The sequence below is a fragment of the Jaculus jaculus genome, chromosome 1 (genome assembly GCF_020740685.1).
Source record: "Jaculus jaculus isolate mJacJac1 chromosome 1, mJacJac1.mat.Y.cur, whole genome shotgun sequence".
NCBI classification, from domain to species: domain Eukaryota; kingdom Metazoa; phylum Chordata; class Mammalia; order Rodentia; family Dipodidae; genus Jaculus; species Jaculus jaculus.
Genome location: NC_059102.1, coordinates 245,469,369 through 245,530,316, shown reverse-complemented (window position 1 = coordinate 245,530,316; position 60,948 = coordinate 245,469,369). Strand labels below are relative to the sequence as shown.

Sequence of the window (60,948 nt, the reverse complement as noted above, 5' to 3'; positions counted from 1 at the left end):
TATTCAAACTTCTCTTTTATTCATGGTTTCTTTAGAACCCACAAGAAAAAGCTACCCAAGGGTGGGAGAGATGGTTCACCAGTTAAGGCACTGCCTGCCAAGCCTAAGACCCCAGGTTCAATTCCCCAGCACCCATGTAAGCCAGATGCACAATGGGGTGCATGCACCTGGAGTTTGTTTGCAGTGGCTGGAGGGCCTGGCATGCCTAGTCTCTCTGTTTGCAAATATATATATGCTTGATGATACCATCTATAATATATATTTTTTGGTTTGTCACAGGAGGGTTTCATTCTAGTTCAGACTGACCTCAGGTAGCATCTACCACATCTGGCCAAGCTTCTATATATTTTTATTTGATTCTCCCCCCGCCCCCTCTTTTTGTTCTTTGAGGTAGGGTCTTGTTCTAGCCCAGGCTTACTTTGTATTCACTATGTAGTCTCAGGGTGGCCTCAAACTCATGGCGAGCCTGTGATCTTCCTACCTGTGCTTCCTAGGGTACTGGGATTAAAGGCGTGCAATACCAAGCCTGGCAAAATGGGACTTCTTAGTTTCCAGAACTAGTATGTTACATGAGGAGAGGGAAAAAGAGTAAACTTTCTCAACAGCATCCAAGGTCCAGAACCTCCATCAGGTTCCCATTAGCATCTTTGTCACCTCAGCTAAGCAGTGTGTTCAACATTTTACTCCATCTGAGAATCCATGTGCTGCAATTAAACAGCTACGTAAATCTGAGAGGAGCAAGACTTTAATGAAGAATGCTACAAGTATGAACAATTAGGTCTCATATTTAAAAAAAGATTACAGAAAACACTTTACTGAATTTTCCTGCCAAAAAGGAGTCTTCAAAGATGTCTGAGAGACAGCAAGCACGTGGTACAAAAGGAGAAGGGAATGTCAAATCCCAGAGCAGGACACTAACACAGCACGATTAGGGAAGCAGGTGGAAGCAACCAATTCACAAAGAATAGGATTAAGCATTTATATTCAATCAGGATTCTTCTTGTAGGCTTTAAAAGTTTATCATGAGGAAAGGATCTGAGAAGAGAGGTGGAGGATGGCAGGGGGAGTAAGCTTATCTACAATCACCATTTTACCAAAAGAACACACTGGTTCAACCACATGAGAAGTGTGGAGGAGAAACTGCTGACACAGCCCAGCACATTAAGAGCAAATGCCAAGGCAGTCAGGTCTAGGGTCAACAGCACAAGTGGCTCATCAGTTTTTAGAAGGAATCTGATCAACAAAGAGTGGTTTCTCATCAACCTGGGCTCATAACATATGGAGTTCATCTGCATTTACGTCAGAAGGCCAAAACTTGACGAGGAATAGGTTCACTCCAGACAATGCTCTCGTTGCTGGTTTTAACAGGTCGTGGGGTCATAAGTGGCTCCTAATAGACTCCATTTCCTGGGAGAAGGTTCTACAGATTACTGGGGATTTAAATTTAAGCAAGCCACTACGGAAGGAAAACACTAATGATACTCTGGCACTGTACAGCTGTGTGCCTGACTTCTCTGCCAAGGACATGGCATGGACCTGGCTTGCTTCTTAGTTCCATGATCTCCAATAACGAGTAAGGGACGTGGGAGCTCCCCCACACCGAAGGAGGTAGCCCAGCTTCTGAAGGAATAGCAGACGGTCAGGACTATTGGTAAGAAACATGCTCCTGTGAATCTTGTGGAAATGGGAGCCTGCTTCAGTTCATGCCGAGCTTTTTCATGGTCCGCCAGCGGTCCTTAATCATCACAGCTGTTCGGTTAACAAAGGGGTAATTTTTAGAGATGGCAACCCAGTTTCCTTCACCGTACTTCTGAACTCCAGCCTTCACCCACTCGCTTTCTTCTATAGTCCACCTCTGCAAAAGAAAACCAAAAGACATCAAAACTTGCTTCACTTACCTCTTATTCAATATATTGATGAGGTCAATTCAAGAATCCTGAGAGGGCTGGATAGATGCCTACAAAGCCTAACAACCTGGGCTCGATTCCTCAGTACCCACATAAAGCCATACACAAAGTGGTACATGCACCTGGAGTATGTATGCAGTGGCTAGAGGCCCTGGTACACCCATTCTCTTACTCTATTTGCCTCTTTCTCTCAAATAAGTAAATAAAATTAAAAAAAAAAAGAAAAGGGGCTGGAGAGATGGCTTAGCGGTTAAGCGCTTGCCTGTGAAGCCTAAGGACCCCGGTTCGAGGCTCGGTTCCCCAGGTCCCACGTTAGCCAGATGCACAAGGGGGCGCACGCGTATGGAGTTCGTTTGCAGAGGCTGGAAGCCCTAGCGCGCCCATTCTCTCTCTTTCCCTCCCTCTGTCTTTCTCTCTGTGTCTGTCACTCTCAAATAAATAAAAAAAAAAAAATTAAAAAAAAAAAAAAAAAAAAAAGAAAAGGAAAAAGAAAAGAAGAATCACCAGGGCATGGTGGTGCATGTCTTTAATCACAGCACATGGGAGGCTGAGGTAGGAGGATTGCTATGCGTTCAAGGCTACCCTAAGACTATATACTAAATTCCAGGCCAGCTGGGCTAGGGTGAGACCCTATCTTGGGGGAAAAAAAAGGGGGAGTGGAGTGGAGAGATGACTCAGTGGCTGAAGACACTTGCCTGCAAAACATGATGGCCTGGGTTCTACTCCCCAGTACCCAGGTGAAGACAGATGCACACAGTGGCACCTGCATCTGGAGTTCACTTGAGTGGGAGGAGGCCCTGGCACGCCCACACTCACTCTGTGTCTGCCTGTTTCTCTCTCAAATAAACAAATAAAATATTTTGTAAAATACCCCCCCACAAAAAAAACAATGTAAGCTGAACAAGGTGGTGTACGCCTTTAGTCCCAGCACTTGGGAGGCAGAGGTAGGAGGATGGTCATGACTTCGAGGCTAGCCTGAGACTACATAGTGAATTCCAGGTCAGCCTGGGCTAGAGTGAGACCCTACCTCAAAAAAAAAAAAAAAAAAAATCTCTATCTGCCTCTCCCTCGCCAAGTAAACAAACAACAACAACAAAAAAACTTTGAAAGGTTAAAAACAAAATGGATGATAATGGGGCTGGAGAGATGGCTTAGTGGTTAAGGCATTTACCTGCAAAGCCTAAGAACCCCAGTTTGAAGCCCTGTTCAATTCTCCAGTACCCACATAAGACAGATGCACAAGGATGTGCATGCATCTGGAGTTCCTCTGCAGTGGCTGGAAGACCTGGTGTGCCCATTCTCCCTATCTGCCACTCTCTCTCAAATAAATAAATAAATAAAACTTTAAAACAAACAAACCAAAAAAAAAAAAAAAAGTGGTGTAGGGGTGGAGAGATGGCTGAGCAGTTAAGGCATTTGTCTGCAAAGGCTAAGGACCTAAGTTTGATTCCCCAGCACCCACATAAAGCAATATGCACAAAGGGGAACATGCGTCTGGAGTTCATTTGCAGTGGCTAGAGGCTCTGGCACATCCATTCTATTTGCCTTTCTCTCTCTCACTCTCTCAAATTCATAAATAAAGTTAAAAAAAATAAAGGGCTAGAGAGATGGCTTGGCCATTTAGGTGTGTGGCTGCAAAGCCTGAGGACCCAGGTTTGATACCCCAGTATCTATTCAAACCAGATGTACACGGTGGCACATATGTCTGGAGTTTGTTTGCAGTGGCTAAAAGACTTGGAACACTCACTCTCTATCTGTCTTTTTCTCTCTCTCTTAAGTAAATAAAAAATAAAAAAAATACAGGTGGTATATTGTGGATATGGACATCGAGTAATTTTCAATGTCCTGCCATTTCATTCTCAGCTAATCGTGTATATACTGTTTGTGGCCCAGCAGTGTGACAGAATGTACTTCTAGATTTTCTTCTACAGAATAACTATTATTTAAACTGGACCTGTTAGTTCAGTCTTATAATCCCAGCTACTTAGAATGTTGAGGTAGAAATATCAGAAGTTGAAGACCAGCTAGGGCATCTTAGTGAGATCCTGTCTAAAAATAAAAAAGTAAAATGCAAGCTGGGCATGGTGGCGCACACTTTAATCCCAGCACACGGGAGGCAGAGGTAGGAGGATTGCTCTGAGTTGGAGGCCAGTCTGGAATTAGAGTAAATTCTAGGTCGACCTGGGCTAGACTGAGATGCTACCTTGAAAAACCAAAAAGAAAAAAGTGGTCGGGAGTGGTGGCACACACCTTTGATGTCAGCACTTGGGAGGCAGAAGTAGGAGGACTGCTATAAACTCGGGCCACCCTGAGACTACACAGTGAATCCCAAGTCAGCTTGGGCTAGAGTGAGACCCTACCTTGACAAAAAACAAAACAACCACAAAAAAAACAAACAAAAAAAAAACCACACCAACAAACAAAAAAAGAAACAAGAAGGCTAGGGATGTAGCTCAGCGGTAGAGTACTTGACCAGCACTCTTGAGGGCCTAGGTTCCAACCCTGCTACCAAAAGCCAAAACATAACAACAACAACAACTAAACCTACTACTTGAACTTAGTTTGATTTCTTTTTGTTTGTTTGTAAATAAATATATTTTTTAAAATGAGTATTTATTTTACCTCTGTTCTCCCTATAAAACTTGTCAAAGCCACGCGTGATGCGGCATACCTTCAGTCCTAGCATTTGAGAGCCTGAGGTAGAGATGGCCATGAGTTCAAGGTCAGCCTAGGCTACAGAGTGAGTTCTAGGTCAGCTGGGGTTAAAGTGAGACCCTACTTCAGAAAACAAGCCAACTCTGCCTTTGTAACAGGAAAGAATTAGAAATCACCTGCTTTCTTGTCGTGTTGGTTGTATTATCTTCATTTAGTTCTCCTGGGAAACATAAGAAAATGACTTAGTTTAGAGTTCACTTTTTTCCCCTGCACAAACCACAAAGAGAAAAGAAAAATAAAAAATGTCCCCAAAGGGAAAGCTTGATTAAGGTTTCAGACATTGCCAGGTGTGGTGGCGCACGCCTTTAATTCCAGCCCTTGGGAAGCAGAGGTAGGAGGATCACTGTGAGTTCAAGGTCAACCTAGACTACAGAGTTCCAGGTCAGCCTTGGCTAGAGTGAGACCCTGCTTCAAATAAACTAAAGAAGGGCCAGAGAGATGGACTAGTGGTTAAGGCACTTGCCTGCAAAGCCCAAGGACCCAGGTCCGATTCCCAAGTACCCACATAAGCCAGATGCACACCTTGTCTGCTTTTGCAAATATCGTGGCAATGTTTCCTAGACAATGGCCTCTAGCCACTGTACACGAATTCTAGATGCATGCGCCACCAAGTGTATTTCACTTACGTGGGTTCTAGTGGATCCAACCTCTGGGTCCTTAAGTTTTGCAGTCAAGCGCCTTAATTGCTGAGCCATCTCTCTAGTCTTCTTTTTATTTTTTAAAAAAGTTTTATTTATTTACTTGAGAGAAACAGAGAGCAAATGTGGGCATGCCATGGCCTCTTGTTGCTGCAAATGAACTTTGCACATGTGGCTTTATGTGAGTGCTAGGGAAGTTAACCCACACCATCAGGTTTTGCAAGCAAGTGCCTTTTAACAGGTGAGTGATTTGTATAGTCTCTCTAAAAAAAAAAAAATAAAGAAAGAAATAAAATAAAGAAATACAGGGAGCAAACCAAGTGCACTTCAGCACTTGGGAGATAGAGGCAGGAGGATCAGGAGTTCAAAGTTATCCTTGGCTATGCAGCAAATTGAAGGCCAGGCTGTCTACCTGAAACCCTGTCTCAAGCTCTTCTGCCCTCTCCCCCTCCTCCCAACAGCAACAAAAGAGTGAAAGGAGGAAAAAAAAAACAAACAAACAGGAAGGAAGGAAGAGAAAAACAAAAGCACAGGGAATCTGAGGAGATGGCTCAGTGGTCAAAGCCCAACTAGCCTGGGTTCAATTCCCAACCTCTCCTGAAAAGTTGGACAGGCTGTTTGCAGTGGCAGGAAACCTGTGTATGTGCATGCACACACACAAATATATATAAAATTTTTTTTGAAAAATGAAGAAATTAGGAACTTACTCAGATTTGTAACAGTAACATGCATCTATACTTCAGTGAGCACCAACCAGAAGCCAAGGAAACCTGCTGCTTACCCTGAACTTGAAACAGCTCGTCCTCTTCGGCCCAGGTCTCCTTTTCTTCAACTCCATTAGAATTGTTCCACTTGCCTTTCGATATTCTGAGGGGAGATCAAGGAGGACAAGGTGAGAAGCATTCATTCTGCTCATCCCATCTTCTGATCTTGGCTCACTCCTGGTCCTCACTCATGATTTACCACTCACAATTCCCAAATCCATGCTTCCTTCCTGTAGGCTAGCCAGGCGTCTGCACATAGGGCACCCCCCCGGCTGCAGGCCCAGCCCTCAAATGCAGAACCTGGTGAGTGCATTACCACCTCTAACATTTGTTTGCTTTCCTGGTTTTAGTTTGGTTTCGTTTTGACTTTTCTTTGAGAGCTCTAGAGCACATGCTGCCCTGGACCTTGCTAGGTAGTCTAGTCGGGCCAGGAACTTTCCTCTGGTCCCTGCTTCCCAAAAGCCGTGATTCCAGGCATGCACCAACACAAAAGTCTCAGTGCCGGGCGTGGTGGTGCACGCCTTTGATCCCCCAGGAGGCTGAGGTAGGAGGACCACCATGAGTTCAAGGCCACCCTGAGACTGCATAGTGAATTCCAGGTCAGCCTGAGCTAGAGTGAGACCCTACCTCGGAAAAAAAGAAAAGTCTCAGCAAACTCCTGACCCTCCTTCATGGTCATGCTTTATTCTATTCCTATGTTCATAGTGACTTTTTACCCTCTCATTTCTCCCTTTCAAGCCCAAGGCACTTTGCACCAATACCCCAGAAGCCTTTTCCATTCTCAAAGCCAACATCATAAAACCACACCACAGCTACGTGTGGTGGCACATGCCAACACTTGAGAGGCTGGGACAGGACAGCTAAAAGCTCAGGCCAGCCTGGACATCATACAGAACTCACGTCAAAAAACAAAAAACATTGCCAAGCATGCCGAGCCTTTAATCCCAGCACTCGGGAGGCAGAGGTAGGAGGATCGCGGTGAGCTGGAGGCCGCCCTGAGACTACATAGTGAATCCCAGGTCAGCCTGGGATAGAGCAAGCCCTTACCTCAAAACAAAACAAAACAAAAAAAACTTGCTGGGCATGGTTGTACCCACCTTTAATTCCAGCACTCAGGAGGCTAAGGCTGTAAGATCACTGTAAGTTCAAGGCCACCCTGAGACTACATAGTGAATTCCAGGTCAGCTTGGGCTAGAGGGAGACCCTACCTAGAAACCAAAGTCAGCACATTCCTCTTTTATTTCCTAGCAGTTTTCATCTAACAAATGGGGGCGTTTAAATGCTTCTATGCCTGTTAATCCAGGCAGTTTCCTATCAATGGTCCCCACCACACCTGCATCACTCCTACAGTAGAGCCATGCTGCTGTTTCTGTTCCCTCTGCCTTCCTGAGAGTCTATTCCCTGCACACTGAAAATCAATCACCTTTGAGTTCACCTCTTTCTCTCTCTTTTGAGGTAGGGTCTTGCTCTAGCCCAGGCTAACCTGGAATTCACTATGTAGTCCCAAGGAAGCCTCAAACTCAAGGCAATCCTCCTACCACTGCCTCTGAGTCCTGGGATTAAAGGCGTGTGCCACCACATCTGCCTGTATGTTTTTGTTTTTTTTTTTCTTTTTTGAGACAGGGTCTCATATAGCCCAAGCTGGCCTTGTACTAGCTACATAGGTGAAGATAACTTTCAACTTATTCTCCCACTTCTACCTCCAACTGCTGGTATTCTAGGTAAGTGCTTGGTTTATGCAGTGCTATGGACTGAGCCCAGGGCTTTGTATTTACAAGGCAAGTACTCTACCATTTGAGCTATAGCCCCAGGCCATCATTCTCAATGACATTCCTCTACTGATCACAATATAGAGAGCAAGCCCCTGTTCCTCTGTCTCTGTGAGTTTGAGGCCAGCTGCCAGGGTTACACAGCAAAATCCTATTCTCAGGGTGGCCTCAAATTCAGTGATCCTCCTACCTCTGCCTCCTGAGTGCTGGGACTAAAGGCGTGTATTACCACGCCCAGCTTTTTGTTTTGGTGTTTCAAGGTAGGTTCTTGTTTTATCCCAGGCTGACCTCAAACTCACAGAGATCCTCCTACTTCTGCCTCCCAAGTGTGGAGATTAAGGGTGTGTACTACCACATGGGGCTACTAAAATTATTTATTATTTTTTAAAAGGAGCAGGGCATGGTGGCATATGTCTTTAACCCCAGCACTTGGGAGGCAGAGGCAGGAGGATGGTTGAGTTTGAGGCCACCCTGAAACTACATAGTGACCTCCATCAGCCTGGGCTAGAGTGAAACCCTACCTCAAAAAAACAACCAACCAACAAACAGGGCTAGATATGGGTTTAGCTGTTAAGGCACTTGCCTATGAAGCTAAGGATCTAGGTTCGATTCCCCAGTACCCACATAAAAGCGAAATGCACAAAGTGGTGTATATGTCTAGAGTTTGCAGTGGCCAATAGGCCTTGGAGTGCCTATTTTCTCTTTCTCTCTTTTTTTTTAAATGTTGCATTTACTTATATGGTAGAGAGAGAAAGAGGCAGATAGAATGAGAGAATGGGTGCACCTAGGCCTCCAGCTGCTGCAAATGAACTCCATGTGTATGCACCACTTTGTGCATGTGGCTTACATGGGTCCTTTGGCTTTGTAGGCAAGTACGTTAACCACTAAGCCATCCCTCCAGCCCATCTCTCTCTCTCTCGCTCTCTTTCATTTTTCTTTTTTTTTTTTGGATGTAGGGTCTCACTCTAACTCAGGCTGACCTGGAATTCACTGTGTAGTCTCAGGCTGCCCTCAAACTCACAGCGATCCACCTACCTCTGCCTCCCAAGTGCTGGGATTAAAGGCATGTACCACCATGCCCAGCTCTCTCTTTTAGCAAATAAAAATTAAAAAACAAAACAAAAAACCACTCTAAGTAGCTGAGACAAATAGTAGCCAATGTATCTTGTACTTAAATTGCATTATATCCCATGCCATACTGCTATTTGAGAATAATTTGCTTGAGATAAAGTGAGAAATATTTACATGTTTCTTTCTTCTCAGGATATTACTGTGTTGATTACTATTTACAAATAGCTACAGTTGAAGTGTTTTAGCTACTTATCCCAGTACTGACATAAAAATAAATTTGACCCTGGTTCCTTGCCAGCCCACTGTGTCCCCTACACCATCATTCTCACTTCTTGCTGAGTCTTCCCAGGTCACTCTCCCCTTGAACTCTCAGCAGTTCCCTCAGTACAGCTGTTACTATCCAGGGCCTAAAAACCCTTGCAGGTGGCAACTCCTTTACTGTCAACGCTTATTTCTCATGGTGTGAAAGGGGCTAAGATCAGAGTCCTATTAGCTGTTAAGCGTAGCCCTGGACAAGACAGGCCATTTTTAGGTCCCTATGTTCCTCACTGATGATGTTAGGACTAATGAACACTGTCTAGCAGGGGCCAGCCAACTAGTCTGTAGCCACTGAATTTTGTCCTTGAGGCTTACATTTAGTTTTTACATCTTAAAAAAATTTGCTTGATCTAGTGGCACACACCTTTAATGCCAGCACTTGGGAGGCAGAGGTAGGATTGTCATGAGTTCAAGGCCACCCTGAGACTATAGAGTGAATTCTAGGTCAGCCTGGACTCGAGTAAGATCCTACCTTGAAAAAAACAAACCAACCAAACAAACAAAAAAAAGTATTATGAGCTGCTGGAGAGATCGCTTAGTGTTTAAGGCATTTGCCTGCGAAGCCTAAGGACCCAGGTTCAATTCCCCAGTAGCCATGTAAGCCAGATGTACATGGTGGCACATGTGTCTGGAGTTCATTTGCAGTGGCAGGAGGCCCTAGCATGCCCATTCTTTCTCTCTCAAATTAATATAAAAGACATGCTCTTAGATTAGGGCTGGGGATATGACTCAGCAGTTAAAAGCATTTTCTTGCAGAGCCTAACGGCCTGGGTTCAATTCCCCAGTACCTATATAAAGCCAGATGCACAAAGAGGAGTATATGTCTGGAGTTCATTTGCAGTGGTAAGAGGCTCCATGACACCTATTCTCTCTCAAATAAATAAGTAAACATACTTAATATATACATATATATGACAAAAACTTGCATATCCAACTTAACTGTTTACCCTTTGTTGGCCTTTTATAGAAATTTTGGGGTGTCACCCCTTAAAATGCATGAACCTAGAATCCTCATTTTATTTGGTAAATACATACCTTGAAAGCGTTGCCTTCTATGCAATCTCCCCTAATCTTGCCTCCTGGATCCCTCTGTCCTTGGCTTCCATAGTGGGACGTTATCCTTGCTTACCTACAGCTGTCCTCAGCCTCCCTCCCTCCCTTTCCTAGTGACACCTCATCAAGCCTGACTGGTTATATTAGAATTATCTGGGGCAGTCAGAAAACCAGATAACACAGCCTTGTCCTGTCTCTCCTCACTCAGTGGTCAGAAGCCTGGGAATACACATTTTCAAAAACAGTCTACAGGTAACTGTGACTCAAAGCACTTTGAGAAAATGTCTCAGCGATCTAACCCATCTACCTGTAGCAACTACTGCTGTCTGTCTGTCTTCTCTTGTGCTGTGCTCTCCCAGCACATGGTTGCCACGTCAGGCTTTCTACTCTCATGTGTAGCAGCTCCCACTTCCTAGAACGCCTGTCCCCAACTTGTTTGGTGTCTTCCTACTCAGCCTTCAGGGCTAGCTCAACACTTCACTCTTCTGCAATGCTTGCGCCACTGAAAACTTGTATAATCGGGTTCATCCAATGCTTCCCCAGGCTCCCAGGGCACCTTGCATTTATTTCCTAGAGCAGGAGCACTGTAAAGAGCCCAAGAGCATTTACAGCTTTCCAAGCCTTGCCGTCTTTGTTGTCTCTATTCAACTCTCAGCACTGAAGCAGCGGTGGACGATTCCTAATTGATGTGCATGGCTGTGCGCCATTCAACTTTATTTATACAACCAGGAAGTAGGTGGACTTGGCCCAAAGGTTGTATTTTGTCAACCCGCTTTATTTTTATTTAATTGGGAGGGGGGAGGGGAGGAGAGAGGGGGGAAAGAGAGAGAATATGCACATCAGGGCCTCTAGCCACTGCAAACGAACTGCAGATACATGTGCCACCTTGTGCATCTGGCTTACAAGGATCCTGGGGAATCAAAACTGGGTGCTTATGCTTCGTAGGCATGTGCCTTAACTGCTAAGCCATCTCTCTAGCCCAACCCCTTTAAAGTACCCATCATATGCACACCTTTGGCATAAAGGTGTATATGTCTGAAGCCTTCACACATTCTCCCACTTATAAAGCTACTGGCATCCTGCATTCGCGTTTGTATACACGCTCATGAGGGCAGTATCTACACTCCATGGGATTTCCATAGGGAATACATGGGTCATGTGTCAAAGTAGGACAAAGTGCACAGAGCTTCTATCAGCTACTTCTGCCCATGTAAAAAGCTAGTGACTTACTTCTGAATGCAAGGAGTGGTGCACACAGTGCAAATTTGTGCCCAAGGAGAAACAACTCATCAGATGCCACAGCCTTCACAATGAATGCTGGAACAGGGGTCTCTCTCCAAACTACATCAGAGAGCAGTGGTAGAGACAGCAATGGCCTTGGAGAATCAGTGAGATAGATAGGGATGACCAGGAGGAGTTCATGGACAGCAGGGTTTTAAGAGGAAACTTGCTGCACTAAGGCTCTGGACTTCTGTGTCAACACTAACCTGGCTTAAAAACTCAAAAACCAGGGCTGGAGAGATGGCTTAGTGGCTAATGCATTTGCCTACGAAGCCTAAGGACCCATGTTCAACTCTCCAGGTCCCACATAAGCCAAATGCGCAAGGTGATGCAAGTGCACAAAGCTGCAAATGTGCACACGTCTGGGGTTGATTATAGTGGCTGGAGGACAGGGCGTGCCAATTCTCTCTCATGCATTAAAAAAAAAAAAAAAAAAAAGAGGCCACCCTGCTGGGCTCACCTAAAACAACAACAAAAAGAACCCTCTAAAACCAGGCTGGAGAGATGGTTTAGCAGTTAAGGCACTTCCCAGCAAAGCCAAAGGACCCAGGTTCAATTCCCTAGAACCCACATAAGCCAGATGCACAAAATGGCACATGCATCTGGAATTTGTTTGCAGCAGCTGGAGGCCCTGGTGTGCCCATTCTCTCTGTGTCTTTCTCTGCCTCTTTTGCTGCCAAATAAATAAATAAATAAAAAAATTTTGCTGGGCATGGTGGTGCAGGTCTTTGTTTAATCCCAGCACCTGGGAGGCAGAGGTAGAAGGAGCACTGTTAGTTCAAGACCCACCTGAGATTACATAGTAAATTCCAGGTCAGCCTGGACTAGAAACAGACCCTATCTTGAAAAATCATAAATAAATAATAAAATAAAAAATAAAAACTGTAGGGCTGGAGAGATGGCTTAGCCATAAAGGTGCTTGCCTGCAAAGCTTAAGGACCTATTCTTGATTCCCTAAGTCCCACGTAAGCCAGATGCACAGGTGATGCATGTTCAAGGTTGTACATGTGCACTAAGTGGCACATGCATCTGAAGTTCAATTACAGTGACTGGAGGTCCTGGTGAGTCAATTTTTTCTCATTAAAAAACAAAAACAAACAAACAAAAAAAACACCTTTAAAACTAGCCTAGAGAGATGGTTCAGCAATTAAGGTCATTTGCCTGGAAAGCCTAATGACCTTGGTTCGATTCCCCAATGCCTGCATAAATCCACATGCACACAGTGACACCAGCACCTGGAGTTCATTTGCAGTGGCTGAAGGCCCTGATACACCCATATTCTCTCTCTCTTTCCTTCCTTTATAACAAATAAAATATTAAAGAAAAACAAACCCTAAAGCCTATGCTTGCCACCTTTATGTGTGTGACCTCAAGTAAGCTACTAACTTTTCTGAGCCCTCCTCATGGATATAATGGGGCTAAAATATCACTGCAGAGTGAGGACTATACATTTTGTAAGCTAATACATGAAAGTGCTTCAAAGTACCAATGGGATTCTAACAAGCAATGATGAAGGAATGACAGGCCACTGTGGGGAATGAGAGGAAGCAAAAGTACAGCAGAAGAAACACAGCATGTTCAGAGAAAGCAAGCAAACCAGTTTGCCTGGACGGTGGATCCACAGGGCGGAAAGCAAACCCCAAAAGCCAGGTTTGGAGTCATGATGGGGAGTAAAATTATTCTAACCACTGCCCCATAGTTCCTAGTAGAATGTGAAAGATTAGTCAACATTTATTGAACTTGCCAAGTCTCAAATGCTCATAGGAGGTGTAAGTATTCATTAGTCTCATAAAGATCAAAGTATGAGGCCCAATTCAAACAAATTTCACAAATAACACTATTAATATCAGATGGTCATGACACTTAGGTGCTTGCTAAAAGGAAAACGTAGGGATGGAGAGGAGGCTGAGAAACTTTCCCTCCTCACTCATGCCCTAGTGCAATGCTGGGCAGCCTACAGTGGGGCTTCGCAACTGGCAGGGACCTCAATCAATGTCGTCATTCCCCAGTCCAAGTCTCATTCTAGCAGTATGAGCAAGCCTTGGTGGTAACTTAGTTGAACGTTACTTCATTCATGGAAGTAATACCAGGCCCAACCAGGACTGCCAACCAGCCCCAAAACTGCTACAAAGAAGGTATTCATACTTGGAATTCTTCTCCTCTGAACGAGGTTGGTTGAGAGCGGTGGGCTTGGATGCCGAAGCTGACACGGCCTCCTGAGAGGAGTTGAGGCCTGAGCTGGTTTCATCACACTGGCTGTCCTCCTCCAAAACCAATCTGCTTATTGTCATGCGCTTGTTCTTGGGCTGCAGTTCTGAGCCACCCTCATTCTCTGCAGGAGTTACACTCTCATTTTCATCTCTCCTGGGTCTCTTGTTTTTGAGGGCTGGTGATGGGGAGGCTACTTTAGGAAGTACCAGATCTTTCTGGTCCAGTTTTGCAAAGGCTGCCTCTGAATCTTGTGCCGTGGACAGAGCTTTGAAAGCTGCCTTCAGGGCCCGAATGCCAATGGTGGTCGGAGTTTTCTGTAGCTGCCTGCAGATGAAGCATACGCAGGAGGATCAGTTTAACAGCGGAACCCATTCACACAGGCACAGCTTTTTTCAAAGTGTATGACTTCAAGTTAGAGGACTCCTCAAGTTGAAGACTCCCCATTAAAACACAGAAATAAGGGCTGGACATTGTGGAAAACAGTGTGGAGGTTCCTAAAACAGCTAAAGATTGATCTACCATATGCCCCAGCTATATAGGCATATATCCAAAGGACTCATCTCATTTCCTTAGAAGTACGTGCTCAACCATGTTTATTGCTGCTCAATTTATAATAGCTGGGAAATGGAACCAGCCTAGATGTCCCTCAACTGATGAGTGGATAATGAAGATGTGGCACATTTATACAATGGAGTTCTATTCAGCGGTAAAGAAAAATGAAGTTATGAAATTTGCAGAAAAATGGATGGACCTGGAAAGGATTACTAAGTGAGGTAACCCAGGCCCAGAAAGCCAAGCGCCACATGTTCTCTCTCATATGTGGATCCTAGCTACAGATGACTGGGCTTCTGCGTGAGAAGGAAAATACTTGGTAGCAGAGGCCAGTAAGGTAAAAAGGAGACATAAAGGGAAGAGAAAGGAAGGAAGGAGGGTACATAATAGGTTGGTATTGTATATATGTAAGTACAATGATTGTGATGGGGAGGTAATATGATGTAGAATAGAATTTCAAAGGGGAAAGTGTCAGGGGGGAGGGAGAGAATTACCATGGGATATTTTTTTATAATCATGGAAAATGTTAATAAAAATTTAAAAATTATATTAAAAAAAAAAAAAGAAAGAAGGGTTGGAGAGATGGCTTAGTGGTTAAGCTCTTGCCTGTGAAGCCTAAGGACCCCAGTTCGAGGCTTGATTCCCCAGGACCCATGTTAGCCAGATGCACGAGGGGGTGCACGCGTCTGGAGTTCGTTTGTAGTGGCTGGAAGCCCTGGTGCACCCATTCTCTCTCTCTCTCTCTTACTCTCTTTCTCTCTCTGTCTGTTGCTCTCAAATAAATAAAAATTAAAAAAAAAAACACAAAAAAACAAAAACAGAGAAACAGGGCTGGAGAGATGGCTTAGCAGTTAACACGCTTGCAGGCAAAGCCAAAGGACCCAGGTTTGATTCCCTAGTATCCATGTAAAGCCAGATGCACAAGGTGGCACATGAATATGGAATCTGTTTGTAGTGGCTAGAGGCCCTGGTATGTACATTCTCTCTCTGCCCCCTTCAAATAAATAAATTAATGAATTAAGTATTTTTTAAAAACTGGGTTAGAGAGATGGCTTAGCAGCTAAGGCATTTGCATCTGAAGCCTAAGGACTCAGGTTCAGTTCCGACTCCCCAGAACCCATGTAAGCCAAATGCACAAAGTGACGTATGAGCACAAGGTCATGCATATGCACAAGGTGGCACATGTATCTGGAGTTTGAGTGCAGTGGCTAGAGGTCCTGGTGTGCTGATTCTCCCTCTCTCTCCATTAAACAAAACAAAACAAAACACAAAAATAAAACACAAAATTAAAGCCAGGCATGGTGGCTCACGCCTTTAGTAGCAGCACTTGAGAGGTTGACTTAGGAAGATCTCAGTGAGTTCAAGGCCAGCCTGGGCTAGAGTGTGATTCTGCCTCAAAAACAAAGAAACAACAACAAAAAAAAAAAGGGTGGAGGAGCTGAAAAGATCTTTAATGGTTAAAAGGTGTAAGCCCATGCATGTGCACAAACCTAAACAACAACAAAAAGCAGAGGGGGAGGACAGAGAGGCTGGCTTCAAGCAACTTTTATTTAAAGGCCAGACTGGGCTTACAGAAGGAGTTCCGGGTCACCCTTGGTTAGCGTGAGACCCTGCCTCAAAAACAACAAAATAAAAACCTCAAAACAAAAAAAAAATTAATAAATGAAGCTACAAGAACTTTACAAAAACTAAGGCTAATGATGCCCCCTCTCAAGGACACGAGGCTATGTGCCTAAGCCTTTAGTTTACGTATAGCCAAAGCACAGCTTTCTATCATGTAGGAGCTCTGAACGGTGCCCATTTACCACATGTCCACCTAGGCTACATAATGTTAACCCAATCATCTCATTCTTATGTGAGGGAAGCAAGTAAGTGGTCTCCACTCTCAATGTACTTACAGACAAGACCTTGAGAATTCTGAGGAAGTAGTGCACAGACTTGGAATAATGTAAGACTGCCTTTTACAGAAACTTCATCATTAGGAATCAGCAGTGAGCCTAAAGTAAAAACTGTCAGCAAAGGGGCAAACTGGCAGCCTGTAGGACAAATCAGCTGGCAAATGTGCCTTGTTGTCTAACCCACGCAGATTTTTTTTTGGCGGGGGGGGGGGGTGGTGGTTAATAGGGTTTTGCTCTAGCCCAGGCTGACCTGGCAATCACTATGTAGTCTTAAGCTGGCCTCCAACTCATGGTGATCCTCCTACCTCTGCCCCAAGTGCTAGGATTAAAGATGCACACCACCATGCCTGGCTCCCCCCCGGCACCACATCAACATTTAGGGCTGGAGAGATGGCTTAGTGGTTAAGGTGTTTGCCTGTAAAACCGAAGAACTCATATTCAAATCTCCAGGTTCCAAGTAAGCAAGATGCATGGTGATGCAAGCTCAAAATGTTGTACATGCACACGAGGGGGTACAAGCGTCTGGAGTTTGTTTGCAACAGCTGAAGGCCCTGGCATGCCCATTCTCTCTCTAAAATCAATGAAAGAAAAGCAAAAAGTTAAAAGGAGGGCTGCAGAGATGGCTTACTGGTTAAGGTGTTTGCCTGCAAAGCCTAAGGATTCAGGTTTGATTCCCCAGTACCCACATAAACCAGATGTACAAGGTGGTAGGTACATATGTCTGGAGTTCATCTGCAGAGGCTAGAGGCCCTAGTGTGCCCATTCTCTCTCAAATAAATATATTTAAAAAGCTGGGCTAGAGAGATTGCTTAGCAGTCAAGGCAGTTGCCTCCAAAGCCAAAGGACCCAGGTTCAACTTCCCAGGACCCACATAAGGTAGATGCAGAAGGTGGCACAGGTGTCTGGAGTTTGTTTGCAGAGGCTAGAGGCCCTGATGCACCATTCTCTCTATCTGCCTCTCTCTCTAATAAATAAATAAAAATAAATTCAAAAAATTATTTTAATATGGCAGTGTACTGTGGGAAAGATTGAGATTGTATTTGCCCTGTGAATAAGACTAATTTAGGAAAGTTTTTAAAGTATATTGTTAAATTATATCCACAAATTAGATATATTTGTGTAGTTATTTTAAAATACATTGGTATTCATTAATCATTGCATTTGGGGAAATGAACAGAGTTTTTCGCGAATTTGAGTTGTGGAGGATGGTAAAGAATAGTAAACATTTGGATGAGATCAATCAAGGCCAAGTACATTTTTTCTGTTATACTGGTGATCATCTGAGAATTGATTTACCTCAGTATTTAGCAGTTTTGTTTCATTCTTAAAATAACTGTCAAGCACTGATAGTGCAGAGTTTGGAGAGGTGGGAGTGGCAGGGAAGATACCACCTCGCCAACTGCAGTGCATTTGTGTGTCTTTAACCCTCAGAGAACTCGCATTTTAGGATACTTGAGGCTGACTTGCAAATTAACTAAAGGTCACCTTTTTTTCCATTGCAAATATTTCTGTAAATACTACCAATTGGAAACTAGAACATTATTTTTCTGAATCCAATCCTATTTTTATTTTATACAGTATTTCTCAGCTGTGATCTTTGGAGCAAAAGCCAATGGCAGGAAAAAAATAGTTCGTACCAGTTTCATGAAGTATGTCTTTGGTTTTTTTATTTTTTTTTTTATTTTTTTATTTTCGAGGTAGGGTCTCACTGTAGCCCAGGCTGACCTGGAATTCACTATGGAGTCTCAGGGTGGCTTTGAACTCACAGCAATCCTCCTACCTCTGCCTCCCAAGTGCTGGGATTAAAGGCGTGCGCCACCACGCCCAGCTCTGTTTTTGTTTTTTTTGTACATAATTTTAATTCAAATAAAACTGTTACTTTAAATAAATAATTTTTAAAAAAAGTTAAAAGGGGGCTGGAGAGATGGCTTGGTGGTTAAGCGCTTGCCTGTGAAGCCTAAGGACCCTGGTTCGAGGCTTGATTCCCCAGGACCCACATTAGCCAGATGCACAAAGGGGCGCATGTGTCTGGAGTTCGTTTGCAGCGGCTGGAGGCCCTGGTGTGCCCATTTTCCCTTTCTCTTTCTCTCTGCCTTTTTCACTGTCAATCTCTCTCATATAAATAAATAAACAACAACAACAACAAAAAAGTCAAAAGGGGCTGGAGAGATGGCAAAGCAGTTAAGTGCTTGCCTGTGAAGCCTAAGGACCTTGGTTCAAGGCTCGATTCCCCAGGATCCACAATAGCCAGACCAAGGGGGCGCATGCGTCTGGAGTTTGTTTGCAGTAGCTGGAGGCCCTGGTGCGCCCATTCTGTCAGTCTCTTTCTCTCTCTGTATCTGTCGCTCTCAAATAAACAACAATAACAAAAAGTTAAAAGGAAAACAGAGATTAGATATCCAGCTAGGAATGGTGGTTCATGCATGTTTTCCCAGTTCTTGAAAGGCTGAGGCAGGAGGATTGCTGACTCCCAGGCCAGCTTTGGCTAAACAGTGACACCTTTTATCATAAAACAGAAAGATTAAGAAATACAACCAGGCCAGGTATGGTGGCACATGCCTTTAGTACCAGCACACAGGAGGCAGAGGTAGGAGGATCACTGTGAATTTGAGGCCAGCCTGAGACCACATAGTGAATTCCAGGTCAGCCTGGGCTACAGTGAGACCCTACCTACAAAAAAACAAAAAAAACCCACAAAACAAAAAAGAAACCCTTAAAGATGAGACAAGTGGAGATGGAACCTTTGAGGAAGAGCCATTACAATTTTGTCAGGACCCCAATATCCCCTCTTTGATGTTTCCATTTTCCTAGGCTAGGTTCCCTGTCTTCCACATTGTGATATGCCAGTAACATTAGAGGACCAATTACTGAGAGGACTGATCTTGCTCAGTGTTTTCCCCAAGACCACAAAAGGACATCCTCACCTTGGAGGCTCTCTGAGTGGCTTTTCCACAGGCTCTGGGGGTGGCAGTTTATCTTCCTTCACTGTACTTGAAGGAGTAGACTCAGATTTCAAAGCCCTTTTGGCCATCTGGAAGAATGTCATCAAGAAGAAGAAGCCACAGAATTTTATTTAGTCTCTGCTTCTTTCAATATGCAAACAAGTTCATTTATAAATCCAATGTTGGCATTAACTGGAGGAGAGCGTAAGTCGGGACAGCCTAACAGCAATCACTTCATTTCTTCTTCTTACCTCAAAAAAATGAACAATGGTCAGGTGTTTAATCTCAGCACTCAGGAGGCTAAGGTAGGAGGATCACCATGAGCTCAAGGCCAGCCTTGGCTAAAATGAGACCCTGCCTCAAAAAAGAACAAAAACTCCGTAACAGGGCTGGAAAGATGGCTTAACGGTTCAGGTGCTTGCCTGCAAAGCCTAAGAACCCATGTTTGATCTCTCTCCAGATCCCATGAAAGCCATACGCACAAAGGTGACACAAGCACAAGGCTGCACATGCGCACTCAGTGGCACAAGTGCCTGGACTTTGATTGCAGTGGCTGAGGCCCTGGCATGCCAATTCTCTCTCTCACTCTCTAAAAAACAAAAACAAACAAACAAACAAAAAAACAAAACCGAAACTCCTCAACAACCAGTTAACACCTCCAAAAATGGCTTCAGTTATTTTATTCATTTAGTTTTTTTCCAAGGTAGCGTCTCACTCTAGCCCATGCTAACTGGGAATTCACTATGTAGTACCAGGCTGGCCTCAAACTCAGTGATCCCCCTACCTCTGTCTCCCAAGTGCTAGGATTAAAGGTGCGCACCACCATGCCTGGATCAGTTACTCTGTTTTTTGTTTTTTTTTTTCCCCGAGGTTAGGGTTTCACTCTAGCCAAGGCTGATCTGGTCTTCACTATGTAGTCTCTGGGTGGCTTGGAACTCACAGCAATCCTCCTACCTCTGCCTTCTGAATGCTGGGATTAAAGGCATGCGCCACCATGCCTGGTTTCTACTTTAGAATACTAACAATTATCTACAGTAATTTTTAAGTACAGAATTTATTTAGATGCATGGCTGGAGAATTGAATCCAGGCCAGCAGGCTTTGTAGGCAGTACCTTAAACTGGTGAGCACCAGCCCCTAGAATTGTTATTTCTCACATATCTGCAATGCAAAGGACTGGCATATACCTAGGCTAGACTCCAGTATCCTGATATCCCATTCAACCTGGTTACAAGTTATTAAGATTTGTCAAATGATGGCTGGGATCTATCACTCATACTACCCCAATACAGACCTGACAGATCTGTTAGGATAAGCTACTTTCAATATTATCAAAATGTCTGCCTTTCCCCCTCCTTTCCATGGTGTTGGAGATCAAATCTGGAGCAAAGTCCATGATAGGCAAGTATTTTAATACTAAGCTACATAATCAGTCCTTGTTTTTTTGGAGACAGGGTTTTGCTATTGTATAGCAGAGGCTGGTCTGAAATTCTTGATCCTTTTGCCTCAGTCCTCTGAGTCCTGGTGGGTGCCACCAAATAATCTCTTATATAATTGTATAATATACAATTATGAAGATCACCTTCATTTGGCTCCTTTAACTGTATGATACTTGTAGTGAAACTTTTCTCCACGTCATGCCCTTTTCCTACTAACAATTCTATCATGCCACAGCTAACAAACCACAAACTTGGCTCAAATTTTATCTCCTTTGGGAGCCCCTGTGGATTTAGTCACAACAGAGCAATCCCATGCAAAGGGATTAAAAAAGGGTGCCCAGGTGTGTTCCATTTGCCTTTGTCAATATATGGTTTTGTTATCTTTTTTTTTTTTTTAAACTTACTTGCACATGTGTGCTTGTGTAAGGGTGTGCCAGGGTTTCTTGCTGCCCATCTGGTTTTAAGGGGGTGGCTAGGGAGTTAAACCTGGGCCAGCAGGCTTTGCAAACACCTTTAACCAACTGAGCCTTCTTCCCAACCCTTTTTGGTATCTTTAAGGAATGCATATAATGCAGTCTTGGTCACACAATTTTTTCTTTTTTTTTTTTCTTTTTGTTTTTGGAGGTAGGGTCTCACTCTGGCTCAGGCTGACCTGGAATTAATTACATAGTCTCAGGGTAGCCTCGAACTCACAGCGATCCTCCTACCTCTGCCTCCTGAGTGCTGGGATTAAAGGTGTGTGTCACCATGCCCAGCTTGGTCACACAATTTTCATTTCTAAGTTTATAATTGCCTGCTCATCCTCAAGGGCACAGCCATGGTTATGGGAAGAGAAGAGAAGCCAAGGCACACCGTGAGGAGGTAAGGCTCTGTGTCGTCCAGGTGGCTTTCCAAGAAGCGCAGCATCTTCTGCTGGAAGGTCTCATAGGAAAAGTTCTGGATAACGGGGTGGGCCAAGTTCTTTTCTCGGATAATGTTTAGGAGATCATTTCTCAGCTTCTACAAGATGGACATTTGCAGTAAGAGGAAGGAAAGAAGTGCAATAAGATTTAACGAAGAGTTGAGATAGAATGTTATCAGAACCTCTGCAATAAAACCCAAAGGACTGGTAAATAAATTATGGTGCACCCATAATGGGTTACTACGCAGCTAGCTTCAAAACAAAGAGAGAAAGTCTCCCATTCCCCACCCCGATGGCACCCCAGCCTTGGTCTACCACATTCAAGTTCACGAAGACTAGTGCTGCTTGCAATCTTGGTTAGAGAAGCTTCTTTTTTAATTATTCAAATGTTTTATTTATTTGTTAGAGCAAGAAAGAAGGGGAGAGAGAGAGAGAGAGAATGGGCACACCAGGGCCAGCAGCCACTGCAGACAGATTCCAGATGCATGTGCCACTTGCTGTATCTGGTTTACATGGGTCCTGGGGAATTGAATGTGGGTCCTTTGGCGTTGCAGGCAAGTGCCTTAACTGCTAAGCCATCTTTCCAGCTGGAGAAACTTCTTTTTGCGATGGGCAGTGGCTAATTCAGAGACTCAATGCTGGTCAAGTGCCGAGAATAAGTGACTGCTGAGTGCTCAGCCCTAAAGAGAACACACATCACCCCCTCCAAGGCCAGGGAACATCATGAAAGGGAGTTGGTAAGAATATAAGAGCTGAGCCAGGCATGGTGGAACATGATTTAATCTCAGCACTCAGAAGGCAGAGGTAGGAGGACTGCTGTGAATTTGAGGCCAGCCTGGGCTAGAGTGAGACCCTACCTCAATAAAACAGAAACAAAACAGAAACAAATATAAAAGCTAGAGGATGGGAGGACTGCTGTGAAATGCTGCTGCTTTCTGGAAATGACATATCTGTTGCCATCGTAGACACACAGCAGCTGTGGTTACCTGCACAAGACTGGGTTCAACAACATTCCATTATGAACTAAGAAGGGACTCATGATGGCCCCACTCCTCTCCAAGGAGCTACTGGCAATTAGTGGTTGCTGAAGAAGAGAGGCATTTTCTCTGTGGTGTAACCCATGATCTAGTAAATAATCCCCTACAAGCTCATACAAGCAATCCTAATGAAACTTGGTGGGTTACACATACATAAGAAAATGCTGTGAGGGGCCCTGGAGAGATGGCTCAGCAGTTAAGGTGCTTGCCTGCAATGCCTAATGAGTTGTGTTTGATTCCTCAGTACCCACGTAAAGCTATATGCAAAAAGTGGTGCATATATCTGGAGTTTGTTTGCAGTGGCTAGAGGCCCCATGCACCCTCCTCCCTCCCTCCTTCTCTCTCTCACCTTGCAAATAAACAAACGGGCAGAGGTAGGAAGATTGCCTTGAGTTCAAGACCACATTGCAATTACAGTGAATTCCAGGTCTCAACCTGGGCTAGAGCAAGACCCTACCTCAACAAAACAAAACAAAACAAAACAAAACAAAACAAAAACAAAAAAGTTGCGTGTGATGGTGCATACCTTTAATCCCAGCACTCAAGAGGCAGAAGTAGGAGGATCACTGTGAGTTCAAGGCTACCCTGAGACTACATAGTAAATTCCACGACTGCCTGGACTAGAGCGAGACCCCACCTTGAAAAAACAAAAAACACAACAAAACAGCAACAACAAAAAAACCACAACCAGAAATGTAGTTACCTTGTATAGAAAAGGCCATATGCTGACTCACAAACTCACAGCAATCCTCCTATCTCTGCCTCCAAAGTGCTGGAATTAAAGGCGTGTGCCACCAAGCCTGACTGACTTTTTTTTTTTTTTTAAACACAGTTCAGGATGTAGCTTATGCTGACTTCAAACAGGCCTTAGCTACCCAAGTGCTGGTTTATAGGCATATACCACTGCACACAAATGACATGCTGGATATTTAAGGTGAATATTTAGATATTTGCGACAAAGAACCCTTTCTTATTATTACCCAAAAAGCAATGATAAGAATTTGTTATAGGAACAAAAATATATCCAATTTACCTGAGTTGTGGGGTCCTTGGACATATATTTCTTCAAAATTTTTGAAGCCTTCTCAAATTCTTTATTTTTGATACAAATAATTACAGCCTATGAAAAGAAAAACAATAACTTTTGTAATGACAAATGTAATCAGAGTATCAAATGTCAAAACATATTCCACTGAAAAATAAAGCTAGAGCTTTAACTACCCAAGGATTTTTTTCCCATTATCTCAAATGTCAGTACTCTAAAAATCAACTGTTGGGCTGGAGAGACGGCTCAGTGGCACTTACTTATAAAGCCTAAAGGCCTGGATTTGATTCCCCAGTATTCATGTAAAGCCGGATGCACTGGCACATGCATCTGGAATTCACTGCAGTGGCAGAAGGCCCTGCTGCACCTATTCTCTTTTTATCTCTTAAATAAATAAATATATTAAAAAAAAAAACCAGGGCTGGAGAGATGGCTTAGCGGTTAAGCGCTTGCCTGTGAAGCCTAAGGACCCCGGTTCGAGGCTCAGTTCCCCAGGTCCCACGTTAGCCAGATGCACAAGGGGGCGCACGCGTCTGGAGTTCGTTTGCAGAGGCTGGAAGCCCTGGCGCGCCCATTCTCTCTCTCTCCCTCTATCTGCCTTTCTCTCTGTGTCTGTCACTCTCAAATAAATAAAAATAAATAAATAAATAAATAAATAAATAAATAAATAAATAAAAACAAAAACCAAAAAACCCAAGTGTTGGCCGGGTGTGGCGGCACACACCTTTATCCCAGCACTCAGGAAGCAGAGACAGGAGGACTGCTGTAAGTTCAAGGCCACCCTGAGACTACACAGTGCATTTCAGGTGAATCTGAGTTAGAGAAAGACCCTGCCTTGAAAAACTGAAAACAACAACAAAAAAAACTCAGCCCAACTTTTAGCCAAGCATGATGGTGCACGTCTTTAATTCCAGCACTTGGGAGGCAGAGGTAGGAGGGTTGCTTTGAGTTTGAGGCTACCCTGAGAATACAGAGTGAGTTCCAGGTCAGCCTGGGCTAGAGTAAGACACTACTTTGAAAAACCAAAAAACCAAAACCAAAACCAACCTCTTCTTGTTCAAGCACTTAAAATTACTATAAGCTGTCTTTCTTTTAGCTCACAGGTACAATAGATTTTTTTGTTTTTTTCCCTTCAGTTTCTTAAGGTACGCTAGCCCAGGCTGACCTGGAATTTACTTTGTAGTCTCAGGGTGGCCTGGAACACAGTGATCCCTCCTGCTTTGGCCTCCTCAGTACTGGAATTAAAGGTATACACCACCATGCCTAGCTAAGTATTTTATTTATTTATATAAGAGAAAGAATGAGGTGGAGAGAGAGAAAGAATGAATATTCCAGGGCCTCTCGTCCCTGCAGATGAACTCCAGATTTTTTTTTTTCTTGAGGTAGGGTCTCACTGTAGCCCAGGCTGACCTGGAATTCACTATGGAGTCTCAGGGTGGCCTCAAACTCACAGCGATCCTCCTACCTCTGCCTCTCGAGTGCTGGGATTAAAGGCATGTGCCACCACGCCTGGCTATGAACTCCAGATGTATGCACCACCATGTGCATTTGGCTTTACATGGGTGTTGGGGAATCAAACCTGGATTCTTTGGCTTTTCAGGCAAGTGTCTTAACCACTAGACCATCCCTCCATAATAATTTTTTTTTTTTAAGTTGAAGACACAGCAAAATCTGATTCCCTGGATCACAGGCCATTTAACCAATCTGAATGTCTTAAGAAAACATAGGACACAGGCTAGAGGGCTGGCTTAGTGATGAAGGCACTTGCCTGCGAAGCCTAAGGACCTAGGTTCAATTCTCCAGTACCCACATAAGCCAGATGCACAAGGTGGCACATGTGTATGGAGTTCATTTGTAGTGGCTAGAGGCCATGACATGCCCATTCTACCTCTTTCTCTCTCACACTCTGAAAGAAATAAATACACACACACAAAAAAAAAAAAAAAGAAAGAAAGAAAGAAAAAAAAATGCAAGACAGGAGCTATTCTAGATCCCCCAAATTTCAGGACCATAGATAACCGGGTACAACCTTTTTTGGGTAAAGATGCTTATGAGAGAGGATATATTATGGGGGGAAAAAGAATATGTGGGCTGGAGAGATAGCTTAGCGGTTAAGGTGCTTGCCTGCAAATCCTAAGACCCAGGTTCGATTCCCCAGCACCCATGTAAGCCAGCTGCACAAGGCAGCACATGCATCTGGAGTTTGTTTGTAGTAGCTTGAGGCCCTAGCACCCCATTCGCTCTATCTGCCTATTCTCTCTCTCTCAAACTCATAAGTAAAAAAATTTTAAGTAATGAAAAAAGAACAACTGACTTGCTGGCCACAAACTTATGCTAGTTCTATTCAGGAAAAGCCTGAGTCCAGTTCTAAAATTAAAAAAAAAAAAATAATAAAATAAAATAAAATAAAAACCGGTTTGGGAAGATGGCTCAACAGATAACGTGCTTATTTGCAAAGGTGAACAACCTAGGTTTGATTCCCCATTACCACATAAAGCTATACGTATACAGAGGCACATGCATCTGGAGTTTGTTTGCAGCACCTGGCATGCCCATTCTTTCTTTCTCTCCCCCTCTCTGCTTGCAAATAAATAAAATTTAAAAAATAGTTTAAAAAAAGAATAAAAAACAAACTCATACACTTTAGCTAAAGTAAACAGGGAATGTCATGCTTTACTAAACACTGACAAATTCAGTTCATCCACAAACAGCAACTACAAAGGACAAAGATCCAGGTAGAGTGAGAAATTATCACCCAAAGAGAAAAAGAGACCCCAAGGGAATACATGCAGAGAAAACTGTAAAGGAATTTTTAACATATAAACACTTAAAAAATTAGAAAAGGGCTGGAGAGAAGGCTTAGCAGTTAAGGCGCTTACCTGCAAAGCCAAAGGACCCAGGTTCGATTCCCCAGGACCCATGTAAGACAGATGCACAAGGTGGGGGGGGCACACATGACTCTGGAGTTTATTTGCAAGGGCTGGAGGCCCTGGTGCACCCATGTTCTCTTTCTTTCTCTCTCAAACAAATTAAAAAAAAAAACAACATTTTAATTAGGAAAAAAAAAAAAAAAAAGAGCCAGGAATGGTGGTGCTTACCTTTTAATCCTAGCACTCAGAGGCAGAGGTAGGACTGTTGTGAGTTCAAGGCTAGCCTGGGACTACAGAGTGAGTTTCAGGTCAGTGGGACCACAGTAAGACCCTACCTCAAACAAAAATTATTGGGGCTGGAGAGATGGCTTAGTGCTTAAAGGCTCTTGCTTGCAAAGCCTAAGGACCTGGGTTTGATTCCCTAGGGCCCATGTAAAGCCAAATGCATAAAGGGGCACACGCATCTGAGGGGGAATTAGATAGCCAGTCAGGAGAGCCCAAAGAGGGAACACAGTACCTGCCTGGTTCAGCAGAACCAGAGTTCAGAGTCTGATCCATCCTATCCAATCAGCTCTCTTGCCCCCTACTCTCTATCAGGCTCACCTGAGCCTGAGGGTAAAAAGAGACCCTTAGCAGCTAGACAAGGCTTCTTTTCTGGCTTTTCACCTTTCCTGAACTTAGAGGTCCCTTCTCTGGTAAACCCCCTCATCTTGGTCCTGGAAGGATGACATGGGGGGGGGGTCCTACCACTCTCTGTACTTTTCTTCTTTTCCTCTCTGTATCTATTAAGTCTGGCCCTCTGATCTATGGATTTAATTCTTTAAATTCATAAGACAAGAGATGGGCATGGTGGCACACGCCTTTAATCCCAGCATTCAGGAAGCAGAGGTAGGAGGAGCACCGTGAGTTCAACCACCTTGAGACTACATAGCAAATTCCAGGTCAGCCTAAGTTAAGGGGGAAAAAAAGTAAGACAAGAAACAGAGGATCCCTAAATTTATTGGCTCACTGGCATTAGTAAGGAGCCCCAAAACTCCTGAAACTCAGTTCGTGTGCAGTGGCAAGAGGCCCTGGCACACTCATCCATTCCCCCACCTTCCTTGCAAATACATAAATCAAAACAAAAAAAAAAAATCATTTGCAAGGAGAGAGAGAAGAAATGTACACACCAGGGCCTCTTCCACTTTGTGTATTTGACTTTACGTGAGCACTGGAGAACTAAACTGAACCATCAGGCTTTACAAGCAAGTGACTTTAACTGCAGAGCCATCTCTCCAACCCAAACACCACCCCCCCTTTTTTTCAAATAGCTTATTTATTTGCAAGAGACAGAATGGGTGCGAGACAGAGAATGGGTGCCAGGGTCTCTAGCCACTGCAAATGAACTCCAGATGAGTACACTACTTTGTACGTCTGGCTTTACATAGGTATGGGGAATCAAACACGGGTTGTTAGGTTTTGCAGGCAAACACCTTAAGTGCTGAGCTATCTATCCAACCCCAAATACCCCTTTAAAAAAAACTGGGGAGGGCTGGAGAGATGGCTTAGCGGTTAAGCGCTTGCCTGTGAAGCCTAAGGACCCCGGTTCGAGGCTCAGTTCCCCAGGTCCCACGTTAGCCAGATGCACAAGGGGGCGCACGCATCTGGAGTTCGTTTGCAGAGGCTGGAAGCCCTGGCGCGCCCATTCTCTCTCTCTCCCTCTATCTGTCTTTCTCTCTGTGTCTGTCGCTCTCAAATAAATAAATTAAAATTAAAAAAAAAAAAGAAATACAATACATTTAAAAAAAAAAACAAAAAAAAAAACTGGGGAGCCAGGCATGGTGGCGCACGCCTTTAATCCCAGAATTTGGGAAGCAGAGGTAGGAGGATTGCCGTGAGTTCAAGGCCCGGAGAAGACACTATCAATCTCCAGCTAAGTTGACAGAGTGCTTTTATATCACATACAATACCTGGGAATCAAACCCAGCATCATATAAAAGCTGGGACGGTAGACAGGCATGGTGGCACACAGCTTTAATCCCAGCACTCAGGAGACAGAAGTAGGAGGACTGCTGTGAGTTATAAGCCAGTCTGGGACTACAAAGTCAGTTCCAGGTCAGTGAGTGAGATCATACCTCAAAGAAGCCAGAAAAAATAAAAGTAAATAGCAGGGTATGGTGGCACACGCTGTTAATCCCAGTGCTTGGGAGGCAGAGGTAGGAAGATCGCTGTGAGTTCAAGGCCACCTTGAGACTCCATAGTGAATTCCAGGTCAGCCTGGGCTAGAGTGAGACCCTACCTCAAAAAACAAAAACAAACAAACAAACAAAAAAAGTAAATAAACAAACCTAGGACAATAGGTCATGCCTATAATCCCAGCACTAGGGAAGTATAGTCAGGAGAATCAGAAGCTCAAGGTCATCCTCAACTACATACTGAGGCTGAAGCCATTCTGGAATATATGAGACCCTGTCTTAAGAAAATAGCTAGCTGGGCCGGGTATGGTGGTACACGCCTTTAATCCCAGCACTTGGGAGGCAGAGGTAGGAGGGTCACTGTGAGTTTGAGGCCAGCCTAAGACTTCAGTGAATTCCAGGTCTGCTGGGCTAGAGTAAGGCCTTACCTCAAATAACAAAGCAAACAAAACAAAACAAAGAAAGAAAAAAGGGCCAGAAAGATGGCTTAGGTAAGGTTAAGGTGCTTGCCTATGAACCTAAGGACCAACGTTCAATTCCCTGGTACTCATGTAAGCCAGATGCACAAGGTGGCATGTGTCTGGAGTTTGTTTTCTGTGCCCATTCTATCTACCTCTCTCTCTCTTAATAGAAGTAAATAAATACATTTTGAAAATATCTTTTTGGGGGATTTCAAAGTAGGGTTTCACTCTAGCTCAGTCTGACCTAGAATTCACTATGTAGTTTCAGGGTGGCCTCGAGCAGGTGGCAATCCTACTTTTGCCTCCCAAGTGCTGGGACTAAAGGTGTGTGCCACCACACCCAGCTTAAAAAAAAAAAACAAAAAACAACAAACTAAACCATTTCATCTCATTTTAAGATGATCATGTGCACTTATAAATCATTTTCAGTAAAAATGCTCAACTATGTTTTCTTTGACACTACAAAGCTTTTTAAAAAAATTAGCCTGGGACTGGGGAGATGACTTAGTGGTTAAGGTGTTTGTCTGTGAAGCCAAAGGACTCAGGTTTGATTCCCCAGGACCCATGTAAGCCAGATGCACAAGGGGGCACATGCATCTGGAGTTTATTTGCAGTGGCTGGAGGCCTTGGCGTGCCTATTCTCTGTCTCTTTTCTCTCTATGCTTGCAAATAAGTAAGTAAAAATTTTAAAAAAAATTTAGCTTAGCTGTATTTCATCTGCATACAACAAAACTATTTGGGGTGTACAGTACTGAATGTCAATACTTCTAGACTTGCACAAATACTGGAATCTAAAAAGTCCCATAGGGCTGGAGAGATGGTTTAGCGGTTAAAGTGCTTGCTAGCAAAGCCTACCTCATGTTTGAATCTCCAGGTCCCATGTAAGCTAGAAGCAGTGACACAAACACACAATGTCTCACATGTGCACAAGGGGGTGCATATGTCTGGAGGCTGTCTGCTGTGGCTAAAGGCCCTGGTGTATCCATTCTCTCTCTCCCATAAATAAATTTTTTAAAAAGCCACCTTTCCTAATACCTGTTCTTTTGCTCTTTATTGTCTTCAAGAATGTTATATAAGAGGCTAGAGGGACAGCTCAGTGGTTAAAAGCACTTGTCCATGCTCCTCCACACACAAAATGGTCTGGATATCCATGACCTCACAGTGTCTGACACTACCTACACAAGACCATCATAATAGGAGGAAAAGATGATGACATCAAAATAAAAGAGACTGATTGAGATGGGGAGGGGATATGATGGAGAGTGGAGTTTCAAAGGGGAAAGTGGGGGGAGGGAGGGCATTACCATGGGATATTGTTTACAATCATGGAAGCTGTTAATAAAAAAAATAAAATAAAAAAGCACTTATCTTTTAAAGCTTGCTGGACCAGGTTCAAATCCTCAGTATCCACCTATCTCCAGATGCAACAAGTAGCTCATGGGTCTGACATTTGTATGCACTGGGAAGAGGATCTAGAGTGACCCCACATACATAAAAATTAAAAAGTGGTTGACTTAGCAGTTAAGGCACCTGTCTGCAAAGCCAAAGATACAGGTTCGATTCTCCATTACACACATAGCCAGATGCACAGGTGGCACGTGCGTTCTTGGAGCTCGTATGTAGTGGCTGGAGGCCCTAGCATGCCCATTCTCTCTCTTATCTGCCTCTTTCTGACTCTAAATTAAAAAAAAAAAAAAAAAAAAAAAAAAAAAACCTTTAAAAAATACATCACTATTGTTGCTTTTTTGAGACAGGGTCTCATGTAACATTGTGTATACAAAGCCAGCATTCTCCCAACTAAGCTACAACCTTAGCTCACTTTTTTTTTTTTTTTTTTTACGGGGGGGGGTGGTGGTGAGGGGATGGTGAGAGGCTGGAGGTAGGATCTCGCTCTAGCCCAGGCTGACCTGGAACTCACTCTGTTGCACCAGGCTGGCCTTGAACTCACAGTGAAACTCCTACTTCTGACTCCCAAGTGCTAGGACTAAAAGTATGCTCCAAAGTGTCAGAGGAATGCTCAGCACTGAATTATCTCTATCATACCTTCCAAGGCTCAGGGTCCATTGCGGAAGAGGTGGCAGAAAGAATGAAGCCAGGAGTGGTGGCGCACGCCTTTAATCCCAGCACTAGGGAAGCAGAGGTAAGAGGATCGCCATGAGTTTGAGGCCACCCTGAGACTCCATAGTGACTTCCATGTCAGCCTGGGCTAGAGCGAGACCCTATCTCAAAAAAAACAAAAACAAAAAAAGAATGTAAGAGCCAAAGGAAGGGTAGGACTCCTTACAATGTGCTCCTCCAGACATAAAATGGCCTGGATATCCATGACCTCACAGTGCCTAAAACTACCTACACAAGACCATCATAATAGGAAAAAAAGATCATGACATCAAAATAAGAGAGAATGATGGAGAGGGGGAGGGGATATGATAGAGAATGGAGTTTCTAGGGAGAAAGTGGGGGAGGAAGGGAATTACCATGACATACTGTTTAAATTATGGAAGTCATCAATAAAAAATATATATATTATGTATATAATATATATAAAATTTATATATATAAAAGTATGCTCCACTATGTCCAGCTTAGCCCACTTTTTAAAAATTTATTTATTTTTATTTTTGAGATAGAGTTTCACTCTAGCCTAGGCTAGCCTGGAATTCACTATGTAGCCTCAGAGTGGCCTCAAACTCAAGGTGATTCTCCTACCACTGCCTTGGGAGTGCTGGGATTAAAGGCATGTGCCACCATTCCTAGCTGTAAATACAATTTAAAAAAATCTTTTATTTATTTATTTAAGAGAGAAAGACAGAGGAAAAGGTAGAGAGAGAGAGACTGGGCATGCCAGGGTCTCCAGCCACTACAAACGAATTCCAGATGCTTGCACCCCCTTGTGCATCTGGCTTACATGGGTCCTGGGGAATCAAACTGGGGTTCTTAGGCTTCGCAGGCAAATGCCTGAACCGCTAAACAATTTCCTTATGCCCCCAACCTGTAAACTATTTATTTGAGAGAGACAGAGGAAAAGACAGAGAGAAAGGGAAATACAATTTCTTTAATAAAAATAAATTTTAGAGCGTGGTGGCGCATGCCTTTAATCTCAGCACTTGGGAGGCCGAGGTAGGAGGATCACTGTGAGTTTGAGGCCACCTTGAGACTACACAGTGAATTCCAGTCTAGCCTGGGCAAGAGTAAAATCCTACCTCGAAAAACCAAAATAAATAAATAAATAAATAAACTGTATTTACTTAGAAGCATTCAGAATGTCAGCAAAACAGCTGCATTTTTTTCCTGCAATTACAGTGATATTCAGTTAACAGAACAATTATTACATATACGCTGAACCAGAGACATCTGAAGATGAACAACAACAAAAAACCTACCATCTCTATATTTAACTACTTTGTGCTGTGCCAAGAATCTGATTTAAATTTCCATGCCAATTTACAGTCCCCATGCTGTACCAGGCCAGGTTAGTGGCTACTGAAATTACCACCACAATAGGGCTATCTAAAGACACACTTAGTGTTAACTGTACAAAAAAAAAAAGACACTGTACAGCTTAAAATCAAATCTTACACAGCCATACATTTCATTTTTTTTCTTTAAAAGGAGTTGTACACAGGGGGTTAAATGCTTTATAGACAAGAGGGAAAAAAAAAGCTAAACCCAACTTATCATCATCTTCATCTTCCTTCTTTTTCTTGCTCTTTTCAGCCTTGACAACTTTTTTTTTTTTGCTGCATCCGGTTTTCCGCTGGCTCTGCAGACTTCTTTTCACACTTTCCCCTCAGCTCAGCAGCTTTCTTTTCGTAAGGCTGCTTGTCATCCACAGCCGTGTTGTTCCACAGCTCTCCCAGTTTCTTTGCAGCATCACCAATGGACAGGCTAGGGTGTTTTCCTTTGATTTTGGGGAGCTACTCACAACAGAAGGAGGAGGCCTCTTGGGTGCACTGGGATCCCCAAACTTTGTTTTTGTTTCCCCTTTAGGAGAGAGAGTGGTTTTCATTTCTTTCTCATAACGAGCCTTGTCCTCCTTGGCCATGTTTTCAAACTTTCCTTTTTTTTTTTGCTGACATGGTCTTCCACCTCTCTGAGCACTTCTTAGAGAACTCTGAGAAGTTAACAGAAGTTAACTTCTAGAAGCTTCTTGTGTTCCTCCCAGCAGGTTTGCACAGAGAATGCACATAATGACATCTTGTCTCTTGGCTTCTTAGGGTCTCCTTTGCCCATGTTTAATTGTTTTTCCTCAGCAAGGCACAAGTATTGCTAAATGACCGTCTGGCTCTCCCTTGTCCCAGTGCTGTATCTATGAAACTCAATGGACTGCCTCAGCCCCCTTTTTTTTCTAATCTTCTTTTTTTTTTTTTTTTTTCTTGGCTTCTCGAGGTAGGGTCTCACTCTGGCTCAGGCTGACCTGGAATTCACTATGTTGTCTCAGGGTGGCCTCAAACTCCTGCCAATCCTCCACCTCTGCCCCCAGAGTGCTGGGATTAAAGGCGTGTATCATCATGGCTGGCTCAGCCCACTGTTTTTGAGAAAAGGTTTCACCAAGTAGTCTCAAACTCACAATCCTCCTGCCTCAGCCTCTCAAGTGCTAGACTATAGGCATTCACTACCATGTCAGGCTTTAGCACTTATAGTTTTAAAAGGATTTAGCCTTGAGACTGGATTCTTTCACTCACTATAATGCTTTTGAGGCCCATCCATGATGTTGTGCTATCCAAAATTTAATTTTAGGGCTGAAGAGATTACTCAGTAGTTAAGGTACTTGCCTGCAAAGCCAAAGGACCTAGGTTCAATTCCCCAGGATCCACGTAAGCAAAATGCACAAGATGGTGCATGTGTCTGGAGTTAGTTAACAGTGGCTTGAGGCCCTGGCACACCCATTCACTCTCCTATCTGTCTCTCTCAAATAAATAAATAAATAAATAATATATTATTTTAAAAAAGAAAAGTTCAAGCTGGGCATGGTGGCCCATTTCTTTAATTCCAGTACTCCGGACTCAAAGGTAGACAGATCACTGCGAGTTCAAGACCACCCTGAGACTACATAATGAATTCCAGGTCAGCCTGAGCTAGAGAGAGACTCCACCTTAGGGAACAAAGCAACAAGCCACAATGAGGGCTGGAGAGATGGATTAGCAGTTAAGGTGCTTGCCTGCGAAGCCTAGTATTGCTTGTTCAAATCTCCAGGTCCCATCTATAGCCAGATGCACAAGGTGGCGCATGCGTCTGAAGTTCATTTGCAGTGGCTAGAAGCACTGGCATGCCCGTTCTCTCAATCTCTCCCAGCAAATAAATAAATAAATATTTTTTAAAAAGTGATGCAAGTGTGCAAGGTTGCACATGTGCACAAGGGAGCGCATGTGTCTGGAGTTTGTTCATAGCGACTGAAAGGCCCTGGTGCTCCCATTCTCACTCTGGCTCTTTCTCCCTCTTTAAAAAAAAAAAAAAAAAAAAAAAAAAAATATATATATATATATATATATATATATATATATATATATATGCACAATAGTAATAAGCAAAAAACCCAAAATACACAATAACCCAAGTCTGGTAGCCCAAGTCCACTATCCCCACTACTCAGGTAGGAACCTGAGACAAGAGGATCTTAAGTTCAGAACTTGCCGGGAATGGTTGAGCTCACCTTTAATCCCAGCACTCGTGAGGCAGAGGTAGGTGTATGGCTGTGAGTTTGAAGCCACCCTGAGATGACACAGTGAATATTCCCAGTCAGCCTGAGCTAGACTGAGCCCTTACCTCGAGGGTGGGGTGGGGGGAAACTTGCCTGGGCTACAGAATGAGTATAAGGCCAGGAAAGCAACTTGGTGATAGCTTGTCTCAAGAAGACTGGAGACCTGGACAGATGGCTTAATGGTTAAGATGCTTGCCTGCGAAGGCTTAGGACCAAGGTTTCATTCTCCAGGTCCCTCGTAAGCCAGATGCACAAGGTGGCACATGCATCTGGAGTTTGTTTGAAGTGGCTGGAGGCCCTGGCATGCCCATTCTCTCTCTTTTTCTCTTTGTCTCAAATAAAATAAACTCAGCGGTAGAGCATTTGCCTAACATGTGAGAAGCCCTCTATGTTCAATACTTAGTATCAACAAAAACAAACAAACAAACAAACCTACAGTGAATATTGTATGAAGTAATTAGATGGCTAAACTTTAAAAATCTCCAAAAAAACCAGGCGTGGTGATGCATGCCTTTAATCCCAGCACTCAAGAGGATCACCGTATATTTGAGGCCACCCTGAGACTCCATAGTGAATTCCAGGTCAGCCTGGGCTACAGTGAGACCCTACCTTGAAAAACAAACAAACAAAAAACTCCAAAAGTACTAGTTAACTTATTTCAAAAACCAGGACCTGGGCTGGAGAGATGGCTTAGTGGTTAAGCGCTTGCCTGTGAAGCCTAAGGACCCCGGTTCGAGGCTCCGTTCCCCAGGTCCCACGTTAGGCAGATGCACCAGGGGGCGCACGCGTCTGGAGTTCGTTTGCAGAGGTTGGAAGCTCTGCCCACTCTCTCTCTCTCCCTCTGTCTTTCTCTCTGTGTCTGTTGCTCTCAAATAAATAAATAAAAATACTTAAAAAAAAAAACACAAAAAAAAAACCAGGACCTAAACAGGGTGTGGTGGTGCACGCCTTTGATCCCAGCAGAGGGGTTAATTAATAATCTGGAAGGATCACTGTGAGTTCCAGGCCACCCTGAGATTGTACTAGTGAATTCCAGGTCAGCCTGGGCTACAGCGAGACCCTACCTTGAAAAACCACTTTTAAATAAATTCCTGCAACACTATGCAAAGCTCAATTGTACCAAGAAGCCTCACTGAACCTAGGTATCCCATAGTATTCATTTCCAATGGATTCTAGGACTCTTTACACACCTGTACCAGAGTTGGGCTGAGTCCTGCTAACATTACATCAGAGTATGAAAGTATACAGATCAGATCCTTCAGCCACAATAGGGGGTGAGTTATGTTTTTTTTCCTCTGTAGCCCAGTCTGGTTCCTACCTCAGCCTTTCAAGTGATGGAATTAGAGACATGAACCAAATGTCTTTAATCACATGGCAAAGAATATCTTTTTTTTTTTTTTGGTTTTTCAAGGTAGGGTTTCACTCTAGCTCAGGCTGACCTGGAATTCACTATGTAGTCTCAGGGTGGCCTGGAACTTGTAGCAATCCTACCTCTGCCTCCTGAGTGCTAGGATTAAAGGTGTGCACCACCATGCCCAGTTCACTTTTTTTTGAGACAGTGTCTTGTTAAGCTGAAACTGGCTTCCAACTCCAGATCCCACTGCCTCAGCCTCCTGAGTATCTAGATTCAAGTAAGTGCCACCATGTCCAGCACCAGCTGAGACTGGAAAGAACTGCACATCTACTTTGTTTTTCCCTTCAGTGTTAGAGACTAAACCCACTATCTCCCATGCTAAATACATACTCTAAAGCCCTAACAACAACCTATTATTGCTACTCCAGTTGAATTTGACTATAACCTGAGAAACCTAGGAGCTGAGCTGAGCAACATATGCCTGTAATCCCAATCAGCAGGAAGGGTAGGGAAGTAGGATCTCAAGTTCAAGTCCAGCCTGGGCTACACAGTGAGGTCTTGTAAAATAAAGAAAGAAATAAATAAACCAGAAACAAAAATAAAGGAATTGGGGCTGGAGAGATAGCTTAGCAATTAAGGCATTTATCTGTACTCATGTAAGCCAGATACATAAGGTAGCGCATGTGTCTGAAGTTTGATTACAGCAGCTAAAGGCCCTGGCGTGCCCATTCTTGCTGTCACCTATTAGCTTTCAAATAAGTAAATCAATAAAATATATTAAAAAAAAATAAAGGAGCCAGGCACAGTGGGTACACGCCTTTAATCCCAGCACATGAGGCAGAGGTAGGAGGGTCAACATGAATTCAAGGCCACCCTGAGACTACATAGTGAATTTCAGGCCAGCCAGGGCTAGAGCAAGACCCTACCTCAAAAACTGACACAATACGGCTGGAGAGTTGGCTTAGCAGTTAAGCGCTTGCCTGTGAACCCTAAGGACACCGGTTTGAGGCTCGATTCCCTAGAACCCACATAAGCCAGATGCACAAGGAGGCACGTGCATCTGGAGTTCGTTTGCAGTGGCTGGAGGCCCTGGCTTGCTCATTCTCTCTCTCTGCCTCTTTCTCTCTGTCTGTTGCTCTCAAATAAAAGTAAAAGAAATTAAAAAAAAAAAACACCACACAATAAAATAAAATAGAGGAACCAATAAGCTTAAAAGTAATAAAATTATGATATATATGTTGTCACAAAGACTTCTGGAGAAGCCAGATAGTAAATCTATCGTCCTTTTGTTTTAAAGGAGTTGCATAAATTACTCTGAATTTGTACCATTTTTTTTTTACATTCAAAAGAACTTTAGTTGTTCTGAAAGTAAGTATAGACTTCTTCCTTGCTAATAACTTTTTTGCCATTACCCCTCCAATACAAACCTGACTTATCAATACTAAAAATCTATTATGCAATTATTCCTCCTTGGAATAATTCTTTTCAAGACTAAACAGTAGTTCCCATCCAAGGCCCTTAACTGAGTCAAATACCTATACTCCAATAACACTAACTTACACTCTCCCCATAAAAACACTCTTAATTGGATGTGAGGCCTACTCAGTACAAAGGAATTCACGTCTGGCTATCAGGGGATACTGAGTGAGTTTCAGTTAAGTCTAGACTATAGTGAGCCTACCTCAGGGGAAACAAGAAAGATCAAGGACTGAGGCTATACAGTTAAAATTGTGAATCATTTACAATGATGGTCAGAAACAATAACTATGTCATCTAAAAATGATGGAGGGCTGGAGAGATGGCTTAGTGATTAAGGTGCTTGCCTGCAAAGCCAAAGGACCCAGGTTCAATTCCCCAGTACCTACATAAGTCAAAGTACAAACACAAGGTAGCACATGCATATGGAGTTTGTTTACAACAGCTGAAGGCCCTGGCACACCTATTCTCACCCTATCTACCTCCATCTCTCTCTTTCAAATAAATAAAGTAGCCAGGCATGGTGGTGCACGCCTTTAATGGCAGCACTTAGGAGGCAGAGGTGGGTAGACTGCTATGAGTTCAAGGCCACTTTGAGATTACATAATGAATTCCAGGTCAGCACAGTCTAGAGTGAGATCCTAAATCAAAAAACCAAAAAGAAAGCTGGGTGTGGTGGCACACACCTTTAATCCCAGCACTCAGGAGGCAGAGGTAAGAGGATCGCCATGAGTTCAAGGCCACCCTGAGATTGCATAGTGAATTCCAGGTCAGCCTGAACTAGAGCAAGACCCTACCTCAAAAAAAAAAAAAAAAAAAAAAAATTAAGTGTGTTCTCTTATATTCTGCAATAAATAAACTATTTAAAAAAAAAAAAGAGGGCTGGAGAGATGGCTTAGCAGTTAGGCACTTGTTGTGAAGCCTAAGGACCCCAATTTGAGGCTCAATTTCCTAGAACCCACGTAAGCCAGATGCACAAGGGGGCTCATGCATATGGAGTTTGATCACAGTGGCTGGAGGCCCTGGCGCACCCATTCTCTCTCTGCCTCTTTCTAGCTGTCACTCAAATAAATAAATAAAAATGAACAATAAATAAATAAAGGTGTGTGCCACACCTAGCCCAAGGGTTAAGAGAGAGAGAGAGAGAGAGAGAGAGAGAGACATACAGAGAGAATGGGTGTGCCACAGCCTCTAGCCACTGTAAATGAACTCCAGATGCATGTGCCACTTTGTCCATCTGATTTTATATGGGTACTGGGGAATCGAACCTGGGTTGTTAGGCTTTGCAGGCAAGCACCTTAACCACTGAGCCATCTTTCCAGCCCTAAAAATCCATTCTTTAAGGTGGTACTCTTTTCTTCTAGTTCCCATACTTCTAGTTCCCATACTTTCTCCTATTAGGGCAACATGGAGCTATTGTCCTTTAATACCTACTTATGCATCTGCTTCCACACCCTCAGCCTTGGTTACCGGAGAAGAATATTTGGCTGATAACTTCCAACAGCCTATGTTTGTTTGTATGTTTTTAAAAAATAAATTGCAGGGCTAGAGAGATGGCTTAGAGGTTAAGGTGCTTGCCTGTGAAGCCTAAGGACCCAGGTTCAATTCTCCAGTACCCATTAAGCCAGATGCATATGGTAACACATGTGTTTTGAGTTCATTTGCAATGGCTGGAGGCCCTGGCGTGCCCATTCTCTCCTATATCTGACTCTCTTTCAAATAAATAAATTAAAACGTTAAAAAAATAAAATACTAGACCAGATTGAGACCCTACCTCAAAAAACAGAAAAGACAAAACAAACAATAAATAAATAAAATAAAGTAAAAAAAACAACTCATCAAGCATGGTGGCACATGACTCTAATCCCAGCACTTGGGAGGCAGATGTAGAAGGATTGCCATGAGTTCAATGTCACCCTGAGACTACATAGTGAATTCCAGGTCAGCCTGGACTAGGTGTGAAACCCTACCTTGTAAAAAAAAAAAAAAAAAAAAGGAAAAAAACTAATATATATATTTAATAAAATATATATAAATATATTAAATAACTCCTACTACTTGAAACTACCTGAGCCATGAGAAAATAACATCCTCAGATTCCTAATCAATTACCTTTTTTTCTCCACTTCAAGAATATTAGCTGTGGGCTGGAGAGATGGCTTAGCGGTTATGCGCTTGCCTGTGAAGCCTAAGGACCCCGGTTTGAGGCTCGATTCCCCAGGACTCATGTTAGCCAGATGACAAGGGGGCGCACGCGTCTGGAGCTTGTTAGCAGTGGCTGGAAGCCCTGGCGCACCCATTCTCTCTCTCTCTCTCTTTCTCTCTCTGTCACACTCAAATAAATAAATTAAAATGAACAAAAAAATTAAAAAAAAAAAAAAAGAATATTAGCTGTGAGCCAGGTGTGGTAGCACACACCTTTACTCCCAGCACTTGGGAGGCAGAAGTAGGAGGACTGTCATGAGTTCAAGACCACCCTGAGATGATATAGTGAATTCCAGGTCAGCCTGGGCTAGAGTGAGACCCTACCTCAAAAAAACTAAATTAAAACAACAACAACAACAACAAAAGAAATTGCTGTGCTATTCCTGCTTGTCTAGCTGACTCTGATTCTGGTTCATTCAGAGGAAAGGGTCTCTAAATCTCCTTTCTGCAGACTACTGCATGAAAAGATTTTGCCAAGCCCCTGCTATCCTTTTTGGTTTATTCTACACAGTGATGATTAAACCATAGACCAGAGCTATTTGTGCTCTTTTCAGTGCTCCTGAATAGCACAATAACTTCAATGCCAACCCACTTTCCATGTACAAAGGCCCCTTCTATAAGGGCCAAAAGGAAGACCAAAACGACAAAAGCAGAGTACTTTTTAAGTCTGGATGAGAAAGGAGACACAAGATCAGAGAACAGGGCTGGAGAGATGGCTCGGTGGTTAAGGCATTTGCCTGCAAAGCCTAACAGCCAGGGTTTGATTCCCTAGTAGCCATGTAAAGTCAAGAGGCGCACGCATGTAGAGTTTGTTTGCAGAGGTGAGGCCCTGGCACACCCATGCTCTCTTTCTCTCTCTGCTTGCAAATAAATAAATAAAATATTTTTTAAAAAAGGAGAACATCTATGCTCATGTGCTTCCTTGCTCTCTCCCCTGTCTTTCCCTATATACCCTGAAATGATTAAGCAACATTGTCCTCGACATCCCCCGACTTTTGTTAAAAGAAAATAATTAAATATGCCAGACATGGTGGTGCACGCCTTTAATCCCAGCACGCAGGAGGCAGAGGTAGGAGGATCACCTTGAGTTCGAGGCCACCCTGAGAGTACAGAGTGAATTCCAGGTCAGCCTGGGCTACAGCAAGCCCCCTACCTTGAAAAACCAAAATAAATAAATAAGTAAAATTAAAATAAGAGCCTTACAGCCTCCTTGACCAGTTTTCTACTGGATTCGACAACTGCTTCTGTCAGTGTAAATTCTGTTTTAATCATTTCCAGCACATTGATAGCAGATTCCAGTGGCGTGAGCTCTGCCTCCATATCAAAGGAACAGTCTAGGACAAAAGACAGTTTTTATTTTAAGCTCTTTTCTAACAGCATAAAGGGGCTATTAAAAAAATGCATGCATGTACTTATGAGAAGGAGCATGCGAATGCAGAAAAAGCTGCATTTATTTTGCTAAAGTACTTGTTAAGGCTTACACACAGGGTAGGGGTCCAAATTCAAATCCATGAATTTAAAGTGACCATCTTGTAATTATTTTCAACACAGCTAAATTATAACATGAAGTTGGCTCAACTTCAGAGTTAGGATAAATGTGGCCAGAAACTGGAGACAGTATGCTGAAAACAGCTGTCAAATTCAATGGGGTGGTGAGTGTCCACAGTATGAAAAGCATTCCACTTTGGGGGAAAATGTGTCCCTATTAACTTAACTCTCAGCAACAAAGCTGGGCGAGCAACTAACAGGTGGGAGAAAACAAAACAAACAAACAAACAAGAACAGAGTAACAGCCAAAAGGACCTTAACTGGAGAAATCTAGAACCAGCAAATAAACGCACTGCAGAGTGAAAAAGACCACCGTGATGGCAACAGTAGCCCACCTTAACGCGCAATCTTTCAGCTAGGATCTAAGTTTGAAACCACCACCACCCTACGTAAGCAAGCCCAGAACAGAACACAGAATCAGCCATACCTAAATTTTCCCCTTCTTCAATGCGCGACAGACACTGCATAACCCGCAGCAACCGGGACACCGTATGCTCCTTCCCCAAGGGTCTGACAAGCAAAGCTGGGGGAGAAGACATCGTTGGCTCCGCGTCCCCCCAGCCCCCGGCACACGATCCTCAGACCCTTCCCCCCGTCCCCGGCCCGGCCCGGCCCTCACCCTGCATGATGTCCCGGATCTGCCTGAAGTCCCCATACCGGCTACCCCGAAAGGCCCGCAGAGCCTCGTGGAAGTAGAACTTGAGCACCCAGCGATTGACCGCCTCTTCCAGTCGCACTTCCCCTGCGCCCCGATCCGCCGCGCCCCCCAGCCCCGGCTCATGGCGCCCCCGCCGAGCCCGCCCGCTACTGCGAGACGCCCGTCGGCCCGCCGCCCTCCCGCTGCTCCCGCCTCCTCCCGCCATCGCATCCGACCGCCGCGCGCCCTCCCCGCCCTCCCGGCTGGGCCGCTTCCTCGGCTCTGACGCCACCGGGTCACGCACGACGCCCGAGCCGGAAGCAGGGCCCGCCGTCCCGGCTCCCGCCGCCATGATCACGACGGAGTTCCAAGCCGCCCGCGGGCTTCTGGGAGGGAAAAGACCTGGGGGGAGGGGGGCCCCCAATTTCCTTCTCGGATTCCGTAGTTCCAAAGTGGCTGTCGCAATGCCTGCTGGGGATTGAAGTCCACACTCCTCTGCCGGGTTTGTGGCAAAATGTCAGGGTGGAGACGCGCGACTCTGTCAAAATACAGAAAAATAAGTCCATGCATATTAGGAGATATTCTAAAAATGTGAAAATGAGCAGAACAATCCCGGGGTAGTGGCGCACGCCTTTAACTCCCAGCACTTGGGAAATCCCAGCACTTGGGAGGCAGAGGTAGAAGGATCACTGTGAGTGCTGGGACTGTTAAAGTAGTTCATTTTTATTTATTAGAGAGAGAATGGGCGCACCAGGGCCTCTAAGCTCTGCAAACGAACTCCAGACGCATGCGTCACCGTGGACATCTCCCCTATATGGGTTCTGGAGACTCGAAACTGGGTTCTTATGCGTCACAGGCAAGCACCTTAACCACTAAGCCATCTCTCCAGCCCAGTGCTTTTTTTGAGGTAGGGTCTCACTGTAGCCCACACTGACCTGGAATTCTCTCTGTAGTCTCTCAAAATGTGTATTTTTAATTTTATTTATTTGCATGCAGAGATAGAAGAGAAAGAATGGACATGCCAGGGCCTTTAGCCACTGCAAACGAACTCTAGACGCATGTGTCCCTTGTGCATCTGGCTTACGTGGGTACTGGGGAATCGAACCTGGATCCTTTGGCTTTGCAGGCAAACGCCTTGGCCGCTAAGCATCTCTCCAGCTCTCTTAAAATATTTTTTATTTGCCGGGCATGGTGGTGCATGCCTTTAATCCCAGCACTCGGGAGGCAGAGGTAGGAGGATTGCCGTGAGTTCGAGGCCACCCTGAGACTACATGAGTTCCAGGTCAGCCTGGGCCAGAGTGAGACCCTACCTCGAAAAACAAAACAAAATTCAAGTATTTTTTATTTATTTGTAAGCAATGAGAGGGAGAGAAAGAGAGAGAGAGAGTGAATGAGTGAAGGAATGCTAAGGCCAGGGTCTCCTGCCACTGCAGACATACTAGATGCATGTGTCACTTTGTGCATTTGGCTTTACATGGGTACTGGGAGTTTGAACCCTGGCCACCAGGCTTTGCAAGAAACCACTGAGCCATCTCTCCATCCCCCTATAAATATGTTTGTGCTTGTGTGTATGTAGCATGTGTGTGTAAGTGTGGTGTATGCCCCCTGAGGCTCCCCAAGCATTCCCCTGATGCAGGACATGCTCCTCTGAGGTGGCCAGAGCTGGCCTCCAATCCTCCAATTCACAGCAATCCTCCTACCTCTGCCTCCCAAGTGCTAGGATTAAAGGCGAATGCCAGCACGCCAAGCTACCTTGCTTGTTCTTATTTAAACTGGATTATTTTACTGATACCAGTGTATGTGTTGTTAGACAGCTTTTCAATTACTATAACAAACACCTGAGATAATTTGCTTATAAATAGGAAAGGTTGGGGGTGGTGGTGGTGGTGCACGCCTTTAATCCCAGCACTATGGAGGCAGAGGTAGGAGGATCACCATGAGTTCCAGGCCACCCTGAGACGACATAGTAAATTCTAAGTCAGCCTGAGCTAGAGTGAGACCCTACCTTTAAAAACCAAAGGGAGAGAGAGAGAAGGTTTATTTACCTCACAGTTCTAGAAATGTCAGTCAATTGGCTTTATTGGTTTTAGGACTGTGGCAAGGCAGCACCTCATCTTAGCTGTGAGGCTGGGGTGGGTAGAATGTGGCACTGCAGAGTCGCTCACCTCCTGATCAGAATGGGAAAGGAGATTACTCCCATGACCACTAAGCCCTTACCAGAAGAGGGGGAGGACTCCATGGCCTCCTGCCACTGCAGATGAACTCAAGACACATGTACCACCGTACCACCTTTTGTATCTGGCTTTACATGGGTCCTAGAGAGTCAAACCCAGGTCATTAGGCTTTGCAAGCAAGCACCTTAATCACTGAGCCATTTCTCCAGCCCCTTTTGTTTCAAGGTAGTGGCACTCTAGTCCAGGTTGACCTGGAATTCACTTTGTAGTCTCAGGGTGGCCTGGAACTCATGGCAATCCTCCTATCTCTACCTCCTGAGTGCTGCCCACCTCTTTTCTTTTTTTTGAGATTGTGTCTCATGCAGTTCTAGTCTATTCTCAACTTTTTGAGCCTCCTGTCTCCACCTCCCAAGTGCTGGGATTTGGGCTACCACACCAGGGTCTAAGTAAACCCTTACCTCGTTTTTAAAATTTTTTTTTTTTTTTGAGGTAGTGTCTCATTCAAGCTCAGGCTGACCTAGAAGTCATTATGTAGTCTCAGGGTGGCCTTGAACTCATGGCAATCCTCCAACATGTACCTCCCAAGTGCTGGGATTAAAGGCATGTGCCACAGCGCCCGGCCCTATTATACTTTTAAAAAATGTTTTAGGGAGGCTGGAGAGATGGCTTAGAAGTTAAAGCGTTTCCCTGCAAAGCCAAAGCATCCTGGTTCAATTCTCCAGGATCCATGCTAGCCAGGTGCACAAGGAGGCACATGCATCTGGAGTTCATTCGCCATGGCTGGAGACCCTGGCGCACCCATTCTCACCTCTCTCTGCCTCTTTCTCTCTCTCAAATAAATAAATAAATAAACTATATTAAAATAAAAAAAAAAAAGAAGCCGGGCGTGGTGGCGCACGCCTTTAATCCCAGCACTCGGGAGGCAGAGGTAGGAGGATTGTTGTGAGTTTGAGGTTACCCTGAGATGACAGAATGAGTTCCAGGTCAGCCTGGGATAATGTGAGAGACCCTACCTCAGAAAACTAAATAAAAGAGAGAGGGCTGGAGAGATGGCTTAGTGGTTAAGCGCTTGCCTATAAAACCTAAGGACAGAGGTTAGAGACTCAATTCCCCAAGACCCACGTTAGCCAGCTGCACAAGGCGGCGCACGTATCTGGAGTTCATTTGCAGTGGCTGGAAGCCCTGGCACGCCCATTCTCTCTCTCTCTGCCTCTTTCTCTCTTTCTGTCATTCTCAAGTAAATAAATAAAAATAAACAAACAAAAAACCACCTAGGAACCACATGAGAGAAGACATAATGGTATTTGCTTTACAAAGAGGGAGAGTGAGAGATAGAGAGAGAGAGAGCGAGAGAGAGAGAGAAATAAGGAGAGAAGAGATCCTTCTCTGATATCTAGAAAAAAAAATATTTTATTTATTTGACAGAGAGAGGGAGAGAGAGAGAGAGTGAGAATGGCACGCCAGGGCCTCCAGCCACTGCAAAAGAACTCTAGACGCACGCGCCACCTTGTGCATTTGGCTTATGTGGGATCTGGAGAATCGATCCTGGGCCTTTAGGCTTCACAGGCCTTAACCAATAAGCCATCTCTCTAGCCCTACTTATTTATTTATTTTTGGTTTATCAGGGTAGGGTCTTGCTCTAGTCCAGGCTGACCTGGAATTCACTATGTAGTCCCAGGGTGGCCTTGAACTCACAGCAGTCCTCCTACCTCTGCCTCCTAAGTGCTGGGATTAAAGGCGTGAGCCACCATGCCCAGCTTTCTTTTTTTTTTTTTTTTTTTAATTTTTTGTTCATTTTGATTTATTTATTTGAGAGTGTCAAAGAGAGAGGGAGAAAAAGAGACAGATAGAGAGAGAATGGGCACGCCAGGGCTTCCAGCCACTGCAAACGAACTCCAGATGCGTGCGCCCCCTTGTGCATCTGGCTAACGTGGGACCTGGGGAACCGAGCCTCGAACTGGGGTCCTTAGGCTTCACAGGCAAGCGCCTAACCACTAAGTCATCTCTCCAGCCCCCCAGATTTCTTTTTGTAAAATTTTTTATTTTTTATAATTAACAACTTCCATGATTATAAACAATATCCCATGGTAATGCCCTCCCTCCCCTTGCTTTCCCCTTTGAAACTCCACTCTCCATCATGTCCCCTCCCCCTCTCAATCAATCTCTTTTTTACTTTGATGTCATGATCTTTTCCTCTTATTATGATGGTCTTGTGTAGGTAGTGTCAGACACTGTGAGGTCATGGATATCCAGGCCATTTTGTGTCTGGGGGAGCACGTTGTAAGGAGTCCTACCCTTTCTTTGGCTCTTACATTCTTTCTGCTACCTCTTCCACAATGGACCCTGAGCCTTGGAAGTTTTTTTTTTTTTTTTTAATTAATTTATTTTCCACACTCACTCTTGCTCTCTCTCTGCCTCTTTCTTTGTCTCTATCTCAAATACATGAATAAGCATATTTTCTGGTGCTGAGTGAAAACCCTTGATTACATCTTTGCCTTGATATTGTACCAGTGGCAGCTGTCATTCAGGGAACAGAAAAATGAAAATAAATAAAAAATTAAAAACAATATTTAGCTGGACGTGGTGGCACATGCCTTTAAACCTAGCACTTGGAAAGGAGAGGTAGGAGGATAGTTGTGAGTTTGAGGCCAACCTCGGGCTACAAGGTGAGTTCCAGGTCATTCTGGGCTAGAGTGAGACCCCATCTCAACACAGGGGCTGGAGGGGCTGGATAGATGACTCAGAGGTTAAGGTGCTGGGAGGGCAAGCTTAACCAGAGTTCAACTCCCCAGTATCCATGTTAGTCAGATGCACAAAGCAGCACATGTGTCTGGAGTTCATTTGCAGTGGCTGGAGGTCCTGGCACACCCATACTCTCTCTGTGCTTGTATCTCTCCACTTGCAAATAAAATAATTAAAACGGCCGGGGGGGGGGGGAGCTGGAGATATGGCTTAGCAGTTAAGGTGCTTGCCTGTGAAGCTCAAGGACCCAGGTTTGATTCACTAGTACTCACACAAACCAGACGCATAAGGTGGTGCATGCATCTGGAGTTTGTTGGCAGTGGCTAGAGGCCCTGGCATGCCCGTTCTCTCCCTCTGTCTCTCTCTCTCTCTCTCTCTCTCTTTCTCTCTGTCTCCCTTTCTATCTACCTCTCTCTCTCTCAAATAAATATATAAATAAAATACTTTTAAAAAAAGAAAAAAAAAGAGCCAGGAGTGGTGGTGCATACCATTAATCCCAGTGGTAGGAGGATGGCTGTGAGTTCAACGCTACCTTGAGACTGTACACTGAATTTCAGGGTGGCCTATGATAGAGCAAGACTCTACCTCAAAAAAAAAAAAAAAAAAATCCAGGCGTGGTGTCACAGGTCTTTAATCCCACCTCAAGGTCAGCCTGAGACTACATAGTGAATTCCAGGTCACCCTGTGTCGGGAGCCATAGAGCAAAAGCCTCTCCATTTTGCCTGGGCCTGCTCATAAGCTGACTCATTACTCAGAAAGCTTGTCCATCTAGCTTTCTGTTAGGTACTTCTGGAACGTCTGTCAGCAGACTGCTTACAGAATCTTATCTTTTGCAAAAGGCCAGTTTATGGTCAGGATGTGAAGCCTGGTGCAGTCAGGATGTTAAGCCATCGAGGCAAGATTAGATGAATACCTAATTACATCCCCTCTAGGTTTCCTGACAATTCCAAAGCCCTAAATCACGTCAGCCAGCTTATTCTCCTCCCCCCCTTTTCTTCCCCTATATAACCACTGTGTAAAAAATAAAGACTCTGAGGCCTTGACAAACATCTAGCATGGTCTCCTTCTTGTGTCTGTTTGCCTTTTCCCATTCAGGTTAACTTCCGCTCGGGTCCTTGTTCAACTCCCCGCTGGCCGGGGCAAGCCTGGGCTAGAGTGAGATCCTACCTTGAAAAAAAAAAAAATCCCCTAAACCTTATAATCCCCAAATTTGGGATGAGGAGGCAGGACAATCAGGAGTTCACAGCCACCCTGGGCATATGAGATCTTTTTTAAAAAATTTACTTTTTATTTATTTATTTTTTTGAGATAGAGGCAGAAAGAGAGAGAGTATAAGTGTACCAGTGCCTTTAGCCACTGTATATGAACTCCAGACACATGTGTCACCTTGTGTATCTGGCTTATATGGATACTGGGGAATCAAACCTGGGTCCTTTGGCTTTGCAGGCAAGTGCCTTAACCCTCAAGCCATCTTTCCAGTCTGAGACCCTGTTTCTAAAAAAAAAAAAAAAAGATCCACAAAGACAGACAAAAAGTTTAGCATATCAGCTTAACTAGCACATATGAAACCCTGGGTTTGGTCACCAGTTATGCAAAAGAAAAGGGGAAAAAAGGACATAAATCTTAAATGTACCTCTTGATGAATATGTGTGTGTGTGTGTGTGTGTGTGTGTGTGTGTATTTAAGTCCCGTTATCCTACATTTGTTTCAGTATCCTGTTTACCACAAATACTATATTCAAGGGACCTGCTTTGTGGAACTTGGGTGCTACATGCACTCCTAGTATTGTCCAGCAGGAGGCAGTGTGGTGTAGGGGAAAGTACATCGTCAGTGATCTAAGAGCAGGCTAGTCTTTGCTCTTTATTTTATGAGGCTGGGTAAGAATTTAAGCTTTGGACCCAGTTTTCCCATCTAGTGGAGACTGCACTCTACCACATGAACTGTAGTCATGATGAAGTAAGATAAGACCTTCAATAAATACTGCCCGCTTCATGCCAAACCAATTAGCAAGGTTTTAAAAATTCCTAATACTCATTTTCAGGGAAGGTACTGTGAAACAGGTGCCTTCAGCCAGCGGTGGTGGAGTATAAACCAGTACAGCCTGTCCAGAGAGGATAAAGAACCCAGGAAGAGCTAGAAAATTTTTAGTTCCAGGGCTGGAGAGATGGCTTAGTGGTTAAGCGCTTGCTTGCCTGTGAAGCGGACCCGGTTTGAGGCTCGGTTCCCCAGGACCCACATTAGCCAGATACACAATGGGGCGCACACATCTGGATTTCGTTTGCAGTGGCTGGAGAATCTGGCGCGCCCATTCTCTCTCTCCCTCCCTCTCTCTCTCTCTCCCCGTCTGTCGCTCTCAAAAAAAAAAAAAAAAAAAAAAAAAAAAAAAAAAACGGGCTGGAGAGATGGCTTAGCGGTTAAGCGCTTGCCTATGAAGCCTAAGGACCCCGGTTCGAAGCTCAGTTCCCCAGGTCCCACGTTAGCCAGATGCACAAGGGGGCGCACGCGTCTGGAGTTCGTTTACAGTGGCTGGAAGCCCTGGCACGTCCATTCTCTCTCTCTCTCTCCCTCTATCTGTCTTTCTCTCTATGTCTGTCGCTCTCAAATAAATAAATAAGTAAATAAAAAAGCAAAAAACAAAAAATTAGTTCCAAAGCTGGGTGTGGTGGCGCTTGTGAGGCTGAGGTTGGAGGAGCACCATGAGTTTGAGGCCAGCCTGAGACAGGTTAGCCTGGGCTAAAGTGAGATCCTATCTCAAAAACAAAAATCAAAACATTCCACTTTCAGAAATTTATTGTGGGGAAAAAACCCAAAATTTAAAAACAAGGATTTTCATTAGAGATTACTTAAAATAAAGAAAACCTATAACTGAAAATAATCTGATAATAAAATTATTAAATAAACCAGGCATGGTGGCGCACGCCTTTAATCCCAGCACTCAGTATGCAGAGGTAGGAGGATCACCATGAGTTCAAGGCCACCTGAGACTACATAGTGAATTCCAGGTCAGCCTGGGCTAGAGCAAGACCCAACCTCAAAACAAACAAACAAACAAACAAACGAACAAACAGGAAACAAATAAATAAAATTAATTCAGAGCCAGGGGTGGTGATACACACCTTTAATACTGGTACTTAGGAGGCTGAGGTAGGAGTATCACTGTGACTTTAAGGCCAGCCTGAGACTACATAGTGAATTCCAGGTCAGCCTGGGCTAGAATGAGACCCTACCTAAAAAAGGGGTGGGGGGGTTAGCTGGAGAGATGGCTCAGTGGTTAAGGTGCTTGCCTGAAAAGCCTAAGGACACCGGTACCCATGTAAAGCCAGATGCATTTGGAGTTTGTTTGCAGTGACTGGAGGCCCTGGTGTGCCTACTCTCCCTCTCTCTCTGTCTGTCAAATAAATAAACAAATAAAATATTTTAAAAGAAGTAAAAAGATGGGCTGGAGAGATGGCTTAGCGGTTAAGTGCTTGCCCATGAAGCCTAAGGACCTGGGTTCGAGGCTGGATTCCCCAGGACCCATGTTAGCCAGATGCACAAGGGGGTGCACGCGTATGGAGTTCGTTTGCAGTAGCTGGAGGTCCTGGCACACCCATTCTCTTTCTCTCTGTCACTCTCAAATAAATAAACAAAAATGAACAACAACAACAACAAAAAGAAGTAAAAAGAGGGCTGGAGAGATGGCTTAGTGGTTAAGCGCTTGCCTGTGAAGCCTGATTCTCCAGGTATCATGTAAGCCAGATGCATGCAGTGAGCATGCATCTGGAGTTTGTTTGCAGTGGCTAGAGGCCCTGTTGTGCCCATTTTCATTCTCTCTTTCTCTCCATCACTCTCTCTCAAATAATTAATTTTTTTTTAAAAAAAGCCAAGCATGGAGCCAGGCGTGGTAAGACATGCCTGTAATCCCAGCATTTGGGAGGCAGAGGTAGGAGGATCACTGTGAGTTCGAGGCCACCCTGAGACTACATAATGAATTCCAGGACAGCCTGGCCTAGGGTAAAACCCTACCTCAAAAAACCAAAAATAAATAAATAAAAAATTAAAAAAATAAAAGAAATTCTTAAAAAGAGAGAGAGAGAGGGCTGGAGAAAATGGCTTAGCGGTTAAGCGCTTGCCTGTGAAGCCTAAGGACCCTGGTTCGAGGCTCAGTTCCCCAGGTCCCACGTTAGCCAGATGCACAAGGGGGGCGCACGCGTCTGGAGTTCGTTTGCAGCGGCTGGAAGCCCTGGCACGCCCATTCTCTCTCTCTCCCTCTATCTGTCTTTCTCTCTGTGTCTGTCACTCTCAAATAAATAAATAAAATAAAATTAAATTAAAATTAAAGAGAGAGAGAGAGAGAGAGAGAGAGAGAAGTAAACAAGAAACCCAAGAAATGAATTTAAAAAATGTCACCCTCATCTAAATAAATAATTCAGTGCCCTAAAATTATTTCATGACCCTGATTTAAAAGAAGAAAAAGAACCAGGCATGGCGATACATGCCTTTAATCTCAGCACTCGAGGGAGAGGTAGGAGGATCGTCGTGAGTTGCAGACCACAAGGTGAATTTCCTGTCAGCATGAACTAGAGTGACACCGTACCTCAAAAAACCAAAGAACAGGGCTGGAGAGATGGCTTAGCGGTTAAGCGCTTGCCTGTGAAGCCTAAGGACCCCGGTTCGAGGCTCGGTTCCCCAGGTCCCACGTTAGCCAGATGCACAAGGGGGCGCACGCGTCTGGAGTTCGTTTGCAGTGGCTGGAAGCCCTGGCGCGCCCATTCTCTCTCTCTCCCTCTATCTGTCTTTCTCTCTGTGTCTGTCGCTCTCAAATAAATTAAAAAAAAAAAATTCAAAAAAAAAACCAAAAAACAAAAAACCAAAGAACAAAACAAACAAACAAAAAAAAGTGGCCTGGAGAGATGGTTTAGCGGTTAAGGTGCTTGCCAGCAAAGCCAAAGGACTCAGATTTGACTTCCCAGGACCCATGTAAGCCAGATGCACACGGTGGCGCATGCATCTGGAGTTCGTTTGCAATGGCTGGAGGCGCTGGCGAGCCCATTTAAAAAAAAAGAAAAAGAAAAAGAAAAAAAGAAAAGGCTGAGGCTGGCGATTTGGCTTATGTACATACCCACAATGCACTGCTTAAATGTCATTACCCGGATTAAAGCTGGTAGACTGTTTTTTCGTCTTTGCGATTCCTTTCTTGGAAAATGAACGACATTAGAGAGTTATGTGAGCTAAAAGCAGAAGTTCTGAGCTGTTTTTTTTTTTTTTTTTTTTTGTAGTTTGTTACCACTAGCGTTGTAGGAGTTGCAGCGAACTGAGAAGCGTTTGTGCAAAGGTGAACGTATACTCTGGTTTCTCTTCAAATCGAATAAATCTTTCGCCTTTTACTAAAGATTTCCGTGGAGAGAAACAGTTTTGAGTTACAACTCAATTTTTTGAGGCCTTGTGTTGGCAAGGCTAATAATTCTGTTTAAAGTAAGATTTGGGGGTGCTGTGCAAGTTCTGGAAGGAGAGAATTGTGGTGGTAGGTTGTTAGAGAGATGGTTTAGCTGTAATGGTGTTTAGCCAAAGGAGCTAGGTTCCACTCCCCCGTCCCCCGTTAATCCCATGGAAAAAACTAAACCAGGTTAAGACAAAAAACAGTGGTAGGGTTTACTTAGGTCACACCGACCTTTCTTTCTCTGTCAGTTAGTGTAAGTGGATCATGTAATAACCAGCAGCCTCATGTGGTTACTGGAAAAATCCCAGTGTGAGGGGGAGAGATGTCTCTCAGTAAGCTCACCGACACCTCCAAAAACCTACAAATTGCCTACCACCCTGCGTCCCAGGAAGCTGACAGATCAAGCTGGAAGTGAGCTGGAAGCTCCCTGCCTGCAGTCCAGCTGCCGAGGGGGAAAGCCAACAGACTCAACCAACCAGCAGCTGGCCCTGGGAGCTACACAACGGGCCAGCCAGGTGACATGTGCCCCCTGGAGTGCTAGTGGCACGACTGTCATGAAGGTAACCAACTGCTGTCTCAGTGGATTTGAGGCCAGCTCTATGGGAAGGAATTCTAGTTGTCATTGTGGCTGGCAAGGTCACAGTCCCTAGTGAGGGCTGAGTACTCAGCACTAAATGAGACATCTGTATCACTGCCTCCCAGGCTGAGGGAGCACTGGGGAGGAGTGGGGAAAAACAGGTCAGTGCAGAAGAGAGACTAGTTGGAAAAAAGAAGGGACCAAGGATGGCACATATGTCTTCAAGCTGATGAGAAAAAAGGGAAGAAAGGAAGGAAGGAAGGAAGGAAGGAAGGGAAAATAAAAAAAAAAATAAAAATATGAGGTGCTTCATGAATTTGTGTGTAATCCTAAACAGGGGCATGCTACTTTTCTCTGTATCATTCCAATTTTAGTATGTGTGCCACCAAAGTGAGTACAATATAAAATGCTTTTTGAGGGACTGGAGAGATGGCTCAGCAGTTAAGGTACTTGTCTGCAAAGCCTAAGGACCCAGGTTCACTTCCCCAGAACCCACATAAACCAGATGTGTATGGTGGTACATACGTCTGGAGATTTTTTTTATTTTTTGCAGTGGCTAGAAGCCCTGGCATGCCCATTCTCTCTCCATCACCCACCCCACCCCACCCCATCTCAAATAAATAAATAAATGGGGCGTGGTGGCACATGCCTTTAATCCCAGCACTTGGGAGGCAGAGGTAGGTGGATTGCCATGAATTTGAGGCCACCCTGAGAGTGAATTCCAGGTCAGTCTGAGCTAGAGTGACACCCTACCTCAAACAAACAAACAAAAACAAAACAAACAAACAAAACAAGAATTTAAAACAGTTTTTGAGCCAGGGTTATTGATGCATGCCTGTAATCTCAGCTACTCAGGAAAGAGGCAAGAGGATCTCAAGTGCTAGGCCTGTCTGGGCTACAAAGCCAGTTGAAGCCTAACCTGAGTAACATATCAAGACCCTTTCTGTCTTCCTCTAACTTATATAAAATGCATAAGTTGCCAGGCATGGTGGCACACATCTATAATCCCAGCACTTGGGAGGCAGAAGTAGGAGGATTGTTGTTAGTTCAAGGCTAGCCTGAGAATACATAGTGGATTCCAGATCAGCCTGGGCCAGACCTTACCTCAATAAACAAAACAAAACAAAACAAACAAACAAACAAACAAAAAGAAGCTGGGCATGAGGGTGCATGCCTTGCTTGGTAAGTGGTAAAGCCCTGTGATAGGGTTTTATCACTAACTCAGGTAAAACCATTTCCCACTCTCAACTATATTCCCCCTCATTCTCCTATCCCCTCCGACCTCCAGTATAGAGGCTCTTCACTATTTGACCCTTCTGCTCATGCAACACTTCAGACAACATCAAGGAAAGGCCTGGACACAGTCTAGGCACCCTAGACTGTTGTCTTCCTAGACCCCAGGGGTCCTCAGGCTCTCCTGCCTCCAACTCTTTGCTTCTCAGAGGGTGGAGACTGGGGACACCTTTTCCCTGCTGCTGTGATCTCTATTTTGGCTCCATTTTGGTCGTGATTGATGACTTGCTACCAGAATAAAGCCTGTGCCTTGCTGAGTCACAAAATGGACTCCAAGCTCTCCATTCCCAAGGACACTCCTTAGGGTTACCTAAAATCAAACTTAAAATCACTGGGCCTGACAGATCTCAAGACCTTTTTTTTTCCCCCTAGGTAGGATTTCACTGTAGCCCAGGTTGACCTGGAATTCATAGTCTCAGGGTGGCCTTGAACTCACGGCGATCTTCCTACCTCTGCCTCCCGAGTGCTGGGATTAAAGGCGTGCGCCACCACGCCCGGCTCTCTAAGGCCTCCCTCTGACCCTGGCTTCTCACTCAGGTCTGGCCCCAATACTTGTTAGGTAATGATCATATTTGGCTTGAATTCAGAACTTTCCATTTGTGAGTCCTTACTAACTTGGACAATTTCACAAGATGAAATGGCAAATGATCTGAAGTTCCATACATCCAAACTTTCCTTTATTTGTGTGTACATTCTTCTCTCTGTCAAGATCGCTCCCCTCACCAAATCCTGCTGTCACGACACTCCCTCCCTCCTTCCTCTGTGCTAGCCAGTGCTCCTTCACCCCATCCACCTTTTCGGATTTTGATCATGGCAGCGAGCCTCCTCCTTACCCATCCCCTCAAACCCCAGCCTCTTCAGAACCCATGCCTTAGCCGGCCGTGGTGACGCAAACCTTTAATCCCAACACTCGGGAGGCAGAGGTAGAATGAAGTCCATGAGTTCAAGACCCCCTGAGATTACAAAGTGAATTCCAGGTTAGCCTGGGTTAGAGCAAGACCCTACTTTAAAAAAAAAAAAAAAAGAAAGAAAAAGAAAAGGAATGCATTTGGTGCTCTATTTACAAGCCCTGCCTTACAGCTTTGTGATGTAGGGATTCAGTGACTAAACCAGGCCAGGAACATGCCTTTAATCTCAGCACCTCAGAGGCAGAGGTAGGTGGATCACTATGAGTTCGAGGACACCCTGAGATTACATAGTGAATTCTAGGTTAGCCTGGGCCACAGTGAGACCCTACCTTGAAAAACCAAACCAAACAAACAAATTGAGGGCTGGAGAGATGGCTGAGTGGTTAAGGTGCTTGCTTGAGAAGCCTAAGGACTCAGGTTCCATGCCCCCGTACTCATGTAAGCCAGATGCACATGGTGGTGCATGCATCTGGAGTTCATTTGCAGGAGCTGAAGGCCCTGGCATACCCATTTTCTCTCTCTCTAATAAGGAAAGAAAGAAAAAAAAAAATTTAAAGTAGCTGGGAGTAGTGATTCATGACTTTAATCCCAGTACTCAGGAGGTAGAGGTAGGAGAATTAATGTGAGTTCAAGGCCAACCTGGGATTACAGAGTGAGTCTGGGTCAGCCTGGGCTAAAGTGATCCTACCTCAAAAAAAAAAAAACTTTAATTTGTGAAGGGGCAGGTGAGGAGGGAGGGAATTATTATAGTTTATTGTGTATAATTATGGGAGTTGTCAATAATAAAAAATAAAATAAAAATTTATAAAAACTTTTAAAAGTACAAATTGTTTGGCAGTATATATGAAAACAAAATTCACAATTTGGGCTGGACAAATGACTCAGTGGTTAAGACACTCACCTGCAAAGTCTAAGGACCTGGGTTCGATTTCCCAGTACCCACTTAAAGTCAAATGCACAAGGGCTGGAGAGATGGCTTAGCGGTTAAGCGCTTGCCTGTGAAGCCTAAGGACCCTGGTTCGAGGCTCCATTCCCCAGGACCCACGTTAGCCAGATGCACAAGGGGGCGCACACATCTGGAGTTCGTTTGCAATGGCTGGAGGCCCTGGCATGCCCATTCTGTCTCCCTCTCTCTCTCTTTCTCTGTGCCTTTCTCTCTCTGTCTGTCGTTCTCAAATAAAAATAAACAAAATTAAAAAAAAAAAGTCAAATGCACAAGATGATGCATGCGTCTGGAGTTTGTTTGCAGTGGCTGGAGGCCCTAGTGTACCCATTCTTTCTCTGCCTCTTTCTTTCTCTCACTGCTTCTTAAATTAATAAATAAGATATATTATTATTTAAATTTTTTTGTTTATTTTTATTTATTTATTTGAGAGCAACAGATAGAGAGAAAGTGGCAGATAGAAAGAATGGGCGTGCCGGATGCGTTCACCCTCTTGTGCCTCTGACTAATGTGGGTTATGGGGAATCAAGCCTCAAGCCTGGGTCATTAGGCTTCACATGCAGGCGCTTAACTGCTAAGCTATCTCTCCAGCCCCAATATGTATTTTTTAAATATTTACAATTTATTTTTGAGCAGGGGGAGTATTTCAGGTTGGCCTTGAACTTTCTGTATAGCCAAAGATAACCTTGAAGTCTTTTTTTTTTTTTTACTGTCATAAATAAAGTTTTTTTAAATTTTTTTTTATTTAGGACTCAAAAACCTTTCCGTCATAGCAATTCTTGTCAAATTCTATGGGGATGGTAACTGAAATAAAGTAAGGAGAGTATGTATAATATATATTTATGTATATATATATATATATATATAATATATATAATGCCATTTTTCCATTTCCATAAAATGTAAGCAAGGCTTCTCAAAAACACTGAAACATTCAAAATCAAAACCCTCATTCAGACCTTCACATTCCAAAGGAAAAATAATAACAGTGTGAAAGCCCATTGTAACGTCATTGTTTATGACCTGGCCCTCTGTGTTACATATTGGAACAATACAAGTTATGTTTTAACATGCTATGCCCAAAACTGTAACAAAGAATAGCATTCATAACTTATCTTTAAAACATATGGATAGGTGATTTTCATTTTAGTCAACAATTTTCAGCTTTTATGAAAGATAAGTTGGCATACAAATTTCAATGGTGAGATCTTAGGAATACTCTTTAACTTTACCAGTGTAACTTATGAACAGTCAATCAATATTCTGTGTATCAATGTTTAAATATAAATGTGTAAATCCTAAGAGCTTCATTAAAAATTTAAAAACTTTATTGGTTGAATGAAACTAATGAGGGATGGAAAACATATCAACATTATTTACTAGGAATATTTTGATGAAGTTCTGCCTAATCTATTTACAGTCAAACTCTACAAATGCTGCTCTAAACCTTGAACTCTTGATTCTCCTGCCTGCAACTCCTGGGTGTTGGGATTACAGGTGTGTATCACTGTGGTGGTTTGATTCAGGTGTCCTCCATAAATTTAGGTGTTCCGAATGCTAGGTTCCTAGCTGATGGAGATTTGGCAATTAACGTCTCCTGGAGGCAGTGTATTGTTGGGGAAGGGCTTATGAGTGTTATAGGCAGTGTCCCCTTGCCAGTGTTTGGCACACTGTCCTGTTGCTATGGTCCACCTGCGGTGTCTTTGCCTTCATTAACAAGTCAAAATGCAAGTCTTCGTGAAAAACGCTGACCGGCAAGACCATCACTCTGGAGGCGGAGCCCAGCGCCACCATCGGTTACGCGAAGGCCAAGATCCAGAATAAGGAAGGCATCATCCCAGACCAGCAGCGTCTCATCTTTGCGGGCAGGCAGCCAGAAGATGGTCACACTCTTTCTGATTACAACATCCAGGAGTCCACCCTGCACCTGGTCCTGTGTTTTAGGAGTGGCTGTCAATTCTCTAGTCTATTCTCAGTGGTCATGGATGGCATCACTCTGCAGTAGCCATTTACCCCAACTTCAGTTTGGAACTTAACAATAGCTGAATCTGTGTTCAAAATGTTAATAAAGGTTTTGTTGCATGGAGAAAAAAAAGAGGGCTAGAGAGATGGCTCAGCTGTTAAGGCGCATACCTGCGAAGCCTAGGGACCCAGGTTTGATTTTCCAGGTCTCATGTAAGCCAGATACACATGGTGGCCCATGTGTCTGGAGTTTGTTTGCAGTGGCTAGAGGCTCTGATGCACCCATTCTCTCTCTCTCTCTCCCTCTGTGTTTCTAATAAATAAAAATAAATTATTGGAGCTGGAGAGATGGCTTAGTGGTTAAGGTGTTTGCCTGAAAAGCCAGCTGCACAAGGTGGTGCATGTGTCTGGAATTCGTTTGCAGTGGCTGGAGGCCCTGGTATGCCCATTCTCTCACTCTCTCTGCCTCTTTCTTGCTCTCTCAAATGAATAAATAAATAAATATTTAAAAAAAAATCTTTAAGAAGAAAAAGAGAGAGAAAAAAAGAGCTGGGTGTGGTGGCACATGTCTTTAATCCCAGCATTCAGGAGGCAGAGGTAGGAGGATCGCCATAAATTTGAGGTCACCCTGAGACTCCATAGTGAATTCCACGTCAGCCTGAGCTAGAGTGACACCCTACCCTGGAAAACCAACCAACCAACCAACCAACCAACCAAACAAACAAACAAATGACGCAAGCCGGGCGTGGTGGTGCACACCTTTAATCGCAGCACTTGGGAGGCAGAGGTAGGAAGATCGCTGAGTTCGAGGCCACCCTGAGACTACATAGTGAATTCCAGGTCAGCCTGAGCTAGAGTGAGACCCTACCTGGAAACAAACAAACAAAAAACAAACAAACAACAAAAAACCAAACACAACACAATAACAAAACTTCTTAGCTAAAATTAGAATGACAAGTGAAATTGGTGTAGGGAAGGGTTAAAGTTTAGGCTAAGGGACTTTTTTACTTTGAAAAACCATCACAAACATTCCACAGAACCTGAGAGCCTGTGAGACTAGATTTCCAGCAGAGGGCAGCAGTGATTCTCACACGTCTCTGACGTCAGTGCCAAATCGCGGATTAGTGTCCACAGGTTTCCATTTCCAGGCCCAAATAGTGTCCTTGGATCACGGAATCACGAAGCAAACAAGAGACGCCCACCGCAGAAAGCTTTAAGTGCTGTAGGAATGTCTATACGCCTCTTTCAGTAACTGTGTTAGAAACCTTTCCCTTTTCTGAAGTTCAGTTTTCTCATCTGATAAATTCCCTGGTTTTGATGAAATCACTTAAAAAGTTCTCTTCCCACCTGTAAAAAATAAGGCTTTACAAATAAAAATCGGTATCAGGAAGAAACAGGCCCTGGTGGCCTAAAGATATTGTCTTATCAAATAATCTGCTTTATAACCCTTAGCTGACCAGGATGGATTATTACTATTTATCTTTAGTCTGGATCAAAGAATATTTTTTGGGGGAGAGAGAGGAAATATTGGTATTTATTCAACTCACTGATGAAGAAAAAAAACTCTCTTACTCTATAAATGTTTAGCATGTGGTTAAAGGGTTGTAGATGGGGTGTTCAGAAGCCACACATAGGCATCCAAAAGAATCTTCATTAACCTGGCCAAATTAAACATTAGGCAGTTGTAGAGAAATAAACACAAGTTAACATTTAACCACAAATATCTGTTCTTACTGCTTTCTCCTTCTCAACAGAGGAGGAACCTGAGAGGGTGAACGAGAGCTCTAGCAAGATTCAGGGCTCTTTGGAGAATATACCAGAGACAGAGAAAGACAGAGAGAGAGAGAGAGAGAGAGAGAGAGAGAGAGAGAGAGAGAGAGAGAGAGAGAGAGAGAGAGGGAGGGAGGGAGAGGGAGGGAGAGGGAGGAGGGAGGGAGAGAGAGAGAGAGAGATAAAGAAAGAGAAAGAAAGAAAAAGAGGCAGATAGAGAGAATGGGCCCGACAGGGCCTCTAGCCACTGTAAATGAACTCCAGACACATGTGCTACTGTGTGTATCTGGTTTGTGTGGGTCCTGGGGAATCAAACCTGGATCCTTTGGCTTTGCAGGCAAGTGCCTTAGCCACTAAGCCATCTCTCCAGTTCCCCTGTACCTACTTTATTTATTTATTGTTTTAAATCTTTTTTTTTTTTTTCGAGATAGGGTTTTACTCTATCTCAGATTGACCTGGAATTTACTATGTAATCTCAGGGTGGCCTTGAACTCACAGTGATCCTCCTACCCATGCCTCCCAAGTGCTGGGATTAAAGGCGTGAGCCACCATGCCCTGCTCCCCATATCTACTTTAGAAAACATACTCTAGGGTACTGGAGAGATGGCTTAGTGGTTGAGGCACTTGCCTGCAAAGTCAGAAGACTCAGGTTCAATTCCCCAGGACACATGTAAGCCAGATGCACAAGGAGGCACATACATCTGGAGTTCATTTGCAGTGGCTGGAGGCCCTGGCACGTCCATTCTTTCTCTCTCTCCCTCTCTATCTGCATCTCTCTCAAATAAGTATAAAATATTAAAAAAAGGAAACATACTCTATCTATCTATCTATCTATCTATCTATCTATCTATCTATCTTACATGTAACACATGTGCAGAATATGAGTCAAACTTTTCCAGCATATATATGTGTGGTGTGCATGTGTATATGTGTTTTGCATATAGGTGCAGATGCATGTGTGAGAAGGACATACATCAACCTTGACTGTTTTCCTCAATGGTTCTCCACCTTATTTTTTCTTTTCAAGATAAGGTCTCTCTCTGTCTGCCTCTTTCTCGCTCTGACCTGGAATTCTGGAATTCACTATGTAGTCTCAGGGTGGCTTGAACTCATGGCAATCCTCCTACTTCTGCTTCCTGAGTGCTGGGATTAAAGGTGTGTGCCACCACACCTGGCTCCACTTTATGTTGTTGTTTTT

General features: G+C 44.0%; 1 protein-coding gene and 2 non-coding genes across 3 annotated transcripts; 1 reads left to right on the top strand and 2 right to left on the bottom strand.

Moving 5' to 3' along the window:
• Positions 1 to 727: 727 nt before the first annotated feature.
• Terf2 (telomeric repeat binding factor 2) lies at positions 728 to 42,314 on the bottom strand. Its single transcript, XM_012949487.2, has 10 exons — positions 41,945 to 42,314; positions 41,753 to 41,848; positions 40,981 to 41,111; positions 23,528 to 23,614; positions 21,409 to 21,555; positions 19,102 to 19,208; positions 13,662 to 14,051; positions 6,042 to 6,127; positions 4,739 to 4,782; positions 728 to 1,855 (listed from the first exon to the last, which is right to left on the bottom strand). The coding sequence occupies exons 1-10, from the start codon at positions 42,312 to 42,314 to the stop codon at positions 1,697 to 1,699; spliced, it is 1,617 nt and encodes a 538-aa protein (XP_012804941.2). The 3' UTR covers positions 728 to 1,696.
• Positions 42,315 to 52,200: 9,886 nt separating this feature from the next.
• LOC123458080 lies at positions 52,201 to 52,316 on the top strand. The gene has a single exon (XR_006635380.1). It is a non-coding gene; the product is annotated as a U5 spliceosomal RNA (small nuclear RNA).
• Positions 52,317 to 53,167: 851 nt separating this feature from the next.
• On the bottom strand, positions 53,168 to 53,272 carry LOC123458306. The gene has a single exon (XR_006635593.1). It is a non-coding gene; the product is annotated as a U6 spliceosomal RNA (small nuclear RNA).
• Positions 53,273 to 60,948: the final 7,676 nt, after the last annotated feature.

Excerpts from the sequence above, each read along its gene's own strand:
- Terf2 (XM_012949487.2), bottom strand. The coding sequence starts at position 42,314 with ATGGCGGCGGGAGCCGGGACGGCGGGCCCTGCTTCCGGCTCGGGCGTC. Across the intron at positions 23,615-40,980 it reads GAAAACTGGTCAAGGAGGCT|GCTGTAATTATTTGTATCAA; the intron begins GTAAGGCTCTTA and ends TTCTTTTCATAG. Across the intron at positions 6,128-13,661 it reads TCAGAGGAGAAGAATTCCAA|AATATCGAAAGGCAAGTGGA; the intron begins GTATGAATACCT and ends ATCTCCCCTCAG.